Source organism: Macaca nemestrina, chromosome 11 (genome assembly GCF_043159975.1).
Source record: "Macaca nemestrina isolate mMacNem1 chromosome 11, mMacNem.hap1, whole genome shotgun sequence".
Classification (NCBI taxonomy): domain Eukaryota; kingdom Metazoa; phylum Chordata; class Mammalia; order Primates; family Cercopithecidae; genus Macaca; species Macaca nemestrina.
Window position 1 is genome coordinate 89,507,222 of NC_092135.1, and position 72,089 is coordinate 89,579,310.

The window sequence follows — 72,089 nt, forward strand, 5'->3', positions numbered from 1 at the left end:
TGGGAAAGGCTGAGTTAAATGGAATTTATGCCTAAAAATGAGCATGCCTCGTCAACTGGTAGGCCATTCACGTGGGGAGTTGAATCAATCTAAGAGTTTGAGCTGGGTTGGGTTTTATTGTTGCTGTGATTACCTTAGTGTACCACCAACTTTAAATTCCTTTAGTATTATCTTGTGTTTAGGGTAGAGACTGGGTGGCTGGAGATGAAATGGGAGAGTTCCCTGATCCCCTCGCAGGATGTGTGACAGGGATGTGGCTCGCTCATCTGTTTAGTCACCATGCACTCAAGCCCCTTATGGGATGGGGAGCATACAGACAGGCAGGTGCACAAGCTGGGGTGAGTGCTTTTGGAGCTCCGACCCCATGGTAGCATCTAGGGGTGGGTGCTTGTGCTTCCCAAAGCCCCACTGGGTGTGTTACAATGCTCTTTTAGCTCTGCCATCTGCAGACAGCCTAAGTGTTAACCAGCTCAGTGCTCTCTTGGTACCCAGGTTCTTGTCCAGCATCCAGGAAGAATCAGGTCACACAGGCAAATTGAAGGATGGTAAATGTGAGGGATTTTATTGCTGGATGGAGGTGGCTCACTGCAGGATGGATGGGGAGTTGGAAAGGAGATAGAATGGGAAGATGATCTTCCCCTGGAGTTCAGTTGTCTTGCAGCTGATCTCCTCTCCGACAATCCCCATCTGAACTCCTCTCAACATTCAGGTGCTCCTTTTCTTCTCTTCTTCTGTGCTGCGCTGCCCTTTTGCTTGTCTGCTCATGGAACCTGGGGTTTGGGGTTTATATGGGTACAAGATAGGGGGACGTGGTGGGCCAAAAGGCACATTTGGGCATGAAAGCAGAAATACCTATTCCCATTTAGGGCTGCAGGTTTCCAGGCTTGAGGGTGGGGCCTTTGCCAGGGAACCACCCTCTTCTACCCATTATTTCCCTGTCTCCTGTCTTTATTAGAGAGATTTTCTCAATGCTCTTTTTCTACCTTCAGCTTATATCTTCTTCATATATCTACACCTCAGCGTGGATCTCTCTTCATACCCTGTCTTTGCCACATCAGCAAATGGCTATGCTTACTACTCAGTGCTTGTTAGCCTGATGGTGGAGGGGAGCAGGGAGTGGTCCTATAGTGCCTTCATCCAACTGCAGTCTTAGGTAAAACCTGTTTCACTGAATCTTGGGAGTCAAAAAGGTTTTTCATGCTCCTGCCTCTTTACCACCAGCAGCCAAACTGCCTTGCATTTTTTAAGAGAATTATGAGGGGGAAAATTTCCTGCCACTTCCCCAGTGATAGAAGTCCTCTAATGGCCTAGGATCCGAATGCTATACTGAGGGTGTCTCTTACCTTCTGCTACCCCAGTGGGTTTCATCTGCATCTTGGGATTGACTGGGCTACTCCCACTCACCTAGCAACTTAAGGCTTTCTTTCCATAGGGGCGATGGCTCCAGACAGCGTTTGTGGATTTTCCCACTGTGGCCACCACTCCTCTCCTCTAGACATCCACCACAAAATGAGATTTGCTAGGTCTCCCACCCTGCCCCCAACGTTTCTCTGAGTGCCTAGTGTGAGGTGGAGGTTTGTGGAGAGGAGCCTGTGTGGGGCTACAATCTTACCGTGAGTCAGTGGAATTCCTATTCCTGGGAATTGTCAGAATTGGCATTTAGCAGGTTATTAAACACTTTAGCTTACCTGTGTGGATGGCAACCAGTTCCTTTTCCTTGCTGTGTCTTGAGCCAATGCTTACATCCCATCTTCTTGAAGGGCCTGTTTTTCCTTACATTTTAGGTTAATTGGTTTCCCTATGCTCTCAACGAGGTTCAAGAAAATTATTATTTTGTTGCTTTTGCACTTGTTTCTTGTTGATATGGAGTGATGCTCTTCCCAGCTTTCTATAAACTAGATAGAAGTGCCTTATTCTTTCTCTGTTTGTAACCTACACACATCTTTCACTTCTTACTTCAAGCTATTGACAGAAATGCAAGTCCTTCTGATTCCATTAGGCAGAAAATTTCAGCTCTCTTTCTGTTTCATTCTCACACATTCCAGGCCATCCATGGTTAGGTGTCCTCACTTTTCTTAACCAAAAAGCAAAACAGAATAAAACAAGAGAATAAACAAGGGCAAGACAGAATAAAACAAGAGCACATGAAGGAGTAAAGAACCATGTACAACTTACAACAGTTTGTGTTCAGCTGAAAGTGTAAGAAAATACACTAACTCTTTACTAAATCACTATGACACTGAGTATCTTGTTGTAAGAAATCTGGAGGAAATGAGTCCCAGGGTTAATTTGAAGACTTAATGAATGATGTCCTCAATGGCACTATCTTGGAGTCACATTTCTTAGCTGCAGACATTCAAATCCACTCTAGTTAATTTAAGAAGGAAAGGACCTATTAAAGCATAGTAAATAGTTCATAGAGTTTCTTGGAAAGCCAGGAAACAGTCTTTTTAACCAGGAACAATGCAATTAGGGCAACGGCCTCTAGAGGACAATGCGCAATGAAACCACAGGGCCATTATTGATGAAATGCGCCTATGATTACCACCTACCTTGCAGCAGCTATAATTCCAGAGCCCCACCTGAGCTGATTCCTGAGAACCAGATTCTTTCATCCCCGTGAATGCCAGGATATCAGCCATAGTGATCACATACACAATCCAAGTCTAACACCATTAAATCTACTTGATCAAACCAAGGTCACCTGCCTCTAGCCTGGCTGCAATAGAATTTTTGATATGTAACTTTTAGAGTTTTGAAAGTGGGGCCACATGTTTACCTCAGGACCAGTTACTGGCAAAGGTTGTGATTCGTTCTTAAGGGCTGATATTTTCTGTCCATCAAAACTGAAATTTCCTGTCCGGTTGCGGTGGATCATGCCTGTAATGCCAGCATTTTGGGAGGCAGAGGAGAGCAGATCACTTGAGGCCAGGAGTTTGAGACCAGCTGGCCAACATGGCAAAACCCCATGTCTACTAAAAATACAAATATATTAGCTAGGTATAGTGGCACATGCCTGTAGTCCCAGCTACTTGGTAGGCTGAGGCACGAGAATCGCTTGAACCCGGGAGGTGGATGTTGCAGTGAGCCGAGATCATGCCACTGCACTCCAGTCTGGGTGACAGAGTGAGACTTTAAAAAAAAAACAACAAAAAACCCTGAAATTTTCTTAGTAAGAAAGGGATGAAGAGGAAGGTTATTGGATATGCAAACACTGTTTGTTGAATTCAAATAACTGGGTGCTAACAATGCCAGACACTGTTCTAGTTGTTTGGAATACATCAGTAAACAAAATGAAAATTATTCTTGCCCTGAAGAAGCTTATATTACAGTTGTGTGTGTGTCGGGGTGGGCGACAGACATTATTGATGAAGTATATGATATTGATAACATGTCATGCTAGAATGTGATAAATGATTTGGAAAAGAGAAATATTAGAGCAGGGGACTGGAAGTATAGGGGTTGGAGATGGAGGAAGAATCAAGCTATGAAGCAGGTATTCAGGAAGGACTTCTTGAAACGTGAGATCTCAGCGAAGGCTTGAAGGAGGAAAGGAAGAGAGCCGCATGACTATGTGAGGAGCAGCTCTCTGGGCTCTCTTGAAGGCCCTACGGGAGGAGTGCTGTGGCATATGAAAGGGACAAGAAGGAGGTCATTGTAGCTAGAGAGGAGCAAATGAGGGGAGAGTGATAGGAGATGAGCTCAGGGAAGGAGTGAGGAGCAGGATTAAGTGGGGCCTGAGGCTCTTTGAAGGACCCTAGTTTTTAAACTGAATGCAATGGAGAGTCACTGCAGGCTTTTGAGCAGAAGAGGAACATAATCTGAATGTTAACAGGATCACTCTGACTGCTGTGTTGCCAATAGATGGTTGGAGGCAAGGGAAGAAACAGGGGCACCTATTAGGAAATGAACACAGAGACAAAGATGATAGGATCAGGGAGAGAAAGTGGAGGGTGGCGAGCTGTGGTTGAGTTTTGCATGTGTTGTTAAGGCAGAGCCAGCAGATCCGCTGAGGGGAGGAATGTGAGCTGGGAAGGAAAGAGCACAGGTTTCTGTTGTGAGCAACTGAAAGGGTGGGGCTGTCAACAACTGTCATTGGCTGGGATGGGAAAGCTGTGACTGGAACAGATTTGGGGGAGATGGTGACTGCGTTCAATTTTGGAGAGGCGAGCTAAGAGGTATCTTATAGGCTGTTGGGTATGCTTACTATTTGGGTGAAAAGTATGGGTTACAGATATAAATGATCTAGAAACAGTAGCAGTTGGTGCCAACTTTTCTTTTAAATGAGAGGAGCAGTTTTTGTTTTTGTTTTTTTTTCTGCCTGGTACAAGGCCTCCTATCAACTAAGAAAATCATTTGATACTTTCCAAAAGCAACTGTACTTTCAGACATTGAAATTCATTTGTATTTTGAGAGATCTAATCAAGATAAAGGAACTAAATTATAACAAAGAATTGTTAACAGCACTAAAGATCCTTCATATATTTGTTCTTTATTCTTTTGTCTTCCATCTGAGTTTCGAGGGGAGGCAGGATGTTGTAGTGTTAAGGGTGTGAGCTCTGGCATGAGACAGAGCAGGGTTAGAGTCCAGGTTCCACCGTGTAATAACTGTGTGGCCTGGGCAAATTATTTAACTTCTATGAACTTCAAGGTCGGGAGTATTTATAGCACCTACTGTCATTAATGCTTTTTAAATAATATTTTTACTTAGCACCTATCAGTATGCCTGGCAATTCATTCATTCAGTAGATAATGATGCCTACCTATCATGTGCCAGGCACTGTGCTAGGTAATGAACATACAACTATAAATAACACAGACTATCCTTGGCCTTCTGGACATTACTGTTCAGGAAGCAAGCAATTTTTCAAAGAAGAAACTGGAATGTCCAGTAAGCTTGTGAGAACCTGCTCACTCTCACTGATGTTTGTGGTAGGGTGGATGCAAATTAAACTCACAGTGAGATATCACTTCACATCCATTAGCATGGGAAAAAAAGTAATAATTCCAAAGTTTGTTGAGGGCAATGGTGGAAACAAGAGATCTTTTTCAGTGAAGGTAGGAATTCAAATAGTGCAACCACTTCAGAGATCAACTTGACAATATTAGTGAAGTGGAAAACACATGTCCTCTACCACCCAAAATTTCCACTGCAGGACTGTGCACCAGAGAAACTCTTACACATGCACTCAGGGTGACATTCACAGGGTATTCACTGCAGCACTTGTAGTGCTAGCAAAAAAGTGGAAGCAACCTAAATGTCCATCAGTGGGGGATTCGAACAACAGAATAATTTTCAGAGGTTAAAAATGAATGGACTACATAGGTCAATGTGGAACGATTTCCAAAAATACAACAAAAAGTAAGTGGAAGATATATTATTATTTGTCTGATTAAAACATCCCACAAAATAGTGTATTATTATACAGTAAAACATTAAAATATACAAGGAAAGGAGGAAAAAGATGAATGCAACTGGAACGAGGGGGGAAGGTTTAGCTGCACCCGTGATGATTTATTTCTTAAAAAAAAGAAACAAACATGACAAAATGTGCCTATTAAATCCAAGGACTTACACAAGTAGCTGATATTTTATGTATTTTTCTGTATGATTAAAATATTTCATAATCAAACATTAAAAACTTCTTTTTTCTGTGGCAAAATATACATAATATGAAAGTTACCATTTTAACCATTTTAAGTGTGCAGTTCGGTAGTATTAAAGCACATTCACATTGTTGTATGCTATCACTATAATCCATCTCCAGAACTTCTTTCATCTTCCTAAACTAAATCTCTGCATCCATTAAACACTATTTCCCTGATATGGTTTGGCTCTGTGTCCCCACCCAACTCTCACCTTGTAGCTCCCATAATTCTAAAGTGTTGTGGGAGGGACCCAGTGGGAGATAATTAAATCACAAGGGTGGCTCTTCCTTGTGATATTCTCATGATAGTGAGTGAGTCTCACAAGATCTGATGGTTTTTAAAAGCAGAAGCTTCCCTGTACAAGCTCTCTTTGCCTGCTGCCTCCATGTAAGATGTGATGTGCTCCTCCTTGCCTTCCACCATGATTGTGAGGCCTCCCTAGCCACGTGGAACTGTAAGTCCAATAAACCTCTTTCTTTTGTAGATTGTGCAGTCTCAGTTATGTCTTTATCAGCAGTGTGAAAACGGACTAATACGTTCCCCATTCCTCCCCCTTTCTAGACCCTGACAACAACCATTCTACTTTGTGTCTGTATGAATTCAACTACTCTGCATATCTCGAATAAGTGGAATCATACTATATTTGTCCTTTGGTGACCGTTTTATTCACTTAGCGTAATATCCTCAAGGTTCATCCACGTTGTATCATGTGTTAGAATTTCTTTCCTTCTTAAGGATGAATAATGTAGCATTGAATGTATATGCATAAACAGATTTTGTTTATCCATTTATCTGTTGACAGACACTTGCACTGCTTCTTCCTTTTGGGTGACATAATTTCACATTTTGGGTGGCAAAATTAAACAATTCAAATAAAAATAAAGTAAAATGACAGGAAAGTCCTAGAGGCAAAAATAAAATGTGTGTCGCATACGTGAGTGTGGTGTGTTGTGTGTTTTACAGTTGAGGAGGAGTCTCCTTGTCCCTCACATGGCACGGTGGCATGGACCATTCACGCCAGCTGGCTGTATCCCCTGTCAGAGGCAGGGCTGGCTGTGGGTGGCAGCTGCACTCTGCCACCTGGGCTTCTACATCCACTCCTTGGGCCGCTGCTCCCACAACATGTGATGTTCTGGCTTAAGCCAAACAGCTTCCTTCTTCCTTCTTGTTGAAACTGGCAGAAACCAAGAAAGAAAGCAGTCTCAGGCAGTTGGCAAGTAGTAAGTATTGGGACTGAGAAGTATTTGGAAGCTTTGTGCTGGCACGCCAATTGCATTGAGGCAGCCCCAGCCCCACCAATTCTTGCTCACAGTCCCCATGCTTTTTGGCCTCATGCCTCATCACTACTGCTCCCCTGAGTGTTTCCAGATGCCCTCCACCAGGGGCTTCTCAGACTGAGAGCTTTAGACTGCTGCCTCCCTACCAATGCTACTCAGAACCACAATGTATTACATAAAACAGAGAAAAGCAGAGCTGCCCTGTGGGGTTAAGGGGCGGGAGCAGGGTAGATATGAGGCTGTGGATCCAAACCCCAGTGCAGCTCCAGGGAAGCCCCATTTGAAAATAGCCGCATAAGGCTAGTGATTAGAAACGCCAGCTCTAAAGCACAGGGAAGAAGAGGAGGATTATAATCTGGAGAGGGTCAAGCTCTTCTAGGCAAGGCCAACCAGCTATTGTGATTAAAGTAAGTGTGTGTGTGTGTGTGTGTGTGTGTGTGTGTGAAGGGCGTGATATCGAACTGCTGGAGCTCCCCCTGCATTGCCAGAGCAGCTTTTTTTTTTTTTTTTTTTTTTTTTAAGATATGTCCTCCAGAATCTTAGGGCTCCTCAGGGCACAATTTGAAAATCACAGAATTGTCTAGTCTCTTTTAATCCTGATACTCTGCAGACTGTTATCATCCCCACACAACGAAAGGTGAATCTGAGGCCAAAGCCCCACAGGTAGGAAGTGGCTGAGTCAGGAATGCTCCTTCCAAAGACAACTTTATTATCCTTCAGTAGAGATGCATACGCTGCGGCAGCTTGAAGTAGGGAGGCTTCTGGAAACTGTGGGGATGAACCAAAAATGAATCCTTTCCCATGCTGGGGAAGCCCACTCTGGCACAGAAACAAAACAAATTATAGCTGTTGGGGAAACAGGCCAAACACGGCTGACTGAGCCAGAAGTGGGGTTATTGCTCATCTCCTGGGATCCCATTGCGTGTAGGTCTCTTGTCCTCCCCACACCGAGCTCCGGGTCTCCTCACCTGCCTGCCAGCTGGGAGGCCCACAGGCTGCCAGGCGTCTGGTAGAAACATACCAGAGCAGCCGCAGCTTCAGGTCTTCCCTCCCTGCCTTGCCGTCCAGCCCCCGGGTGAAGGAGAGGGGGCTGGCCACGGGAGAGACTAGAAAACGAAGGGAAGAAACGGAAGCTGGTTGCCACAGAAAGCGATGGTTGGTGGGACTGGTGCCATATGTCAAGTTGGAGGAGCAAAGGCCAGTGGGGAGATGGCTGTGGCCTTTGTTGAAAGGTCTGCCTGGGAGCCAGGTTTCAATTTCTGGCTCTCTTTAGACAGGACCCATTTCTCTAATAGCTCATTGAACGGTGAGAGAAAAAGGAAAGAGCACACAAATGACCCCTTTAAAAATATGACAAAACCTAAAATGTCTTTGGAAATTTCAAGAAGTCCTCGAACAGAATCATAATTTCATTTTTATTTTTTCTTTCCCTGAGGAAATTCAGCATGGACCTGTCTCCCTCTTGTGGAATTAATTTTGCCTCTTGGTTGTACAGAGTTTACTAAAATAAAAGGAAAACTTATGGGGACTTCTTGTTACCTTATCTCTCCATTGTCTGTCTTTGTGCAAGAAAAGACAGCAGTATTGTAATTATCAAAGAAAAAACTTTACTTTTCTGAAATGAACAAGTATTTAGAAATAAACTTTTAATCTAACACTTTATAGTACCAAAATTCTGCCTGTAAAATCTAGTGCTTAAAGATTTAGTTTTACTTAATTCTTCAACATTAGACAGAATATCCTCGCCATTTTATGGTTTAGTGTCGACAAAAAGAGTCAAATTCTGTAAAATATTTGAAGACATTTATTCTGAGTCAAATATGAGTGATCATGGCCCATGACAGCCCTCAGGAGGTCCTGAGAACATGTGCCCAAGGTTGTCGGGGTGCAGCTTGGGTTTCATACATTTTCTGGAAGGCAAGAGACCAATCAAACACATTTAAGAAATACATTGGTTTGATCCGAAAAGGCGGAATAACTCAAAGGTGGTGGGGGTTGGCGGGGGGCGGGGGGGGTCCAGTTAATAGGTAGATTTTAAAATTTTCTGGTTGACAATTGGTTGAGCTTATCTAGACCTGGGATCAATAGAAAGGAAATGTCTGGGTTGTAATAAGAGGTTGTGGAGATCAAAGTTTTATCATGCAGATGAAGCCTCCAGGCAGCCGGCTTCAGAGAGAATGAATTGTAAATGCTTTTAATTTTTTTGAGACAGAGTCTTCCTCTGTCGCCCAGGCTGGAGTGCAGTGGCCCCATCTGGGCTCACCACAACCTCTTCCTCCCCGGTTCAAGTGATTCTCCTGCCTCAGCCTCCCGAGTAGCTGGGACTACGGGAGAAAGCCACCATGCCCAGCTAATTTTTTTTTTTTTTTTTTTTTTGGATTTTTAGTAGAGGCAGGGTTTCACTATGTTGGCCAGGCTGGTCTTGAGCGCCTGACGTTGTGCTCTGCCTACCTCAGCCTCCCAAAGTGCTGGGATGACAGGTGTGAGCCACCGTGCCTGGCCTGTAAATGCTTCTTACCAGACTTAAGGTCTGAGTTGATGTTGATGCCGGTGAGCTATAATGAATGCTGTCCAGCCCCCACTTCCTGTCCTGGCCTGAACCAGTCTCTCAGGTTAAATTTTAAGACCACCCTGGCCGAGAAGGAAGTCCATTCAGATGGTTGGGGGGGCGGGGGGCTTATAATTTTATTTTTGGTTTACATAAGGAAGGTAAAAGAAGGGCCATGACAAAACTAAATTTATTTTTCTTCAGCCAAACGCCAAAGTTCTTTGCAGAATTGTTAGCAACAATGATACAAGACCACAACAGCTTGTTACAGAAGGTAGCTAGTCGGGCATCAGCAGGGCAGGATGGGGCATCTCTACTCATCAGGAATGTCAGGTGATCATTGGATGATGTTCAGGCAGTTGTAACACTACCTCTCTAATATAATAATTGGTTGCAGCCAGCGCTGCAGGGAGAGGCAGTTTCCCTGTACATAAAAACCCCTGAAACTGGTAATGGGCAGCTTTCGGCAATTGGGCACTGGTCTCGAGCATGCACGTTAAGAAGCAAAATGGTGGAGTACCACCTTCCCGGCTTTCCACTGGAAAAGGGAGGAAAGCCTCCGGTGAGCATGCATACAACTCCAGTAAACACGCCACGTGCTCACCTCCTAGGCGCCAGTAGGCTACCTCGCATGTGGGCAGCTCACCTTACGGGAAGAATCAAGGGAAAAGGGGCTCACAACGCCAGAAGTGAAATGCGTATGAAATCCTAGGTTCAAGGTTAAATGGGTCAGTTGACCTCCAACTTGCCGCTTTGGTCTCTTCCAAGTGTACTTTCCTTTCTTCTCTAAAGCTTTTTAGTAAACTTCCGCTCCTGCTCTGAAACTTGCTTCAGTCTCTTTTTCTGCCTTGTGCCCCTCAGTTGAATTCTTTCTTCTGAGGAGTCAAGAATTGAGGTTGCTACAGACCCATAGGGATTTGCCACCCGTAACGCGGATAACTTCCAGCAGTAACAAGCTGATATTTATTATCATTTGCTTTTCGCAAAGCATTAGGCCAAACATACACCTAAATTATTGATAAGGCTCTGGTGAGCGGAGGAACACCAGGGCTCTTGTCTCAGATCGAATTAGACAAGACGATACCGACACACGTGGAGCGGTTTTAAGGAGCGGAGAATTTAACAGGCAAGAAGGATTAAGAAGGAAGGGAGAAGGAAGAAGCGCCCCTGTACAGAGACAGAAGGAGGGGGACTCCAAAGCCAAGAGAGGGAACCGCACCTGCCACAGAAACCAGTCAGGTTTATGAAGAGGCTGGAGGAGGCGATGTTTGATTTGCGTAGGGCTCAGGGGGTTGGTTTGACAAGGCATGTCATTCACGTAGCCCGTGAAAAAAATGGCCCTCCTACCCTAGCCTTCTAATATGCAAACGCAGGGCACCACGATGTTCTACATACGTGGGGATATGTGGGGGCAGCCATGTTGGCAGGCACATGTGGGGCAAGGGCAAGAAGGCTGCAGGAGTCACCATGTTGGGTGGACCCAATTTCTAACGGCTGGCATTTGCTTATGGAAGGTTGCCAGCCTGGCCATGTTGGGTGGACCCCTTCTAAGGGCCAGCATTTGTATATCGAAGGTTGCTGGCCTGGCTGTAAGAGCTGGGGCTTTACAAGAGACTTTTCCGAAGATGCTTCAAAAAATGAAAACTTTCCAAGGACCCCTTTTCCTCTCTATTTGCCTAAAATAATTTCTTAATAACTCCTACAACATTATCTTACTTTTTGCAATAAAATTACTAGTCTAATTTTACTAGGAAACTGAGGCTTAAAGAGGTTAAGCAACTTGCTTGAGGTCACATAAGCAATTGCTGAGGTTTAAGTTGGATTAATATCAATGATCCTAAATGGAGACTTAGGAACAAAGAATAACAGAAGCACATATTAAATTGCTCTCTCAAATTCTGGCCTTCAGGAGATGAGCTGAGAGAGACGTAAATAATCCATAGGGTTTTTTTTGTTTTTCCTTCTGTGATTTTTTGAAAAATAATCAGCCTGTATGTTGGGGTGGCTTATATTTCATAATTATTTGCAAGGTTAAATTAAACATTTAAACAGAATACTTTGGATAACACAGAGAAATTACTCATGCTACAAGACGGGCGTTGGGACTCCCCTGTTAGGAGGTGTGGAAAGTGCCTCTTGTCAGGATTGTTCCATTACTGCTTCTAGCCACACCCATTCCATTGGGTACCGGTTGCTAGTAAGACAGACATTACAAACCAGCATGATCAGGACATGACAAAGCCACATTGCTGATCCTAAAACCCCTGGGGCTAGACAACAAGAAAGGATAGGGTAACAGAGGCACATATGAAACAAGTCCGTCTTTTAAATACTTACTATGGTGTCTTTGTCAATTTCCTATAAAATGTCTTTCTGTTATCTTTGAACCAAATTTAGGTCCACATACAAGACAGAATAAAAAGATGCTGTTAGTGACCTTCATCGGACTATGGAACCTTGACTGCTTTGGTGATTCTTTTTCCCATAAATTTGGCTGGGAGTCAAAGGGAGCCATTCCTGGGACATCACCAGCTCGTCTTCTCTATAGCACTCTTCTTCTTCTGGGGACTGTTTGGTACAATGGAGAGGAAAACACAGGGTCCAGTTGTTGATTTTTCTGAGCCAAAGTAGCTGTTATTAATTGCCAGGAAGGCAACGTAAACAGAGCAAGTCCAGAGGGGCTGGTGAAAGAGGCATCTTTAAGCATGTAGATGAAAATGACAGCCGGGGCCAGGCGCGGTGGCTCGCACCTGTAAGCCCAGCACTTTGGGAGGCTGGGGTGGGTGGATCACTTGAGGTCAGGAGTTTGAGACCAGCCTGGCCAACTTGATGAAATCTCATCTCTACTAAAAGTACAAAAAAATTAGCCGGGCGAGGTGGTGGCATGTGCCTATAATCCCAGCTTTCGGGAGGCTGAGGCAGGAGAATTGCTTGAACCTGGGGGACGGAGGTTGCACTGAACTGAGATGGCACCACTGCACTCCAGCCTGAGTGAGACTCCATCTCCAAAAAGAAAAAAAAAAGAAAAAAAAAAAAAAAGAGAGAAAGTGGCATCCCTGAGATGGAAGTTCACATCAATTCAGTATAAATATTGTGTTAAAGGGGTTTAGTTTTAGTCAATAGGCTTGAACACAATATATCAGGAGGATGCTTTTGGCACAAGAAACAAAAAATCCAAACTCACCTGGTTTAATAAGAAGGGCAATTTATTTTTCCTAAGAAAAAGTAAGTGCTCAGGCAGCTCGGTTGTTTAATTCAGAGGTGAAAGGATGTCATGAAGGATTCCATTTTTTTTTTTTCTGTGTGTTCACTCTGCCATCTCATCTTGGCAGTGTCATCTCCTTGCTTCCCATACTCATAGACACAAGACAGCTGGCACAGCACCAGGTGTTGTGTGCAGACATGAAAACGCTAGAAGAAGGGAGTCTCTCTTCTTTGAGCTTTTTTTTTCCTTTCAAGAGTAAAGAAACCACTTTTTAACCCCCACCCCCAACCCCGAGCAAATATTTGCTCATAGCCTATTGGTCAGAACTGGATCACATGCACATGCTTAAAATGTGCCAGCAAGGAAAATTGCACCACCACAATTGGCTTAGACCAATCAAGATTGATCCCTGAATCACATGGGAGGAGAGTAGTCTCAGGAATAAAATAAGACCTCTGACATTATTTTTAAAAAGGAGCAGAGTAGGAGATGGCCATTGTGTTGGCAATCAAAAGTACCTGTTTTATGGTTTGGGATATGTGAGTACGTGTACATATGTTTTCTTTTTTGAAAGGCCCTTTCTTTCGGGGATTCTATTTATAATCTAGACCCCTTCTCAACAATTTGGAATGTAACTTGGCAGAAATAACCACCCGCAACACCTATAGGAACTTTGAATGAAACACCTCTTAGTTAAAAAGAAAAGAAAAGAAAAGAAAAAAGAAACAAACCTCGTAAGAGTACAACTTTCTTGGCATTAGGAAATTATAAAGAATAAACAGTGTTTATTACTGACACTTTACATTCATTCTAACAATGGGCCTTCCCTAAGCAACTTTGCCAGCAGTCTCCAGACCAAAAAAGAGAAGAAAGCCCATTACATCTTTATTCCAAAATACGTGTTTTAAATAATGTTCTCTAACTATAAAAGCAATTTTATGTAATCCAAAAAATGAATATTTATCACACTACGTATGTGTGCATGTATGCATGTGTGTGTGTGTGGAGAGAGAGAGGGAGGGAGAAGGGGGCAGAGGAAGTGGGGGAGAGGACAAAGTGGGGGAAGAAGATGGTATATTGTTTAGGAAAAGTGCTTAATAAGTCTCTAATATACAGACAATGAGGCTCCAGGGAACATTTAGAAGGAAACAGCAGAGACAGTGAAATTGCCTTCCACGTGAAATGAATAAGAGTGTAGCTTTGGGAAGAGAAGAGAAGGGAGGAAAGAGAGACGATGAGAGGAGAGGCGAGCAGAGCAGCCAGCCAGAAAGCTATTGCCTGAATTCAATACGAGAGATTCCTATAGTAGGGCAGGTAGAGAACTTTTACAAACAATTTCATTTGAACTTGTGTTCCTGATATGTGATCTTCTTGGATACCCCAACACTGTGTTGTCTTGCCTCATGCCCTAAGGTTTCACGAGTTTTGGGAAAATAAAAATGGCTGAATTCCACGCCTGTGTCAAGGTGGAAGAAGGGGGTCGAGAAGTGCCATGGATGATGACGTTTTCATGAGGTCAAGTTTAATAGAAGAAACCTGGTACCACAAGTGACAGTGACAAAGTACATCCCAGGATGCACAGGAATTTTGGAGACGACCTCAAGCTCCCCATGAAATTTGGAAAGGTGTGAAAACAATTGTATTTAAATCTTAAAGGCAGGAGGCATCAGCTGACACCTGGGTTGCATTGATACAATTAAAAATAAATACCTTGTCACTGCGCAGCTTTATGTACTTCCCCCCACATATCATAAGCATTTTCATGTTTTTGAAAATATATTCTGTCTAAATCTGAATTCTTAAAAACTGTGCTATGATTTATATCCTATTCCCATTTAAAGACATAAAATGAAATTTTATAGGACTGCTACTTTGGATGATAATGGAAGATATTTGTGCAGTTGTTATAAATTCATTTGGGTAGGTTTGGACAAATATTTAATTTTTATTGTGTACCTATAAATAACTAAATGCTGAAATAGCCAATGAGTTGTCCTCTTAAATTTTAAGTAGTAAAATTGCATAAAATGTGCCAAAACCTCAAAATAAATGTAATGTGCTGAGTTTAAATGATGTAGACAATTAAAACAGATTCGTGTGGTTGTTTTCCTTCTTTAAAATTGATTTTCCTCTTACTCCTGCATTATTCTTCAACTCTTGGATGTAAGGGTGAAGACACAGACTGAGTCTTCCTTATGCCATGAGGCTAGTTTATTTCTTTGTTTATTTTAGTTTTTTATTTAAAACAGTTTTTATGGGTACACAGTGGGTGTATACATTTATGGATATGAGAGATTTTGATACAAGCATACAATGTGTAATAATCATGTAATAATCACATCAGGGTCAATGGGGTATCTAGCTTACTTCTTTGTTTTTTCAAAACTGAGTATGGATGGATTTTCCTGGCACATAAAAACTCTTCATTTGTTTTTAAGACAAAATACTGATCGTGAATATCAGCTGTTAATACAAGCAGATGCATGGACCTGTGATACCAGGTGTGAAAGCATCAAGCAGAGCACTTGGGTAGTGGAAGTAGAGATTTTTTTCTTTTCATTTATTTTCATGTTCTGACTGTTCTATAATTTCAGTTATAAGACAAAATTTAAATTTTAAGGGCCCTCTTATGAAAGACTTTGCTATAATCCTATAAATAAATCAGTGTTCCTGACCTTTGACCTTTTCAACCCACTAAAAAATGCTAAGGTTGTTTAATATTTTGTATGTGTGAGATGACACTGATGAGCTTTTGCTGGAAGCCCTCTCCCTCACCCCGTCTTCTGTGTCAGTCCTGTTAATGATGTGACTTGATGTGCTGTTATCGTAACCCTGGGGAGAAAGCGCAGCTGGGCACTTCTTTCTCAGGAACAAGAGCGGCCTTCCCTAACGGCTGTAAGAAGATGTAGAGTCATCTAAGAGAAGTGTGGAGATAAAGAAACATCCTCCCTTACTCTAAACAACAATGGGTGCCTGTACGGGTGTGGGCAGCATGTATGTGCAGTGTCTTTCACTAGGGAAAATTGTAATTAGAGCCACTGTTGCTCTGGGCGATAGTGAGCCATTATTGCCCTTTTCCCAAGCTTGCAGGTGGACAGAATTACGTTGCCTTAATAATGAGCCTCTTAAGTGCCAGCTGTCATATATCATGGCAGTCCTATATGCTAACAAAGCCTTCATTAAATGGTTTGCTCCCAATCATTTGCCTGCTCTTTTTGCCTTTCTAGCAACTGACAACTTGGCCCCTCCACCCCTGCCTCCAGACCTTCCGTGGACACGCTTAATCACTGCAAGAGCAGCCTGTGCCGTGCTTGGTGAGATGGTAATTTTTTTAATCCTACGTGTCTTCATATTATTTTTTGCCTTATTTCAAAAGTTTTTAAACGAGGTTGGTAGCTTACATTCTGAGCTATCATTCATTCCATGGCAAAATAATAATTGCTAATTTTCTTCTTCAGAGAACCAGAGCTTTATCAGGAATAACATTATGCAAATGACTATGCAAATGCCAACCAGAAGAGTACAGTATCTGGAAAAAAAGTTCAGATAAAACCTTCAGAACACATCCAAAGTTGGCTGCAAAAAAGAACTGAACATTTTAAACTATAAGGTCACCATGGTAGCAAAGGGAATTTATTACTAATAAGAATTTTGCAAGAAAGCTCTGCACTTAAAATAAAAGAGGTAGGGCATGCATTCATATTTATTCTAGCTTAATTTATTTATGACATTATGGTTGTCTTTGCCAACTGTTAAGTCCCCTTGGGGTGGGACTCTTCATCCTTTATGTGGTGTCTAATGGTTCAAAACGCTTCGTGTTCAACCTTTTGAGGCTTAAAAAAATAATCCTCTATTTTTTCTACTTTCTATATATTTTCTTATCATTAATATTTTTAACTTTCTCATGCTAAATCTTATTGGAAGAAAGTTCATGGAAATACTACAGAGAAAAATGCTCAATTTTTTCTTTTCTTTTTTTTTTTTTTTGAGACGGAGTCTCACGCTGTTTCCCAGGCTGGAGTGCAGTGGCGCGATCTCGGCTCACTGCAAGCTCCGCCTCCTGGGTTCACGCCATTCTCCTGCCTCAGCCTCCTGAGTAGCTAGGACTACAGGCGCCCGCCACCGCGCCTGGCTAATTTTTTGTATTTTTAGTAGAGACGGGGTTTCACTGTGGTCTCGATCTCCTGACCTTGTGATCTGCCCGCCTCGGCCTCCCAAAGTGCTGGGATTACAGGCTTGAGCCACCGCGCCCGGCCCTCAATTTTTTCAAAACATAACTTTTAAGGTATTGGTAAAGAAATTGTGTCTTTTGGGGAGACTGAGGCGGGCAGATCACGAGGTCAGGAGTTCGAGACCAGCCTGACCAACATGGTGAAACCCTGTCTCTACTAAAAATACAAAAATTAGCTGGGCGTGGTGGCAGGTGCCTGTAATCCCAGCTACTTGGAAGGCTAAGGCAGGAAAATTGTTTGAACCCCGGAGGCGGAGGTTGCAGTGAGCCGAGATCGCACCATCGCACCCTAGCCTGGGTGACAGGGCGAGACTCACACACACACACACAAAAAAAAAAAAAAAAAAAAAAAGAAAAAAGAAATTGTGTCTTTAAAAACTATACATTATTCCTCAGGACACACCCTTTGAAACACCTGGAAAGAAGCCTAGTTTCAGCATAAAAGGAATTCCAACACTGTTTATTTCACCTGTGTGATGTATGCATCTACTTAATGACCAAATAAAGGAAAAGTTATTATTTAGTAAGCTTTGTGGTAATAAACTGGAGGTTTTAATTTTATTCTATCTTTTTAAAAGACCAACTATTTAAATTTAAGAGAAGAGTGTTTGAAAGGCCTTCGATTTAAAATTTACCTAAGTAAAATGTATACCCAAATTTGACCAATATGATAGCCAGAGGAAAACAAAACCCAAAGGCTGGCCAGGTGTGGTGGCTTATGCCTATAATTCCAGCACTTTGGGAGGCTGAGGTGGGCAGATCACCTGAGGTCAGGAGTTTGAGACCAGCCTGGCCAACATGGTGAAACCCCATCTCCACTAAAAATACAAAAATAGCCTGGCGTGGTGGCGCACGTCTGTAGTCCCAGCTACTCGGGAGGCTGAGGCAGGAGAATCGCTTGAACCTGGGAGGTGGAGGTTGCAGTGAGCCGAGACTGCGCCACTGCACTACAGCCTGGATGAGCGAGACTTCATCTCAAAAAAAAAAAAAAAAAAAGAAAAAGAAAAAAAGAAAAAAATCCCCAAACAAACAAACAAACAAACACAAAACCCAAAGGCCCCACTTGCCCTGGCCTGAAATTCCCAACATAAAGTCCCTTTCTCTGATGCAAATCTTCTGTCAGAAGGTGTGGACACACTGGACTAGAGTCAATCAAGCTGGGCTGCCCACATCTGAATCATGGGGTGCTTACTGAAAAACGCAGATGCTTGGGCCCACCCAGCTCTGCTGAGTCAGGACCACTATGTCTGTGTGGCCTGAGATTTGCATTTTCAGCAGAATCAGCACTCTAAAGTGCTATATTATACCATGAAAAATTAGGAAGGGCTAATTTATGAGTTCCCTTATAGAGACCCCTTCAGGAAGGAGACAAAGAAGAGTTTTATAATGGGAGGGTGGGGGTAGTGGCAGTGGGAGATGGGCCTCGGGCAGAGTTCAGAGATGGAAAGGGGATCAAACATGGGAAGGATAGAAGGTGGAAGCTCTTGAAGAAAACTTCAGTGACTTAACTCCTTTGTCCAAGGCTAGACAGCCACAGAAGCTTTTGGGGTGATAGAGCTCTGTGCCTCGCATCCCCAGGCTTTGGTGTCTCATGACCCTGAACAGAACCCCAGCTGCTACCCACGTTAATTAACAACTCTGAACCTCAGCTTCCCATCTGAACTGGGTATAAAGCAGAGCTTTGATGAGGATTAAAAGTAACTGAACCAGGAAGGTAATTTAACATGATGGTTAAGGGTGTGGTTTTGGAGGTGGGCTTCCAGGCTTCATGTCCCAGCTCCAGCATTTACTACTTGCGTGACCTTGGCAGGTTATTTAAACTGTCTGCACCTCAGTTTCCTCATCTATTTACTGGTGCTAAAAAATTAATATATAGCCTTTAGGGTAGTTGGGGGGAGTAGGCATTAAATGAGAAAATACATGTTACAAATCTGTGACAGTACCTAGCATATAATGAGCAACTCAATAAATGTTACCACCTCTCATCATTATTTCATATATCAAGCAGCTGGCACCTGGTGGGAATTTAATAAATGATAGCTATTATTAGTAGAAATAATCACTCCTGGCTTCAAGACAGGCCAAAACCCTCTTTATTGCCAAAACCCTATGACACAATCCTGGCTGAGTCCCCATGCCTTGTTCATAGTCTGTCATGACAATGCCATTGAGGTTATTTGGGATAACATGTGGCCAGGAGAGTTATTGTGCAGTGGTATACGCACATATAATTGAGCAGAGAGGTTTCTGAATGTTTTATGAAGGTGTGTGGGTGGAGGGGTCAATTGCCCTGGGGAAGCTGCAGGAGCCTCTCTCCCTCCTTCTGCTTGGAGAACCTGGTAGCTGTGGCAACAGCAACAGCAGAGAGATGGATCTTTCGGAAAGTAATGGACACACTAGAAAAATATTTGGAAATCCATGACCTGTACTCATTTGATTCAAAGCCTATCACATTCCCTCAGGAATCTGTTGTTGTTATTTGCCTGTTCACCACAGCAAAGATTACTTCTTTTTCAAGACTTGAAACAATGATCATATATGTATATTTTTCCCGATGGGCACCGTGTTTTAATCCCTCTGTTCTTAAAATTTACCAATTTGTATTTGCTGCCCAGTTCTTTATCCTTTGTTGCCACATAAATCCTGCAATCTTGGTAGAAAAATAAAGAATGCAGGAGAGCAGTTTGACCTTTGCTCCTTGCTGGGCATTGGTGTCATTTATAGTTATTAGGGTGGGGACAGAACGGAACTCATTGATGGCTGAGCGGATGGGGAGAGAACGGGGAATGGGGAAGTGGGCAAAGGAAAGAGAGAGGGAGGAGAGCACAGATTACCACAAGAATCTCATGTTGTGCTTTCACTTTGGGCAAATATGACACTACTAGTCCTTTGTGGGAGCTTGAAAAGGCACATAGGGGAAAGAAGTCTCTGGAATAAACACTATGACCTTGGCTGCCATGGCTCTACTAATTTGGTTTTGCAGAACTGAAATAAATGGATGCTAGTGAATTTGCATCAATTCCATTTAAGGCTTTAAAAAGACATATGGATAACATTATTGGCTAGAAACCCTTAAGAAAACTAAGGTAAATTCTTCTCATGGCTCAAGCTAAGTCTTATAGCGGTTAAAAATTGAAAGCCTTAGGCTGAAAAGCTGAAGGTCTCTATGTTACCATTGCTAAACCATTGGTTTACTGGGTAGTAGGGCTGGGGATCAATCTAAAAACCTGTCAAGCATGGTTTTTTAAAAAAGTAAAACAGATAGGTCAGGTGCGGTGGCTCATGCCTACAATCCCAGCACTTTGGGAGGCTGAGGCAGTTGGATCAATCGAGGTTGGGAGTTCAAGACCAGCCTGGCCAACATGGTGAAACCCTGTCTCTCCTAAAAATACAAAAATTAACCAGGCATGGTGGTGTGCGCCTGTAATCCCAGCTACTAGGGAGGCTGAGGCAGGAGAATTGCTTGAATCCAGGCAGTGGAGTTTGCAGTAGCCGAGATCACACCACTGCACACCAGCCTGGGTGACAGAGTGAGACTCCATCTAAAAATAAAATAAAAATAAATAAATAAGTAAAACAGACAACTTGCTTGTTCTCATGGAATACATGACAACCGTAAGCAAACGAAATTCACAGCATAAACCACAAAAATTTTAATTAACAAAAAATGTAGTAAGAGAGGAAATAAGATTTGTTGTCAATGTAAATATTTTAAAAACAGTGATTCTTCAGATCAGGCTAAAATTAATGTCACTATTAAAGTTTCAGACAACTTTGTAATTTGGGCTAAGAAACATTTATTGAGCACCTACTCTGTGCTGGATACTGTGCTATACCATGGGTATATAGTGTTAAACAAGGAGACTGATGCTGGCTTCAATGTAAGGACCTTACACTCTACTGGGAAAGATTAAAAAACCAACAAACAACAAAGATGCAAATGCAGGACCCATAATGCAAGAGTACAGGCACTTAATAGGTGTCGCTTTGGGGGCCCTCTACTGATAGCTACAGATAGTGTAAGCTATTTTTGAAGAATTAATGATCAGAGAGATCTCCTAAACACATGTTATCCCAGATAACCTCAATGGCACTGTTATGTCTTGAAGACAGCGTTTGAGTTGGACCTTAAAGGAAGCTTAAAACTTCAACAAAGATGTGGAGGGCAAGTTCTTCTCAAATGAGGCACAGCAGTGGTGGATACCTCCACTCAGCTGGGCTGCAGAGTGTGTGTATGAGAGAAGTGAGATGTCAGCTGGTGTTACATTGAGCGGTTTGGACTTCATGGAGAAATACTGAGCCATCAATATTTTTGAACAGGAAGGTGACATGATCAAAGAGATCATTTAGGAATCAATCTGGTGCAGTTGGGCAGAAGGATTGTCAGGAAGCGGGTATGGAGGCTGGAGATCAAACAAAAGGGTGAAGTCAGAGGCTCAGTGGGAATGATCCAGTCCAAATAGGATATAATCCATTGAAACAGAAATGAAAGAAACTGTCAGTAGTCAAGTTTTATGGTTTAGAAACTAAGATGTTAATAAAAAAGTATTTGATTACCAGCTCGACAGTATCTAGGTAGCTTTGCTACATTCTGAGGCTACAAACTGCTTGCTCCAATCAACTCAGTAAAAATAACTGCATCTCTAATATTTTTATTGTTCAACTAGATCCTCTGTGACAGCATCTAAGGGCAGCATAAAGCAAAACCTAAAAATACATGCATACCATTTAGTCTGTTTTATGAACATTTTTGTATTTGTGTGTGTGTGTGTGTGTGTGTGTGTGTGTGTGTTCGGTAATTTCTGGGTGAGGAGCTTAGGTAGAATAAATCAGTTTGAAAATGGCAATGTTAGCCTCACCAAGGTTGGCTCTTTAAGAAGATTATGAACCATTATTTGGGAGGTTATTCTATTTTTTTTTCCTGAAGTACAACTTCTTATTCCCGAGGAAAAATATTAAACTTTCTGATAATGAACTATGTGACAGATGAGACTTACAGCAAGCTGTTCTGCAGTTCCTGCCACAGGAGAGCGCTGTTACCTGTAAACAGTCTGACAGGCTACAGGAAGAACTTGGCTTAAGTCTCCCAAAGAAAGAAAGAAAGAGAAATTGGAAAACGAAGTTTGAGATACTGGCTTTAACTTGTGATAATAATAGGTATTAATAGGTATTCCAAATAGAAAAGAAAACTTGGAATTTTGAGAGGTGTGGAACGGAGAGTTTAAGCATATGATACAGGCTACTTCAATATATATCATTCCTTATTCATTGATGCTGTTGTTCCCCTCTTTTCTCTACAAAGAGTTACAAACGAGAAAAATCAAAGAACTGACAACCAGGGCTGAGCCACTTGGTCATATTCCATTGTGCGAGCATATGCTCCATATAATATTTATGAAGGATATTTGTAATTGGTAGGAAAATGATCTAGGGTGTTGCTCTGAATTAGAAAGTGCATGTAATTAGGGATCTATTTCCCTGAGCAATTATCATTTTACAGGTAAAGGTCTGGTCTGTAATCTGAGGTCATTAACTCTTAAATACAATGCTGCTAAAGAAGTCTTCAGAGTTTTCACTCTCAAAGAGACTGTCTTGAATCCTTCAATTTAAATATGGCTTTCTTCCCATTGTGCTCTTTTTTTTTCTTTTTTGTGTGTCAGACGTACTCTCTTTTTTAGAAAAGAATTATCTATTACTCATACTATTTGCTTCTTCTCCAGTTAGTTGATAAGTTTCATGAGGCTCTATATCTAGCCATCTAGCTCTGACCTCCTCTCTGAGCTTCATTTTTCTTTTCTTTTCTTTTCTTTTTTTTTTTGAGACAGAGTTTTGTTCTTGTTGCCCAGGCTGGAATGCAATGGCGCAATCTTGGCTCACCGCAACCTCCCCCTCCCGGGTTCAACGATTCTCCTGCCTCAGCCTCCCAGTAGCTGGGATTACAGGGGCCTGCCACCACGCCCGGCTAATTTTGTATTTTTAGTAGAGACGGGGTTTCTCCATATTGGTCAGGCTGGTCTGGAACTCCCGACCTCAGGTGATCCACCTGCCTTGGCCTCCCAAAGTGCTGGAATTACAGACGTGAGCCACCATGTCCAGCCTGAGCTTCATATTTCTACATCCAGCTGCCAACTTAACTTTTCTACTTGGATATTTAATAATCACCTCAAATTTATCATGGCCCAAACAACTCCTCACCCCAAGCAAACGTGCCTCTCCCGCAGACTTCTCGGCTGAAAACCCAGGAGCCATCACTGACTCTGCTCTGTCCTTCACACACTATGGCCAGTCCATCAAGAAAGAAGTCCCTGTCATTTCAACCTTCAAATATGCGCGGAGTCTACCTGCTTCCCATCATTTCCACTGCTACAATCCTAGTCCAACCACCATGTTATCTCTGCCATTGCCTTTGCACCTGCCTCCTTGGCAGAGGTATACTTTGAAAGGGGAATCAGTTCAAACCATTTCCCTGCTTAAAAAACTCCAGTGGCTTCCTATCACAGTCAGAGTAAATTCTAAGCCCCTTACCCGGTCTGCCAAGACCCTGTGGTATCTGACAGCCATCTGTCACTTTCTCCTTTATTCACTTCAGTGGGTCAGTTGTAATAGCCTTCTTTTAGATTCTTAGAGAAGCACAGAGCCTTTGCAAGCCTCTTCGTAGAACTTTCTCCAGATCTAGTCTGTCTTATTTGCCATAGTATCTCGAGTACCAGAAAGAGCAGCTAGAATGTGGGGGACACCAGGCCGGGCGCGGTGGCTCACCCTGTAATCCCAGCACTTTGGAAGGGTGAGATGGGCGGATCACCTGAGGTCAGGAGTTCAAGATCAGCCTGACCAATGTGGAGAAACCCTATCTCTACTAAAATTACAAAATTAGCCCCGCATGGTGGCTTATGCCTGTAATCCCAGCTACTTGGGAGGCTGAGGCAGGAAAATTGCTTGAACCCGGGAGGCAGAGGCTGTGGTGAGCCGAGATCATGCCATGCACTTCAGCCTGGGCAACAAGAACAAAACTCTGTCTCACAAAAAAAAAAAAAAAAAAAAAAAAAAGTATGTGGGGGACATCAGTACTTGTTGGTTAGAGGAATGAATAAAGTTAGCATTGTGGAAGTCAAATATAGTCAAAGTATTATCAAGACCAGGGCAAATCCAGATCACCTAGAAAACTGAGAAAAATGGAAGGAGATGTAGAAAACAAGGTCAGATCTATATATATATGAGAAGGTTTATACGGAAGATATGTTTTAATATGATAGGAATCCATTGTATTCTAGAGATTATGTTATCATAAGAAACAATATGCTAACAATTTTCATAATTCTTTAATGATAATACTAAAACATTCCTTAAGATGAGAAGAGGTAATATTTAAAAGTACATTCTAAGTCCATTTGTACCTTGATTTTTGCATAGATGACTCATAATAACAAGTATTTTGCATACGAATTTGAATGTGGGAAAAGTACAGGGGCATTGCAAATAAGAAATGTAACTATTCAGCTAACATTTGAATGAGTGCTGCTATAAATGGTGACAGCATACGAGACCACTTTCCAAATCAAGCCCCAAGTCAAATGCCTTTTTAAATGAAATTGAACATATACAAAATACTAGTTTCAATGTTGGACAACGAAATTATATAATTAGTCTTCCACCTTAGGCTATCTCTTTGTCAATAGCATAATTTTCTACTCTTTCATAAAGGGCTGACAATTGACTTATTCCATGGTTAAAGAAGGCCTGTTACCAAATGAGCAAGCCTATTTATTGTAGAATTTAATTCAGCTTTCTTGTTTGTCCATTAAAAAACACATACAGAAAACTTTTGTAAGGAAAACTTTTAGCTTTTCTTCCCTAAGGATTGCTATTAAAAAGCACACCAAAGCAAGGAAGATTTGAGCTATTTTAAAATATGTAACCCATAGTAATGAATTAATTACCATATAATACTTAAAGCTTTGATTATTCGTACATGAGAGCTTCCATTATTAATGATTGCTTATGAAATTAATCTTTCTAATTTCCATTATGATTCAAATTAACTTGATTAGTTGGTCTCATGATTCACATTTCTATCAAACTCTACTTTTAATTTCTGAAGCATGAAATGACACAAAATGTCTTTGGGGGGAAAAGCACTTAAAATTAAGATTTTACTTTGATGTAGTAAGTAAATGAATTGAATTAGATGAATAGCAGTTGAACTTTGCTTTCATTCACACACTGTCCTCTGGTGTTTAAATGTCTACATTGCATGTTAAAATGAAAACCCAAGATCAAATGCAAAAAGTGAATAGCTTCTTGCACTTGGAAGGTCCGTTTAACTTTATGTTTGGTCTAATAATTATCCGCCCTATCAAGATTGTGAGTGGATAAAAAATTCAAATGACTTGATAAAACTCAGTGCTTTCTAATAACACAAACTGCAGGTTTATAGAACACATATTTATGCTGACAGGATAGAGACGACGTTTTTAAAAGTGCACTTGGAGATTTCTTTTAAAGTGAAATCATTCGGTACTGAAGAGTTCGCTTCATTTCCCCCCTACATGTTCTTACTGAAGACTCTTCACTAGAGGTTTTGACGAAGGAGAATTTAGTGATGGTCCAGTGTAGCCATCAGGAGCAATTAGGCCCTGAATCAGGGCTTTGGCTCATTTTGGAATTCTGTAATCCTAGCAAACATTCCCCAATTGCTTCAACTTGATTGTTTCTTCCAACACCTTCTCTCTCTTGATTTAAACTGAAACCAGAGTTAAAATTTTCTTAATGTTTTTTGTTTCAATTTAGTTTACAATTTATATATATGTGTGTGTATATATATATATGTGTATATATATATGTATATATGTGTATATATATATACACACACACATATATATACACATACATATACATATACACACACACATATACACATATACATATACACACACATACACATATACCTTACATGTCTCATTTTAAATCTTTTGGATTGGCTGGAGTCTAGACTTGTCGATTTCATTGTTTTTAAATTTTTTTAGCGGTTTTTTGCCCCATTGTCTTCTAAGTGATGACTGTAATCATGCTGCCTTTTCAAATGTCATGAATGTAATTTTATTTGTTTAGTACAGTTGACTGAGGAAGCCCGGTGAGGTCCATGACCAGGGTCTGGAAAATGATAAATGTTAGCCTCAGGGAATTTATCATTTTATGACAATATGTTCACTAAGGGAAAGTCATTCCAAGTAATTAGCATGATGCCATCAGGGAAAAGCTACTTTTTGAGAGCAATGATTTTTTTTTTTCAGGTAAATGTATTTATCTGAAGCTGGAAGAACACTTTCAGACATAATGGGAGCATTCCCTCATGGAGAGTGAGGGTGGCCTAAATGACCTTGTAAGTGATTTTTGACACGAGGAGTCTGTGACCCAGAATATGCTTTTATAAATTTCCCACCGCAGGGCACTGATGAATGACACCCAGCAAAACCTGAACATGTGATCTCCAAAACATGGGAAATTTACTCTTGGAGTGATTTATGCCCAGGAAAATTAGGACTAGCAATCATTTGACGCTGGTCCTTGGAGGATCTTAAAGGATTTAAACATTGAAAAAGGAATGCATCATACAGGTCACTGCCTTGATATATTACAGCCCTGCAAATTACATTGGGATGTTCTGTTTTTGAAGGCTCATGAGGGCAGAGGGCATCCCTGGCTTTGCCCACTATCGAATTCACTGCACCTAGCAAAATGTCTGGCATAAAATAAGCATTTAATAAATATTTGTTGGGGGACTGGATAGTGAAATTTGGCATGGTAAACCAAAACTATCCAAATTATAATATTTTATACTTTCCACTATTGATTATCTATCTTTTGTCTGTCTGTCCCTCCATCCATCCATCCATTCATCCATCCATCCATCCCTCCTTATATCTAGAAAAAAGACTACTCTGAAATTTGTGAGAACTAATATGAATGGCTTCATTTTTTATAAAGAAAGAACTTACACTGGCCGGACGCAGTGGCTCACGCCTGTAATTCCAGCACTTTGGGAGGCTGTGGCGGGCAGATAGCTTGAGCTCAGAAGTTTGAGACCAGCCTTGCCAACAGGGTGAAACCTTGACTCTACTAAAAATACAAAAATTAGCTGGGTGTAGTATCTTAAGCCTGTAATTTCAGCTACTTAGAAGGCTGAGGCAGGAGAATCGTTTGAACCCAGGAGGCAGCAGTTGCAGTGAGCTGAGATCGCTCCACTGCACTCCAGAGTGGGTGACAGAGCGAGACTCCGTCTCAAACAAACAAACAAACAAACAAACAACTTACTAAAGTCTTTAGCTGAAGACTCAACAAAGAAGTTTAAGAAGGATGCCTGCTGCCTGACTGGCATGGATGAAGTCACTGTGGTTTGAGGTCTGGCCCTCAGCTTGCAGGTTCAGATCCTGGATTTTGTGGCTCAACTGCTGATGTTACTACTACCTCAAAAATTTGCTCTTTTGCTATTACTACCAATAATAGGTTTTTGCTTGGTTGTTTTTTTTTTTTGTTTTTTTTTGTTTTTTTGTTTTTTTGTTTTTTTTTTTGAGACAGGGTCTCGCTCTGTCACCCAGACTAGAGGGCAGCGGTGTGATTGTAGCTCACTGTAACCTTGAATTCCTGGGCTCAAGTGATCCTCCTACCTCAGCCTCCTGAATAGCTAGGACTACAGGTGCACGCTACCATGCCTGACTAATTTGTAAAAAACTATTTGTAGAGATGGGGTCTCACTATGGTTACCCAGACTAGTCATCAACTCCTGGCCTCAAGTGATTCTCCTGCCTCGGCCTCCCAAAATGCTGGGACTACAGATGTGAGCCACAATGCCCACCTAATAGGTACCATTTATTAGCGGTTTAATAATCTGCTAGGCTCAGTGTCTTAAATCTATTACCTTATTTTGTCCTCACAACAACTAACTTCCTGTGATCAATTTTATCATTGCTCTTTTTTTTTTTTTTTTTTTTTTTGAGATGGAGTTTCACTCTTGTTGCCCAGGCTGGAGTGCAATGGCATGATCTTGGCTCACTGCAACCTCCGCCTCCCAGGTTCAAGCAATTCTCCCGCCTCAGCCTCCCAAGTAGCTGGGATTACAGGTATGTTCTACCACACCTGACTAATTTTGTATTTTTAGTAGAGATGGGGTTTCACCATGTTGGTCAGGCTGGTCTCAAACTCCCGACCTCAAGTGATCCGCCCACCTTGGCCTCCCAAAGTGCTGGGATTACAGGCGTGAGCCACCGCTCCCAACCATCATTGCTCTCATTTTTATAGAAGAAGAAACTGAAGTTCAGAATGGTTAAATAATTTGCTCTAAATTACACAGCTATACTGAAATAAAAACAAGAATGCCAATCTTATAATAAAAAGAATATAATTTAGGTATTACAATAAAGACATTTTAAGAAATACTTTCAATAAAGTAAGAGAAAAAGAAATACCAATTCAAGGTTACAAAAATGAAGCTTAAATATCCAGTCTTCTCAGTGTGTCTCTATGACTACAAACCCAAAAATCTACTTCATGAATGTGAAGCCCCAGTTCAGCGACTCTCTCTGCCTCTCGATAAGTCGTGGGATATAACTGTTTGGGAAAAGGCAGCCCTGAATCTTCCTTCACTACTGGAAGGCCAGTGACTGCTTCCCTGTCACTGTTGGAACTTCTCAGTCCTTTATTCTGGCCAGACTGGGTGTGGACCCCAATCTTTGATTAGCTTTAGCAACGCTGTGGAGAGTAACATGAGTTGCATAATGTGGCTTGCCAGATACTGTTTGCATGCTTGAACTTGGATCCATCAGCAGGAATGTGGTGCAGATTCAGTCTGGGCTTGTCTCTTTGTTCAACTTTCTTTAACCCTTACCACTCAGGAGTACGCTAAGCACTCTAACCCCAGGCTTATTGTATTAGGAACTCCCTGGGTTTGGGCTCAAGTATCTTTATTTAAAAGCTTCCCTAAGAGATTATTATTCTGGTTTTTTTTTTTTTTTTTTTTTTTTTTTTTTGAGACAGAATCTCACTCTGTCACCCGGGTTGGAGTGCAGTGGCACAATCTCAGTTCACTGCAACCTCCACCTCCCAGGTTCAAGCCTCAGCCTCCCGAGTAGCTGGGATTGCAGGTGCGTGCCACCATGCCTGGCTAATTTTTATATTTTTTAGTAGAGATGGGGTTTTGCCATGTTGGCCAGGCTGGTCTCAAATTCCTGACCTCAGGTGATCTACCTGCCTCAGCCTCCCAAAGTGCTAGGATTACAGGCGTGAGCCTCCATGCCTGGCCAAGAGACTATTATTCTAAGTGAAGTAACTCAGGAATGGAAAACCAAACATCGTATCTTCTCGCTGATATGTGGGAGCAAAGCTATGAGGATGCAAAAGCATAAGAATGATACAATGGACTTTGGGGACTTGGGGGCAAGGGTGGAAGGGGGGCTATAAAAGACTACAAATAGGGTACAGTGTATACTGCCTGGGTGATGGGTATACCAAAATCTCACAAATCACCACTGAAGAACTTACTTATGTCACCAAATACCATCTGTACCCCAATAACCTATGGAAAAAAAATTAAAGCTCCCCCAAGGATTCAGAGCAACTAGATTGTGGAAATACAAGTTAAAGACCTTGAAATCCAGGCCTGAAAGAGTGAGGTCAAGGGACAGAGCGGGGAGAGAGCAACGGTGTCCCCTGCAACACCACCACCCCTGCCTAAGACATACACAGTCTCCTAACAGACACTTTCCTCTTTCTGTGATGACTGACACCAGAAGGCTCCCTCCCTCCAGGCAGACCAGCCTAACCAAGACCTAAAGTCATCTTTATGTACAACACCGTTCATACAAACACTTCTTCGGGAGAAAATCATGCAATGACCATCATCATAATAGTCACTGAACACTTGCTATGTGCCTGGCATAGTCTAAGTGCTTACAGATATTATCTCAATTAATAGACTATATATGTATCTATATTGATATATATGACTGTATATATATTAGATTATTACACAGAGATACAAGGATTATGTAGATATAATAACTTGTGTGAGGTCAGGGTAGGGTTTTGGGTAAGGAGAGATGTTGTTTTGAGACAATAAATAATGAAAAATAATACTATTTCCTTGTTTGTTTCCTTTTTATGTGCTTCCCACTACACTTTGAGAATAGTGAGCTCAGGGATCATGTCTGTCTTACTCACTGCTCTATCCCATGTGCATATTGCAGTGCACAGCACACTGGAGGCCCAAAGATATGTATCAAATGCATGAATAAAAGGGAACTAAAATGCTGAAAAAAGTGTACTTTTACACTGATAAAAAGTGTATTTTCTGTGCGAAAACCTATGTGGGAAACCAGATTACATTCAGATTCAGAGCAAAGAAGGTTATTTGAAAGATACTGTTGGCTGGTAGCACCACACAATGATGCCATCTGTCTCCTTGACCATTTCTGCTAAGAGGGATTGTGATCAGCACACCCTCTTTCCTGAACATAAATGTGTTTGTGTTTTGTTTTTAAATAACAGCTTTATTTACATACTACACAATCTACCCCTTTAAATTGTACAATTCAGTGGTTTTTGTATATTCACAAAGTAACACACCCATCACCACTCTCTCATTCCAGAACGTTTTCATCACCCCAAAAAGTACCCCTTAGCAGTTGCTTCTTATTTGCCCTTCCCCTCAGTCCTTGGCAACTACTAATCTACTTATTGTCTCTATGGATTTGCCTATTTTGAACATTCCATATAAACAAAATTATATAAGTATATGTTCTTTTTTGTCTGGCTTCTTTTTGAACTTAGCATAATGTGTTCCAGATTCATTCATGTTGCAGCATGAATCAGTACTCATTTCTTTTTATTTCTAGGTAGTATTCCATCATATTGACATACTGCATTTTGTTTATCCACTCTTGAGTTGGTGGACATTCGAGTTGTTTCCGCTTCTCAACTACCATGAATAGTGCTGCTATGAACATTCATTCACATATGAGTTTTTGTGTGGCCATGTATTTTCATTTCATTTCTAGATACGGAATTGCTGGGTCATATTTAACTATGTTTTACTTTTTGAGGAACTGTCAGACTCTTTTGTAGAGTGACTACATCTTCTTACAATCCCATCAGCAATGTACGAATGTCCAATTTCTCCACATACTTTTTTTTTTTTTTTTGGGACAGAGTCTCGCTCTTGCCACCCAGGCTGGAGTGCAATGGCATGATCTCCACTCACTGCAACCTCTACCTCCCAGGTTCAAGCAATACTCCTGTCTCAGCCTCCCAAGTAGCTGGGATTACAGGCATGTGCCACCATGCCCAGCTAATTTTTGTATTTTTAGTAGAGATGGGGTTTCACCATATTGGCCAGGCTGGTCTCAAACTCCTGACCTCAAGTGATCCGCCCACCTCGGACTCCCAAAGTGCTTGGATTACAGGCATGACCCACCTCACCCAGCCACCATATACTCTTCACTACTTGTTATTATCTTTTTAATTTCAGCCATCCTAGTGGGCATGTATCGTGGTTTTAATTTACATTTCTCTAATAATTAATGGCATTGCACATCTTTTCATGTGATTATTGGCCACTTACATCTTCTTTGAAAAAATAACTATTAAATCCTTCATCCTTGGCCAGGTGTGGTGACTCACGCCTGTAATCCCAGTACTTTGGGAGGCCAAGGCAGGTGGATCATGAGGTCAGGAGTTCGAGGCCAGCCCGGCCAACATAGTGAAACCCCGTATCTACTAAAAATACAAAAAATTAGCTGGGTATGGTGGTGGGCACGTGTAATCCCAGCTACTTGGGAGGCTGAGGCAAGAGAATCACTTGAACCCGAGAAGCGGAGCTTGCAGTGAGCCGAGATCGTGCCATTGCACTCCAGCCTGAGTGACAGTGCAAGACTCTGTCTCAAAAACAAAAACAAACAAAAAAAAAACCTTCATCCATTTTGTGGTTGGATTATTTGTCTTTTTATTGTTGAGTTGTAAGTGTTCTTTACATATTCTGAATGTGTTATTGAATATATGATTGCAAATACTTTCCCCCATCTTATGCATTGTCTTTTCACTTTCTTGGTGGTATCCTTTGAAGCACGAAAGTTTTAAATTTTGATGGTGTCAAATTAATTAAGTTTTTCTGCTTTTGCTTGTACTTTTAGTATTGTTCTAAGAAACCATTGCCTAATCTAAGGTCACAAAAATTTATGCTTATGTTTTCTTTGGAAAGTTGTATCATTTTAGCTTGTACATTTAGGTCTATGATTGATTTTGAGTAGATTTTTATACATGGTGTAAACAAAAGTGGTTAAACTCCCGGAATTCTTTCTTGCTGAAACTTCCAGGCTTGAAGTGGACCTTTTTTTTTTTTTTTTCTTTTCAGTTTACCCGATCTTTCTTCAGATCTGCAAATCTCCTTTATAAAGCCTCCGTTACTCAATTTCTTGGTTCTGCTCTTCTGGTATGCTGACCACAGAAGTAGGCTGATTACTTCTGTAGATTGATAACCATGTTCATCATGTGTTGATTCTTCAAGAGCAAATGTAGTTCCAGGTTCTTTGGGGTCGGGTTAAGGGTAGGATGATCTAACAATAATGGTTTCCTATATGCTGACCATATAGAAAAGATGGTTTCAAACTTTTAGGCATGGTGAGAGTTTGTAAGTTTGTAATGGTAGAATATATAGCTTTGCCTGAACTAAATTGAAAGTTATAACCAAGAAAATAAATACCTTGGTAGCCCTTCACTTTTTGGGATCTTAGAATAAAATTTTGCCTTAATGTTAACTCAAAGTTGTGGCTGAAGTTTAACAGGACAGCATTTAACATTTGCAGAAATATGTCTGCTTTCTAACTAGGTTACAAATTTACTCTTGAGGATAACTCAAGGTGAAGATTTGCAGGTCTGGGCTTCCACAGGCCCTTTGGTGGCAAAGATAAGCCGTGAGCTCTTGTTAATTGGTTCCTGGGTTGTAATCTTCAGATGTGGAAGCCAACAGTTCATTGTAGACAATTCTCATTTGGCAACTGAGTTTTCCCAAGTCAACAAAGCTAAGGTCACTAGTTCTCAGAAGATGGCACATCTATTTAATGAAGTCTTATTTGTTGGAAGTGGCTAGAGATCAGGGCCCAAACAAGCTGTTTTTCTTTTTCTTTCTTTTTTTTTTGAGATGGAGTCCTGCTCTGTCGCTCAGGCTGGAGAGCAGTGGTGCGATCTTGGCTCTCTGCAACCTCCACCTCCAGGTTCAAGCAATTCTCTGCCTCAGTCTCTCGAACAGCTGGGATTACAGGCGCCCGCCACCACGCCTGGCTAATATTTTGTATTTTTGGTAGAGACGGGGTTTCACCATCTTGGCCAGGCTGGTTTTGAACTCCTGACCTCGTGATCCACCTGCCTCGGCCTCCCAAAGTGCTGGGATTACAGGTGTGAGCCAACGCACCTGGCCAAATGAACTCATTTTCTAATCACTATACTTGACTAACACACAATGGCATGGTGGTTTTCCTTAGGTCTAACCATCAATGAGAAGAAATAATTTTTTTTTCAACTAGCATTAAAATAAGTTTTCTAAATTGAAGACAAAACTTCTGCCATCATTATCTTATGTTGCAGTATCCCTATTTGTGTTCTCAATAAGAAATTCTTGTTGTCCTCTCTTATATAAGCAGATATGAATACATTCAAAGCAGGAGTATGCAACATGATACATGGTTCAGAACATAAGAACTGAAAACACAGTTTTGGTGGATTGTTGCTATATCTGGTTATAGACAGCTGATTCACAATTAATTGGGCCATGGAGCAAAGTGAGATTATATCTAGAAAATTCTCAACCCTTATTTTAATTCATCACTTAATTTTTAAGATTTCAGCTCGTGTGTGGATTTGCCATAAAACCAATGACGCAAAAGCTTCATTTGCCAGAGCCCTTTCCAGGCCCTGTATCAAATTTTGCTTTTGTAATTTCATATTATTTTCCTTAAAAGGAGTCTTCAAAAATGTATAGGTTTTCGGTTTCACCCTTGCCTGAGTTAGTTAGCTACATCTCACTTCTTTATATAAGCTATTTTTAAAATGCATACACAAGTGGTTAAATGCAGATGATTTGTAAAATGAGTTATTTCTTCAAGTTCTATAAAGAGATAGCAAGAAAGAAAACCCTGGATTTCTGTATCATCTATCTTTAAAAAAAAAACCAAAAACCTCTAGTTATCTGTTTTTTTCTTACCCTTTTTTGCTTCAAACCACAGTGTTTCACTGAGCAGTTGAGGTCGCATGTGTTTAGTGGCTGGAAAATATGGTTCATGTTCTTGAGTTGGTAGGGCTCATGGAGAAGTGTATTAGTCTGTTCTTGCATTGCTGTAAAGAAATACCTGAGACTGGGTAATTTATAAAGAAAAGAGGTTTAATTGGCTCATGGTTCTGCAGGCTTTATAGAAAGCATGGTGCTGGCATCTGCTTAACTGCTAGGGAGGCCCCAGGAAGCTTACAATATGGCAGAAGGTGAAGGAGGAGCAGGCTTGTCACATGGCCAGAGCAGGAGCAAGAGAGTGAGAGTTGGGGGAGGAGGTGCCCCACACTTTTAAATGACCAGATCTCATGAGAACTCATTCACTATCATGAAGACAGCACCAAGCCATGAAGGATCCACTCCCATGATCCAAACACCTCCCACCAGGCCCCACCTCCAGCACTGGGGATTACAACTCAACATGAGATTTGGGCTTCAGATATCTAAACTGTATCAAGAAGCCAGTTCTATTTTACTTGGTGGTTCTCCAGACCATGCTATATATGAAGCTCTGTTAGGAAGAAAGATGGATTTGGCTTACCCAAATGCCACATTCTGCTTGGGCTGTAGCTTCCTCATGTGTAAAAAAGGCATAAATTGCTCTCCTACTTGAGAGATGTCAGGTGAAATGCAGCAGAATAGGCGCTCTTAGGGAGAACAAGATGATTTAGAAATTAAGGACTTCTTCTGTGTAAGCTCTGTGAGTGCTGGACTATGTCTGTCCAGGCCCCAACCTTAGTACGGGGCCCTGGATATAGTCGGTGCTCCATAAATATTTGTGGCATGAACGATTGATTGCTGTAGTAGGCTTTGATTTCTTTCATTGCCCTCATGTATTAGTTAAGGTACTGCTAGCTGTTTCAATAGTAACCCCAGCAATCTCGATGACATAATACAAATGAAATCTGTTTCTTGCTTATAGACAGTCCACCTGTGGGAGGAAGACAGATGGAAGGGGAAATCAATGAGGGTCCTAGGCTGACAGAGGCTCTGCCATCTTCAGCGGATGGCTTCCAATATGACCATGGGTGGGCATCAGCGTCAGGTGTCTGAAGTAGAAAGTGAGAGCATGGAGGATTCCACAGATGATACATTGCACAGAAGATTGCATAGAGGCCTGGAGAGAGGGTGCACTCTTCCTCTCACTTTCCACTGGGAAGAATTCAGTCACTTTGCTTCAACCTACTGCAAGGGAGGCTGGGAAATGAGGGCTCTGGCTGGTTAGCTGCTGCCCAGGGACATCTTTACAACATGGAAGGGCGGCATATGGGTGGCAGCTGGCCTTCCTGCTGCTCTAGAATACAGAACCTAATGAGAGAAAGAGAGAGAGAGAAAGAAGAGAGGGAGAGAGATAGAGAGAGAGAAAGAAGAGAGGGAGAGAGAGAGGGAAGAGGAGGGGGTGGATGATCCAAGGCAGAAATTATGTGGCATGTGACAAGAGAGGAACAAGGACAAAAAGAGTGTCCAGGACATCAGTTAGAGAGATGAATGGAAGCACAATAAGGATGCAAGTAAAAATAGAAGCAATTAATGTGAGAAATGTCCTTTGATCCTTTTGTACAAAAACAAAGCAGCATGCTTCAAACCTCCCTCTGTGTATGTCTTGCCTACATTTTTCTCCTCGGACTCAACCTTCCATTCATTTTCTATGCTTCACTCTGCCAAAGAGACTATGAAAGCCTTTCAAAAGTAGTTTTCAGTCCTGACTTTGAGTAAGAATGCTACACAATACTAAATCTTCAACATTCTACTTATTCCAGTTTTCCCCTTAGTGATGTCACCCTGAGGAACTTTATGGCTAGGAAAAAAAAAATTACAAGTATCACTTTTTTTTTTTTTTTTTTGAGACAGGGTTTCGTTCTGTTGCCCAGGCTGGAGTGAAATGGCGCCATCTTGGCTCACTGCAACCTCTACCTCCCAAGTCAAGCAATTTCCCTGCCTCAGCCTCCCCAGTAGCTGGGATTACAGGCATTGTTCACAATGCCCGGCTAATTTTTGTACTTTTAGTAGAGACAGGGTTTCACCATGTTGGTCAGGCTGGTCTCGAACTCCTGACCTCCAGTGATCTGCCCATCTTGGCCTACTAAAGTGCTGGGATTACAGGCATGAGCCACTGCACCTAGCCCAAGTATCACATACTTTTTTTTAAAACAAAAACAAAAACACAAACAAAAACAGCTTGTTATCCATTAGCTATATATATATATTAAAATGCTGATTAAATTGCTGATTTTTTTTTTTTTTTTGGTTAAGTGTTATTCTGTCAGTGACCCAAGAGTCTCAGAAATAAAGTGAATTTCTAAAGAGAGAGTCCTCACACCCAGAATGAAGATAGAAGGCTACTTCTGGAAATAAAATTGTGCAGATGTAGTTGCAAGTGAGTCAGCCTCAGTGAGAAACAAATTGTTTGAACAATAGACTTAATTAACTTGTGTTTATGTCTTCCATCACGGCAGGTGTAAAGTCCCAGGGCACCTGGGGATACACCTGAGCTAGAGCCTAGAGTTGCTTCTAGAAGAGAGTGAAAAATGACTGAAGCGTTAAATAAGACCATGACGGTATGGTAGCTCTCCCCGGCTGCCTCCGGGTAAGGCTCCAAAGGGAAGAGAAATATAGGACTGAGTTCCCGGAGCTTTGTCTACTGTGTTTCTTTTAACTTGAAAAGAGCATTTAGCACTAACAGAATACAGTTTGGGTTGGCTTATAACAAGGACTCTCTCTCTTAGGGGATGCATGCTGCTTCTAAGTAAGAAAGAGGAGTGTCAGGAAGGTGAGTCTAACTGGTAGGAACAGGGATCCAAATCAAATCAATCCCTTTCTCACATCTAACCTGATGGGGAGAAATCCCTTGCTCGTACAATGATGCATATTTGGGGGAATGCTTGAGGTACTTTATCTCAGGTTTAGTTCTCTGTAAAAAGAATTAAATGTTTCTCTTTTTGGAAATTTTTCCTAACTTGGGCCTGCCTTCATTAAATGCTCTTTTTCTTAGACTTTTTTTTAGTGTTTATTGTAATGTGTATTAAATATGGCAATAAAGTGCCTAGAGATAAACAGTACAGAGCATAAACATAACTTCTTGTCTAGTTGTGTGTTCAAGGTTGGCTTCATCCACTAATGATTGGGTTATGAAACTCACTTGGGTTTTTTACATATTTAAAAAACTCAATCTACTTATTATTCATCTTACTGATGAGGCCAACTACATTCAGTGTCAATGATGCAATACTCACTTGATAGAAAAATAGCTTCCTTCCTGAATTCTTATTTTCAGCCTGAAAGTTTGCTGCCAATTTATAACATAGTTTTAGAGAGGAAAATGTAATTGATAGGTAGAACTCTTTGAAGATTCAGGTGAATCCAAGGTGAAGAGAATAATTGAACATATTGTAGCTGTATTACTTTTATTTAAGACTGATTAAAATGCTGATATAGAATGTGTGTGTATTTTTGTACATGATTTATTCATTTCTCAAATATCTCATCAACAATTGTGGAGCACTTTCTCTATGACCAGCAGTGTGCTGGGGGCTGGCAGTACAAGGAGAATAAGATGGCCACAAGGAAGTGGGAGTAGAAGGAGATCTGATCTGGTAAGACGATCCGTTCAATCATTTTTGGAATATGTTCATTAAATGTGACCTTGGGAAGAGATTTCATGAAGTGCTCTTACATTGTTGCCGGTAACTGTCGGCCTTTATACATTGAGCCTTTTAGCTATTACAGTATATATGACCCGTATACAAACTCATTCAATTGAATTCCCCAAACTGCTGTTGAACCACCTTTGTGCTAGAAGCAGTGATACGATGGGAAAGAACACATGGTCTTCTTCAGGAGTTGCTTGAGGTAGAGAGTCATGCAAAAAATAAGTTATATGAAATAGCTTAAGCACCAAGCATGAAGGGAGCACAGATGAAGTCAGGTGATATGTGCTGCCTAGAGAGAGCTCTTGAGATGAGGGGCCGTCTGAAGTCAGCTTCAAACGTTGAGTGTGAGCAACGAAGAGAGAAATGGGCAAGCCAAGCAGAGGGAACAGCAAAAAGGGAAGAACTTGAGGCAAGAAAAGGCATGGACTGTTTAGAAAACAGTGGGAGACTCTGTGTGGCCAGATCAATGAATTCATGGCGGTTAATGCTTGGGCATGAGGCCAGAGAAGTCAATTGGGAACAGTGGGGGCGTGCCACTTTGAAGAATATTCCAGAGGATTTTAAGCAGGGAAATGAAGTTCTTATGTGTGGAAGGAAAAGTATGGTGGTAAGGGAGCTGTACATTGTGGAGGGGAGAGAGACTGAGGATAGCAAGGTTTTCTAGCCCTCTATAAAAGAGGTGCTGGGAGCCTAGACTGCAGAATTGGAATGAAAAACCAAGTTGCTACAGATAAGGAAGTGGGCTGGGCTTAATGCAAGTAAATCTTTATATCAGTTTAGTTAAAAGGGTAAGGTTCTGGGGGTTTACAAAGGCATCAATAACAAGGAATCAAGGTACTAGAGGAGGCTCATGTTCGTTAGGAACCAGTTAGTTTGAGGTGTGGGGAGTTGATTTAATGAAAGTGTCTTGGCTAAAGTATTGGAGTGTAAGGACAAGCCACAGATGTAACACAGTGATTATTGAGAACTTTGCTCAAAATAAATTATCCCACTGATGTTGTTTTCACTATCAAATACAGAGGTGAATATCTGTCAAAAATGGCCTGGCAACCCTGCTTTGGTGGGGCAGCATATTTAATATTATGAATATTGACTATTCATTACTTTCCAATTTCAATCCCCTTATGCATTGCATAACCCAGTTGGGCTAAGGGGTCCAAGGTCTACATTCTCTGCCAATTCTACCACAAACAGTATCTCGAGAAAGCGAACTTTCAACTTTCCTTCAATAAAATGATTGCTATTGTATATCAGTATAGCTTGCATGTCTGTTCTTTCTCATTGCTCAAAATGAGCACATAGTCTACTACATCCTTTGTCTTAAGGATGGGCTTAGTTAGAAGTTATAAGGACTGCTAAATTTTGGAGCATTTGCTAAGAGAAAATGCTCAGAACTATCTTGTTTTTCTCTTCATTATAATGACTATTGGATTCTCTCAATTCTACTCACTTTTGAGATTTGTCTTTAGGAGAAACTAAAGCCATACACTTGTCTTGGCATATTGTTAGGGCCCTTTTGACAATACTTGACAGTAATCCAACTCTGAATAGTTTGAATCTTTTTTTCAAAAGGGAATTTGTTTCTCAAAAAATTTGGAAGTCAAGAAGGACGTTGCAGGTTGGTTTCTTCCAGAAGCAGATACACAGATGGCATTAGGAGTGCAAAAGTTTTCTTGGGTAGTAACACTAGTGAAAGGAAAAGGGAGGAAGCACAGTGGGCAGAAGAGGCCATCAGTCTGCAAAACAGATCCCACAGTCTCTGCTAGCACCACATGGGGCTCTGGAGGAGCCCTGCATTGCGGGGGGAATGGCTAGGACTGTGATTCCTGAACTGCACCGCCCGACTCTCCAGGGTGCCAGGGAAAACACTCAGGGGCACTGCAGGGTGTTTTTAATTTTCCAGGGAAACACAGTAATGTATGTCAGGCACTGCACAAACTACTACTGTTTACTTGTTTGGACCTAACTATTTAAAAAAGGGAACTAGAGGCATTTCTTTTGATTTCTGGGGTGCCATGAAAAAATTACTGAGCACTAAGAGTGCCATGAACTGAGAAAGTTTGAGGATCTCTGGACTAGGCCTTGTTTCTTGGGACCTGGGAAAAGAATCTGACCTTGGTTATCAGAGCCTTGCTCAGTCATGGGCTGGGGCAGCCTCAGAAGAGTGTGACCTCAGTCTAAAGGCTGGTGGCCCATGAAGCTAATAGCTGGAGGCTGTCTTTAGTAACTACAACCAAGCACATTCCTCATAGATGGAAAGCACATCCTTTCTTGAAGAGGGATCTGACTCCATGTCTGTTACAGGGTGGTCTGACTTCAGGTGTGCTGTATCGAGGGACTCACTCCTCTTGGTTTCATTCTGTCTGAGTGCAGGATGGCCTTTCTGCAACCTTTGAAGAAGATGCATTTTGGCAGTCTTTCCCCAGCTGAAAGATAAGGCTCTTCTCTTTGACTTCAAATTTTGATTGGCCTGGCTTGGGTGGCATGCCCAGTTCTGGGCTAATTGCTGTGTAGGAAACGATTGTTGGGGCTGGTTGCAGTCACATGCTCCTTTCCAGGTATTTCCATGCCAGGATTGTTGCCATCGTTCGGGTCTCTGCTCCACTATCACAGCTTCAGTATCCCACAGGTGGTTTACAGCTGCCATCTTGCTTTATTTTCTTCCTGTTACTCATCGTTAAAAATTATAGTATTTACTTTTCACTCTGTGGTTATTGTCCACCTCTTCCAGCAGAATCTAAGCTCTGCGTAGGCAGAGAGGCTGCCGTTCTTGCTCACTGCTGAAGCCCCGGTGCCAAGACAATGCGCTCAATAGATATCTGTGGAAAACTGAGTGAGAATCCATTCCTATGGCCAGGGGAGCATGGCACCATAGTACTCAGAAGGAGCCAATCAGAATCATTTCCTACATGGTCAGGGTGTGTGGGGAGCAATTCCCCCAAGGAAGTGGAGATTTGAGGCAGAAAAAAACAGTGAACAGCTAGTTGTTCTAGGTTGGAGGCAATCTCGTTTTTCATCCAGCTGAGGCTGGACCTCACCATGGGATGTGGCCCAGACATTCAGATTAGAATCAGTTCCTTTGATAGAAGTAGACACAGTCATCAGTGGAATTATTAGAGAAGTGCAATTGGTAATTCCAAACGATTTTATGGAGGCTGAGGAGCTGTTATGCAGTTCTAATATCCGTGATCCCCCAGAGCCCTCCCACTCTTTGACAACTTATTTCCAACTCACAAATGTGTTCTATGGGTCTTAAGATGACTATTAAGTCACTAGGCCCAGGCTTACCAATAAGCTTTTATGTGTCAAGCCTTGCATTTTACTTGTGAACTGCTTCTTATCTGGATGATAAAAAGCAATTTCAGTAGCACTTAACAAAATTGGTTTGTGACCAGACAAGGACCCCGGGCTCCACTTGCAGAGTTGGGCAGTATGACTCTTCTCGCCTCAGCAATTCCAGAAAGTTCTCATCTTTTAAGTTCAGTTGGGACCTTCAGTCACCCATTGCTTCTGAGCCTGGAGGTGGGCAGGTTCCCTGCACCTTAAACAAGGCTTGTGGAACCTCCTCATGTAAGTCACTGAAAGAATTATTAGACAACCAAAAGGTGCAGCTCTGCTTGAAAAATGTGCCAGATGTCTGATCTGGCCTGCTTATTCACATATTTTCATCCACCCTACTTATAGAGCCCCATTTATTCATGCTCGCATTTGCATACTATTCTCAAGTTCCATTTGCATATTTAAAAAGCATTATTATTTTAAATAGGCATGTTTACTCGACTGTCAACCTCATCAGAGCAGATCTCATCCTTTCTTACTTTTGTGAACTGGGACATAACAGAAAGAGCCCTGCACAGACATCCCATCAACTCTGCCACCAACTCATTGCACGATGTTGGAAGTCTCCTGCCCTCCTTTAGCTCCATTTTCTTACCTGTAAAATGAAGGAGAGGGAAAGGCCCTTCGAGCTGCTGTGAGTCTAAAAACCCTGTATCTCATCCACAGTAGGTCCCATCCTGTTCATAGGGAACCTCTTCTCGACACTCTCTGGAGGAGGGATCCCCTTCCCCAGGCTGTTTTCTTCATCCAGCCTCTGAGTCTCCATTTCCAACACTAGTCTCAGATAAAAACTGCTCAGAAAGCTGACAGGGCAATGACAGTCTCCTTGCTAGGGGAGGAGGACACTTGCCTCACTCTTCTTATTGTCCTCAAGGGAAGCAACCATGATAAATGCAAAACAGGCACAAGGGCCCTCTGCTCAGCTGGTGACACCAGACCGTGCTTTCTGTTGACCCTAGCCAGTGATACTCATGCTGCTTGGGGGACTGGCTGGGGGTGGAGATCTATTTTTATCTGAGTTGATAGACAGTAAATCCCATTCCTGGTTTACAGTAGCTCAGGGCCAAGGGAACCCTGCCGCTTAGCAGGAAACACGGGCCTAGGGTATGCTGACCAGCCTCCTGAGAGGAAATAACCTACATGAAGGAAGGGCAGGGAAGTTTGTGATTTTAGTTTTCACTTGAATGGGAGGCTAATTAACATAAAAATTAATTTTATTGTGGCTATCAAACAGCCTAGAGTTCATATGCTTTAAAAAAATTATAGTAATTAGTGCATCCAGCCAGCACAACAATACAAATATTCAGTGGCATTTGTGATTTCCAGCAGAGCATTTGCTACCTGGGCAATTCTCCTTCTGAGTATCTGTTTCTCAAGAACATGGTTTTTAATAGCTTTGACTTGACATTTATATCTTGAGCAAAACTGAAATGGGCAGCTAAAGACTAATTATGCTAAATATTCTAACAAGCATAATTACCGTTGTTCCGGCAGGGGGCACCGAAGGCAAAGTCTCAGTGTGTCTTTTTCTTTTTTCTTTTCTTCTTCTTCTTCTTCTTTTTTTTTTTATCCCCAAGCTGCTTCTTTTAGGCTTATTTAATGGAAGCTGATTGCCCTATCCTAATGATTCTTTTTTTGCATAATCTACACTGCAATAACCTACAAGCATTTTTATTTTAGCATAATTTCAAATTTTGGTTTTTGCTCTGTTAAACTCTTTCTGTTCAGAGAACAAAGAGATTACCAAAAAAAAAAAAAAAAAAAAAAAAAAAAAAGCAAAATCTTGGCCCAAGCTCAAGTCCTGGAGGATTTTGAGCAGAAGCTTCTGACTTATTCTAAGGACCACATGTGACACTGTGCTTTGCTGGTGTTGGAGTTCATTGCGGAGGTCAGGAGGATGTGCTCACATATCTCTGATAAATGTGGTTTCTATCCAATCAACAGCAAAATTGAGAAATGAGTTTTTCACTAGCAAATGGTAATTATAATGAAAAACTCCCAACCTTACACAGTACACAGGAGAAAAACACACCGCACTGTTATTTCCTGATTTCCTGCAAATCACAGTTGGCAGCATTTGACGGCACAAGTCAAGGATCTTATAGGCAAGATTATCTAGAAAATCCCTTGCTTCAGAAGCCAAAATCCTTTAAGTCTTCAGTATTTAAATGCAGCTGTATTGCTGATTAGATGTCAGAACTAGAGCACACTGAAGTGCCCTATTTAGTGATTAACTCAATGGACCAATTTTGCTTTCAGATATTATACTTCCATGGAGGAAAAATTTGCATACAGATTTAGAAACAGGACTATCTTCTTTCTGGGTTATACAGGGACTGGGGGATGCAAAATGTGTGAGTGCCACCATAACCCGCATTCCACAATTGTCTCATCTCTAACTTAATCTCTTAGTGAATCATCTTTATCACCAAGAATATGACATAGCCACAGGGATGTTGCTAGGAACAAATCATTTCTTGTTTTTCAGTGCTTTATCGATTAATGTATCTTTACTTTCTCTGCTATGTAGGAGCCAGCACTCAGAGAGACAGCTTACAACTCTGTACCACGTATTAAAATCTTTGGCTATATGTTAGGTTCCCTAGTGTAAATTTTATTTATTTATTTGAGACAGGGTCTCACCCCATTGCCCAGGCTGGAGTTCAGTGGTCTGATCTTGGCTCGCTGCAGCCTCGACCTGCAGGGCTCAGGTCATTCTCTCACTTCAGCTTCCTGAGTGGTGGGGACTACAGGCATGCACCACTATGCCCAGCTAATTTTTTATATTTTTTTTTTGTAGAGATGGGATTTCACCATGTGGCCCAGGCAGGTCTCCAGAGCTCAAATGATCCACCTGCTTTGGCCTCCCAAAGTGCTAGGACTACAGGAGTGAGCCATTGTACCCTGCCTTAGTGCAAATTCATATGTGACTTTTTTTTCTGCTTGTGCTTATAATTAATCTATCTAGTGCCTCATGTGTTTTGGATATAATCTGAGGACTCCCCAACATATAGAGACATTCCTGCAACTCTAAGCTTAAATTCTTCCTCCTTCCCTGATCCCCAGGTATGGGTAGTCAGGGCCTCCGCTGCCATCCCACATCACTGTGGGTAGCGGAGGGTCAGGGAATAAGTGTGAAGTGGTTTAACTATAAAGCACAGCCTGCCTCAGCCTACAAGGGGCAGCTGATAGTGCTACACAGAACATGTCTCTGTGACTTTGGAGACTTATCTGCAATTTGGAAATTGCACTTCTCACTAAGAAGACTGGGCAGATTATAGAAAGCATCCCCGCACCAAAAACAAACAAAAAACAAAAAAACAAAAAAATAAAAACAAAAACAAAAAAACGAAGTACTAAACTCTAAAACCCTGGACATATAAAAATCCACAGTAAGTGATAAGCACCAGGCATTTATGAGGGGCATTAGAGGAAAGCAAATACAGTTGATGAAGACTATAGATAAAATCTGAACTGTGAGCACCTGCGGACACAGAGAATATGCTACAGTGACTAAAGAGGGGTCTGATACAAGGAAACAATTTCCAAGTGCCCATTGGTGAGGGGCCAGAGCAGTAGGCTTGCTCCTAACATGTGCAGGGTCCAGGGCAAGAAAAAAACGGGCGGCCCACATACCATACGCCTACATGTTACAAAATCAGTATCAGGTTTACAAGTTGGTAGATAAAATATTCTCTAACTCCCTATGTTGACACACGTAATGTTATTTTATTTTATTTTGAGATGGAGTCTTGCTCTGTTGCCCAGGCTGGAGTGCAGTGGTGCGATCTCAGCTTACTGCAACCTCTGCCTCCCGGGTTCAAGTGATTCTTCTGCCTCAGCCTCCTGAGTAGCTGGGACTACAGGCGCCCGCCACCACGTCCAGCTATTTTTAGTGGAGACAGGGTTTCGCCATGTTGGCCAGGCTGGTCTTGAACTCCTAACCTCAGGTGATCCGCCTACCTCTGTCTCCCAAAGTGCTGGGATTACAGGCGTGAGCCACTGCGCCTGGCCAGACACATGTAATTTTAGAATTGCGACCTCTCATATTCCTCAGGCCTAAAACCTACTCCTTTTCTTACCCCTCCAGGCTCCGTCCTGTACAGACAATGCTAACCAGTAAACAAAGTGTAGATCTGTTGCTCAGTGGGCTCCCCAATATTTTCTTACTTGAATTACTCTTTCTCACCCCCGTCTAGCAGGCTGGAGGCCACAAAATGTCCAAGTAGGAGGCAGTAGAAGGAAGGCTGCTTCCAAAGGCTGAGAAGTGCAGTGCTGAGCACGACTGGGTCTTTTTCCCAAGTTCATTGGTGAGCTCCATTACTCCTTTGCAGCAGTAAGTGCAGAGGGGCAGGACCTGACTGTTCTGGGGGTGGAAAATTTTTTCCCTCTCCGGAAATTCCAGCAGTGATCTTTAAGTCATATCTTCCATCCTGGCTAGCATGGTGAAACCCCCGTCTCTACTAAAAATACAAAATAAATAAATAAATAAATAAATAAATAAATAAATAAATAAAATAAAAATTAGCCAGGCATGTGGTGGGCACCTGTAATCCCAGCTACTCGGGAGGCTGAGGCAGGAGAATGGCGTGAACCCGGAGGCGGAGTTTGCAGTGAGCCAAGATTGCACCACTGCCCTCCAGCGTGGGCGACAGAGCGAGATTCCGTCTCAAACAACAACAAAAAGTCATATATTACTAAAAGACTTGGAAGAAACTTTGAAAGCAATAGTTACCTGGTTTTGGGCACAGTGGCTCACACCTGTAATCCCAACACTTTGGGAGGCTGAGGCCAGTGGATCACCTGAAGTCAAGAGTTCGAGACCAGCCTGGGCAACATGGTGAAACCCCGTCTCTCCTAAAAATACAGAAGTTAGCCAGGTGGGTGGTGTGCACCTGTAAACCCAGCTACTCATTAAGCTAACAGCAGGAGAATTGCTTGAACCCAGGAGGCGACGGTTGCAGTGAGCTGAGATGTTGCCACTGCCCTCCAGCCTGGGCAACAGAGCGAGACTCTATCCCAGAAATAAAATAAAATGAAAGCAATAGTTACCTAATGTCTTTAAGAACCATATGTAGCCCAGTCTGCATAGTTTTGTCCTGCAACTATAAGCAAAATATTTTAAAAGTAACAATCTCTTTCTAATGGTTTGTGCTCTGTAATAATACAATTTTAGGTCCTTTTTCCAGCCATGACACTCTCCTGCCTGCTTTCATCAAGGGCTTTATACTATTTTTACAGCAACTTGCGGTCTACCACTTGCTTCAACTCCTCCATGGCATGTCATCAACTGATAGACTAATGAGAAATTACTGTAATTAGACTCGTTACATAGGTCTCTTTTTTTTTTGAGACAGGGTCTTACTCTGTTGCCCCATCTGGGGTGCAGTGGTGCGATCATGGCTCACTGCAGCCTTGACCACCTGGGCTCAGGTTATCCTCCCACCTTAGTCTCCTGAGTAGCTAAGACTACAGGCACCTGCCACCACACTCGGCTAATTTTTTGTATTTTTTGCAGAGATAGGGTTTCACCATGTGGCCCAGGCTGGTCTCAAACTCCTGGGCTCAAGCAGTCCACCCACCTCAGCCTCCCAAAGAGCTAGGTAGGATTACAGGTGTGAGCCACCACACCTGGCCTACGTAGATTTTAATCTTTAAACTACATACAGCAAAGGGTACTAAAATAAGACATAAAATAGAAAAGTTGCTTTTATTCATTTTGAGTTGATTACCTATTGCTTTGCATGAAACTCCAGTGGCCAGCAGTTTCTTCCTCCGTCTCTTGAGATCAAATGATCTCCCTGATTAGGAAACTCAGCGTGATAGATAAAACATCTTTCCATGACATTTATTTTTTTAGAAAGTACCATGTAAATTAAAGGCCCCTCTTCCTAGGTGCTCACCCTTTGTGCTTTGCTAGCTTGATTGACATTTACCCCTTTATAGCTATTCAGTATTTTCTCGTTATTTTGCCCAGGACCTACAGTGTCCTGAGAAGAAACCAATCATTTAGAAGGTAAGCATTCAAGATAAAGTATTGTTGCCAAATTGTAAAAAGTTGGGATGCATTTCTACTTTTTCTTTTTTAAACATCACAAAAGGGCCTGAAAGAAGTAAATTTCCCTTCCAAAGTTGACACATAAATCTTGTTTTGCTTTTGCTCAAAATGATGAAATAATCTAGAGAAGGCAAAAATAAATAAGTTCTCACAGTGGCAACACTGGAGGTCATTGTAGAGATCTGAAGTCATTGTTGCTTTAACCTTGGCTTGGGGCATTAGTGTGACTGTTAGTTAAACCATAAGATTCCCAGACCTTTTATTCCTCAGATATTTAGCAATTTTACACCTCATGCAAATGTGTACCCTGGAGGAAAGTTGCTCTCTAGTAAATGTTCCTTTACAGTATTGGATTTGGCTTTGGCTCCTGTGGAGCAGTTTTTACCAGCTTTACAAACAGATCAAAGCTCTTTAAGCTCATGCTGCAGGCTTTTATTTGTATTTGTGATGCCTGCCTGCTTTGCCCAACCAAAACACACCACTCAGCCCCTCAGTCGCATCCACCCACACGCCACGCTCTTGCCTTCACAGGGTCATCAGCAGTTGAAGAGTTTGGGGTTCAGCTGTTGGCATTGTGCAGTGAAAACTGACTGGAACTGAAGACTCAGCCTTGTTGGTTAGGCTTTAAGAGAAATATGAAAGTCAGGAATTCTGCTTTATTTACTTTACATTATGAGGAATTTCTACTTAGAAGATCAAGGTGAAAATAGGTCAGTTGGTGGATGTGAGATTTTCTCATAAGCTGGTTTCAGAAGAAACTAGGTTTTCATGAATGCTGAAGCTTGTCTTTTGCAGTAGGCGCCTATTGTTCTTTTCCTCTCTTCATTTCTTCTTTGTTCTTTTTGTTTATGTCTCTACCCCTCTTGTTTCCTGGATGGAACTTCCTCTCCCCAGGAGGAAAAATGAAGAGGCACTTGTTACCTGAATTCTTACTTGCTGTGTGACCTTGGGCAAGATACTCAACCTGTCCAAGTGTCAGATTTCTTATGTGTAGAATAAATGTAATGATGTAGTTTATGAGGAGATGATGAGCATTAAGTGTGATGCTTGTAAAGCACTTGGCGTAGGGCCTAGCACTTAGTTAACATCTAATAAATAGTAGCTCTTAGTATAATGAAAATGGTAGTATAAGCCAGTGAGATATTGATTTACTGACTTGCTATTTAGCTGGTAGTTACCTGGTACAGGTGTCATGGAAATTCTTAGGAAATAGGCCATTCTGCCTGAGGGGGTTGGTCTCATTGGCCGAGGGAGGTAGTCATAGCTCAGGCCTGTGAGTGTTATCTCCTAAAGGTATTTGTAGGTTTCTACTGGAGAATTGCCTTCAGCAGATTCCTTAGCTGAAGCCCAGTCCTTTGGGGCCTGCTGAGAAAGAAGACTTCAGCTGACTACCCCTCATGGTGCTATCTTCCCTCACTTTTCAATTCTACCTCTGAAGTAAGGGCTCTTACTCTTTACAGCAAGGGAACATTTTCCATTGTTGCTTCGTTGTTCTCCTTTGTTGAAGATTCAGCCAAGTGCTTTCTCTATCTTGTACAGTTTGCTAGATGACCGTCCTTTCATTTTCTTTCCCCGATGTCAGTTCCCAAAGTGTGGTCCCGAACAGCAGCATCTTTATCACTTGGGAATTTGTTAAATATGCACACACTTGGGTCACATCCCACGTCTAGTGAATCAGAAACTCTTAGGTGGGGCCCAGCTGGGTTTTAAAAGCCCTCCCAGTGATTCCAATGCTCACAAATGTGTAAGAACTATTGCTCTATGTTTTTAGATTCAGACTTTTTCCTAACATACTTCTCTAAGACTTGTCCTGTGAAGCCCATTGAAGTGACATATATAAAGTCAAGGACTATTATCTGTCAAAAGCATGCATTGTCCAGTCAGTCTTGTCTAGTGACTCACTAGGCTGAGGAGGAGGATCCCATCTGGCAGGGGTTCCCATTGGGCTACTGTCCACCCAGGCCTGGACTCTACTTACTTCTGTCCTAACTGGCTTCTTGTCTTTCCTTAGCATCCTAGCCACCCACGTTCTTTGGGTCACTCAAATCCCCTCTCTTAGGAACTCAGTCATTTCAGAATGAATCCAGTGATGCTTCAAATGTGCCACATTGACCTTTTGGCCTTTCCTGATCAAATCTGTCCAGATCCTCCTTACACAGGAATTACTCCAATTTTCAAGGTGTGTCCCAATCACTCCAATTATGGATGTCATTTGCAGCTTCAGGAGGGTCTCATTAGTGTTTTCCAGGGTCCTGAGTCCTTTGCCCCATGGGGGGTTACTCCAGTCAGCTCCAGAAATGTGGCTTCCTTTTCAGCTCTCTTCGGGCCCCAAGAAACCCTCTTTTCTAGTCTCATCTCTAAGAATGGTGGGACCTGTGAAAATATTCCTCTGACCTTCTTATCTGTCTAGCCCAGCCTCCAAGATCTCTCCCTCCCTCCCTCCCTCCCTCCCTCCCTCCCTCCCTCCCTCCCTCCCTTCCTTCCTTCCTTCCTTCCTTCCTTCCTTCCTTCCTTCCTTCCTTCCTTCCTTCCTTCCTTCCTTCCTTCCTTCCCTCCTTCCCTCCCTCCCTCCGTCCCTCCGTCCCTTCCCTCCCTCCCTCCCTGCCTCCTTCTCTCTCTCTCTCTTTCTCTTTCTCTCTTTCTTTCTGATATGGAGTCTCATTCTGTTGCCCAGGCTGGAGTGCAGTGGCGCCATCTCAACTCACTGCTGGAACTATAGGCGCCCACCACCATGCCCGGCTAATGTTTTGTGTTTTTAGTAGAGACAGGGTTTCACCGTGTTAGCCAGGATGGTCTCCATCTCCTGACCTCTTGATCCACCCGCCTCGGCCTCCCAAAGTGCTGGGATTACAGGTGTGAGCCACTGCACTGGCCCTCATTTTTCTTTGAGTATGTGTCCAAGATCTCAACGTCTCCCAAAGAAAACAACGCTCTTACTCCCAGTTTTCTTCTATTCCTGCCCTGATAGGAAGACTCACACGTGATTTGTCTTCCTCCCAACATTTAATTTTAGAAAATTTCAAACCCACAGAAAAGTGGATAGACTAGCACAATGAAAGATTTTACACCCTTCTTCTGTGTTCACCAGTTGCCAACATTTTGCCACATGTGCTTTATCTTTTCCACTACACACACACACACACACACACACACACACACATACTTTTTTACTCTGAACCATTTGAAAGTAAGTTGCAGACACCATGACACTACTGCTAAACATTTCAGCTTGTATTTCCTAAGAATAAGGACATTATCTTATATAACCACAATACCACTATTATATGTAATATATAGTTATATATCATAGATGTTATTTACCATATAGTTCCTAGCCAAATCACTCCGAATACCCCAATAGTTGTATGTTATCATGTCTTTTTAGTCACTTTTAATCTGGAATAGCCTCCCCACTCCTGGTCTTTTGAAAATTTTAAAAAATTTTTGTCTTTCATATGGTGGCATTTTTGAAGAGTTCAGGCCAGTTGGTTATAGACTCTCCCAATTGGAATTTACCTGATTATTTCCTCATGATTAGATCCAGGTTAAACACTTTTGGCCAGAATACTCCAAAAATGACATTGTGTTCTTTTCATAGCCACCTGTTGTTGCGATCTGGTGAAATTCAGGTTACAGAAGCAAAGGAGGGTATGTTCGAATCCCAGAATCATAGAGCAGGAAAGAGCCTCATAGTCTGACCAAACCATACCATGTTACCAATGAGCACACTGAGGCATGAGGAAATCAAAGAGCGGTCCCACAGCATAGCCAGTGGCAGTCAGCTGTTGCTGGTGCACCATCTACTAAACTCTCCTAAAATGTCAGCATTCACTTTCTTCAGCTTTTCAGGACCCTAGAGAGTATGAGATAAGCATGGGATCCATGGGGCAGTTGACATATTTATACAGATGCCAGAGTGTGTTGTTACAAAGCTTTTCCTTTCCCCTGCTTTGAAGTCTGGCAGATTCCCCTAGTGACCTCTCCGAGAGATACTCAAGAAGCAGCTAATGCCTCTTTTCAAAAGAAAAGACAAGTTTTCTGTAGAAAGTGGCCTTCCAGCCAGCTCCAGAAACACTTCTAGGTTAAGAGAAGCCGCAGCCCAGCACTTCTGAGCTATTTGTGTGATCTAAAAGGCACGTGTCTTTCCATTGACCTGTTTTCAGTGCTATAATCCCATTATCTTGACATTATCCTCTGGAGTTTTGCTTTGTTTGGGAATTTTAAATACTTTTATTTGTAACAGATCAAAAGCTATCTGGCACACACCCTGCATTTGGATGCAGGCTCTTTGATGGATCTTTCAGCCTTCCCTAATGCACAGATTCGCGTATTTCCCAGATAACCACTCACGTCTGCCCACTGCCGCCAATTTAAAATAGCAAACCTATTTACAGACTTTTCAGATTCTGTCTGTAAGAGATGAATTGGGGCCAGGTGCAGTGACTCATGCCTGTAATCCCAGCACTTTGGGAGGGTGAGTCGGGTGGATCACCTGAGGTCAGGAGTTCGAGACTAGCCTGACTAAATGGTGAAACCCCATTTCTACTAAAAAAATACAAAAATTAGCCGGGCGCCATGGCGGGCACCTGTAGTCCCAGCTACTCGGGAGGCTGAGGCAGGAGAATTGCTTGAACCCAGGAAGCAGAGGGTGCGGTGAGCCGAGATAGTGCCACTGCACTCAAGCCTGGGTGACAGAGTGAGACTGTCTCAAAAAAAAAAAAAAAAAAAAAAGAGAGAGAGGAAGATTAATTGGTAACTTTGTCAATGAATGGAAAGACGGTTTTCTATTCATAAAAGGGAAGGATAGTTTGGGCCCAGGAGTTCAAGACCAGCCTGGGCAATATAGTGAGACCCTGTTTCTTTTCTTTTTTTTTTTTTTGATATGGAGCTTCGCTCTTGTTGCTCAGGCTAAAGTGCAATGGCGCGATCTTGGCTCACCACAACCTCTGCCTCCTGGGTTCAAGCAGTTCTCCCACCTCAGCCTCCCGAGTAGCTGGGATTACAGGCATGTACCACCACACCCAGCTAATTTTATATTTTTAGTAGAGACGGGGTTTTCATAAAAAAATACATTTGAAATGTATTTTTGTGAGACCAGGTTGCTTTATGCCATGGAGTGGGGTATCTCTAACAGTCACTTCCACTCAGATTCCTGCAAAACCATCCTAGAGCACCGGCAAGCTGCGTCGTCTAGGTGGGGGGGCTGCATCCATAACCTCATCTTTACAACTGTTTTTACAGATCAGACAGTGGAACAGCCGAGACCAAGAACTGTGATGGGTGATTTGAAGGGCTTGCAGCAAGGGTTGGTAAACTATGGTCCTCGGACCAAATCTGCCACCTCTTGACTTACTTTTTATTTTTATTTATTGAAATGGGGTCTTGCTCTGTTGTCCAGACTGGAGCACAGTGGCACAATCACAGCTCACTGCAGCCTCTGCCTCCCAGGCTCAAGCAATCCTTTCACCTCAGCCTCCTACCTCAGCCTCCCGATTAGCTGGGACCACAGGCATGTGCCATTGCACCTGGCTAATTTTTTATTTTTATTTTTTGGTAGAAACATGGTCTCACATCATGCACGGAGCTCACGCGTGTAATCCCAGCACTTTGGGAGGCAGAGGCAGGTAGATCACCTGAGGTTGGGAGTTCGAGAGCAGCCTGACCAACATGGAGAAACCCCGTCTCTACTAAAAATACAAAATTAACTGGGTGTGGTGGCGCATGCCTGTAATCCCAGCTACTCGGGAGGCTGAGGTAGGAGAACTGCTTGAACCCAGGAGGCAGAGGTTGTTGTGAGCCAAGATCGCACACCATTGCACTTCAGCCTGGGCAACAAGAGCGAAACTCTGTATCAAAAAAAAAAAAAAAGAAAAGAAACAGCGTCTCACTATATTGCCCAGGCTGGTCTTGAACTCCTGGGCCCAAACTATCCGTCCCTACTTCGCCCTCCCAAAGTGCTGGGACTACAAGCGTGAGCCATCACACCTGGTCACACCTCTTGTTTTTTGTTTGTTTGTTTGTTTGTTTTTGAGACGGAGTCTCACTCTGTCACCCAGGCTGGAGTGCAATGGCACGATCTCGGCTCACTGCACCCTCTGCCTCCTGGGTTCAAGCAATTCTCCTGCCTCAGCTTCCCAAGTAGCTGGGATTACAGGCACCCGCGATCATGCCCGGCTAATTTTTTGTATTTTTAGCAGAGACGGAGTTTCACCATGTTAGCCAGGATGGTCTTGACACACATCTTGTTTTTGTACAGTCTACTATTAGAATGGTTTCTACGTTTTCAAATAGCTGAAAAAAATGAAAAAAGAATTTTCATAATGTGAAAATTATATGAAATTCAGATTTTATTGTACATAAATATTACTGGTACACACCCCTGCTTATTCATTTACATATTGTCTATGATTAATTTTGCATGACAAAGGCACAGTTGAGTAGTTGCTACAGATATAACATGGCCCACAGAGCTGAAAATAGAGACCTTTCCTTCAGTCATTCATCAAATACCCATGTGGCACTTTTTGTGCACCAGGCACTCTGCAGAGCATAGCAGGTCAAAAGATACAGAAGAAAGCCTCTTCTCTTGGGGAGATCTATCTATCAGGTGAAACACGGTAAATGTAAAAAGTGCATCAAAACCCAGCGCGGTGGTTCATATCTGCAATCCCAGCACTTTGGGAGGCTGAGGCAGGTGGATCACCTGAGGTTGGGAGTTTGAGACCAGCCTGATCAACATGGAAACATCCCTTCTCTACTAAAAGTACAAAATTAGACGGGCTTGGTGGCACATGCCTATAATCCCAGCTACTCAGGAGGCTGAGGCAGGAGAATTGCTTGAACCTGGGAGGCAGAGGTTGTGGTGAGCCAAGATCATGCCTCACGCCATCGTACTCCAGCCTGGGCAACAAGAGTAAAACTATCTCAAAAAAAAAAAAAAAAAAAAAAGTGCATCAGAAGTGCTGTAGTAGAGCTGCATGAAAAGTGCCACCAGAACCAGAAAGTAGGCAACCTTTCCTGTGGGGTGGGGAAACCAGACAATCTTGACAGACAAGCCGCTGGCATTTCAGCTGCAGGAGGAGTGTGTGCTCAATACCCCTACCACCTCACACAACCACTATTGTAACCTTTATGGTGTCACCAGTCTCCTTTCTTATGCACGTTTTATATGGTTGTGCTCATCTGTCACCTGTTATGAGTGGGAGGTAGTGAAGGGTTGGCGTTAGTGTCAGTGTTGGGACTAAATTGCCCGGAAAGTCACTTTACCTCTCTAAGCCTCAGTTTCCTCATCTGTAAAATAATAATACAATGAAAACCTGCCTCAGAGGGTTGCTGAGAGGCTTCAGTGAAACGAAGTGCTTAGTGCACTTGACACGGAACCTGATGGGTAGTCAGTGCTCAGTCAAGGTCAGCTAGCATGGCCCTCCTTCTCAGTAGCGACCCACTGCCTGGCTCTTCTCCTCCATGCAGGAATTCACCAGGTATGTGGAAGTGGCTAGAAGGGAGAGAACCAGGAAGGAAGGTTAACTGCTGGCAAAGGTACTTTAAGAAATGAGAATAGCCTGTGCAAGGGCACCTTGGCCTTGGATCACATGGTGTTCAACACATTCAGTAGATTTTTTTATATTTATTTTTAATTTTTTTAGTTTTTGAGATGGAGTCTCACTCTGTCACCCAGGCTGGAGTGCAGTGGCACGATCTTGGCTCACTGCAACCTCTGCTTCCCGGGTTCAAGCGATTCTCCTGCCTCAGCCTTCCAAGTAGCTGGGACTACAGGTGCATGCCATCATGCCTGGCTAATTTTTATATTTTTAGTAGAGATGGAGTTTCACTGTGTTGGCCAGGCAGGTCTCGAACTCCTGACCTCAAGTGATCCACCTGCCACAGCCTCCCAAGGTGCTGGGATTACAGACGCAAGGCACCGCGCCCAGCCTCAGCAGATCTGACAGATTTGGTTATCCACATTTTACTTTATTACCAAGAGATTCCAGTCAGGCGAAATACATCAAAATAATTATAATCATGCAAAAAGGATGAAGAAAAAGAAAGAGAAAACCACAGCATAGTAGCAGGAGTACGAACAGTTGACGAAGATGTTGCATTCCCATTGCATTCCTGGCAGGAGCTCAGAGTTCGAGGTATAACAGATGCTCAGTAAATGTTTTTTGAATAACATTGAACAGTGTTTCCGGTAATGGAGAGTTTGGCACAGCAAGAACATGGGAAGGTGTGAGAAATGGTGGTAAAATATTAAGCTTGAGCCCCGCTATTGTGCCTTGTTGGGAAAGTCCTCCAATATTTATCCATCGGAACTGAGGAGGTTAGAAAAGCCAGGTCTCCAGGGGAACTTAGGAATCCACAGGACCCAGAGCAGGTGGTGAGTTGAATGAGATAAGGTTGGAGACGAAAACACATCTTCAATTCATTGGGAATCTTTAGGGAGAGTTCTTTCACCAGAGTCTTAAGGGCAGGATTGAGTTTGTGGTGCTTTAGTGACTGAATAGGTAAGAAGGAAGGGAATGCCCCGCCCAACTTCTTTGATTATAACACTGAGACTTGCTTGTCAACTATGAACTTACATTTGATCAGCAAAATTCAAGAATCGGAAAAAGATTTCATCAGAGTACCCTCTCCTGCATCACAGACGGTTCTCTAACCCAGTGCCCCAGTTTATAGTAAATTCTTGAGAGAGAAAGACGATCAATAAAACCGCAAAGGAAAACCTAGGCCAAGCTACTTTAGATGTGAGCTGTTTGCTAGTATAATGTGTCCCCAACCAGCATAGGTTATACTACCAAAATAAAATGAAGAGGAAACAAATATTGTGACTGCCGTCTGTGTAATACGGAGTTAAATGTCTTTCTGGCTCTACAGAAGGCACCACAAGCTAGATGTGTTCATGCTCGAATACCCCAGAGGCATTTTTTTTTATTATTATTGGTTGGAACAGCAAGAAATAAAGACTAAGATGAATTTAATATTTAACTCTAAATCTTTAGTCTCCCTCATTAGGCTGACTTGCCTGCAACCATCTTGCTGTAAATTAAACAGCCTAAGCTGGTATGTTGCCAAAGCGTACAGCGGTGAAATGTTAACAATTCTTGTTCTTATGCCCGATCAAGTTAAAAACAAGAAAGTAATCCGTTTGCCATCCAGAGAGGTCATTAGAAAGGACGGTTGAAAAAAACAAAAACAAAAACAAAAAGCTGTCAACTTATTTTGGAAGTTGGAAACTGAAAACCGGCGCTACAGCTCTAAGCTGGTCTTTGTAGAAAGCAGCTAATGGAGCTAAATATGGAAACTACTTCTTTTGATGGGGACGAGCTCATTACAGAAGAGTTTCAGGAAAGCTGGTTTATAGTTCCCCTGTCACAATGTTGCCACATTATCAATGCCCAGAGGAGTGAAGACAATGCCTTCTGACCAGTGGAAGCCGATAAAGTAATACTTTCATTTGGAATGCCACAGAAAAGAAAGCAGAAGTTAGAGTTCTCAGCCAGATAACTCACTGTGCCAGGCGTGGTGGCTCACACCTGTAATCCCAGCACTTTGGGAGGCTGAGGCGGGCGGATCACCTGAGGTCAGGGGTTCAAGACCAGCCTGGCTAACATAGTGAAACCCCATGTCTACTTAAAAAAAAAAAAAAAAATTAGCCAGGAGTGGTGGCACATGCCTGTAGTCCCAGCTACTTGGGAGGCTGAGGTAGCAGAATCGCCTCCTCCGGGAGGCGGAGGTTGTGAGCTGAGGTCGTGCACTGCACTCTAGCCTGGACAACAAAGTGAGACTCTTGTCTAAAACAAAACAAAAAACCAAAAAGAGAACGCACAGGACAGAACACAGGAACTCTCCTTCATGTCAGCAACTGGCCAAAATCTGTTTTTTTTTTTTGGTGGAAATGGGGAGGGGGGGCTTGGTCCTCTCTTCAGATTTAACTCATTTGATCAATCTTATTGATCAAGGATGGATAGTTAGCTGTCATTCTCTTGCTTCCATACTAACGACAGAAAATAAGTTCTGATTCAACAAATTATTTGAATAGCACAAACTGTTTATTAACAAAGAACAGAGGAGGACCACACGTTATCTTTCTCCTGCTTTCCTGTGTCTGTAATAGAGTGGCGCGAAGACAAATACATTCCTGGATCTGTCAGCTTCACCTGACTTGACTCTGGAATTCTTAGTAAGCCTATCTACTTAAACCACAGTCTCTCAGCCTCGGTTGCTCGTTTGAATCACGGGGAGCTCTGGAAGCTCCTTGTACTCCAGCCACACTCCACACCAGTTACATCATTATCTTTGTTGGGGGCAGGTGTGACCCAGGTATCTTTATTTTTTAATAATGCCTAAATGATTCCAGTAAGCAGCCAAGTTTAAGAATTGCTGCATTCTCTATCTTGGTGACATATTAGATTGACCTGGGGGCCCAGACCAAGTTAATCAGAATCAGATTTTTTTTAGGCCCCCAGGTGACTCTCATATGCAACCGGGGCTGATAACTTCTGCCGTTATATAGTGATTCTAAAAGTATGATCACAGAGCTTGCATTAGGGTTACTCACTTTCCTTATTAAATATTTGGTTTTCAGCTCCACCCCAGACCTATTGAATCAGAAATAGGACTTTACTTCGTTTTGCGAGTTCTGCAGGTGATCCACATCCTCTTTAAAGCTTGAAATCCACCACCTGAAACTTCCTCTATCTCTGCTTGAAGACTCCTCAACTTCCACAAAGTAAGATTTATTCTTTTTATCTGAGGAAGATGGAGTTTATATTTCTGTGAAAGTGCTGAGAGGCTGAGACAAGAGGATCGCTTGAGCCTAGAAATTCGAGACCAGCCTGGGCAACATAGTGAGACCCCCGTCTCTACTAAAAATACAAAAATTAGCCAGGCGTGGTGGCGCGTGCCTGTAATCCTAACTACTGGGGTGGTTGAGCCACGAGAATCGCTTGAATCTGGGAGGCGGAGGTTGCGTTGAGGCAACATTGCGCCCCTGCACTGCAGCCTGGGTGACAGAGCGAGACCCTGTCAGAGCGAGACCATGAGAAAAGAAAGACAGAAAACAAGTGGGGGCGTCCTCCCTTTCCCGGGCTCCCACTAATTGTGTGTGGGGGTTGGGGGTTTAGCCCTCGCTTCTGTGAAATGCTGCCTCAAATTATCTTGTAGCCACCAGGTGGCAGCAGCAATCCACTTTTTGGTCTAGCCTGGGAGAGGCAGAACTAGGATGGTTCTTCTCCTTTAATTAGTGTACTATACTGGCCATAGAATCGTGGACGTTTAGACATGAAAGAACCTTTCTCAAAAATTCTGACAACTACAGATGTTTAAACGGAGAAAAAAGAACAAAACATATTAAGAACACTTCGTAGTTCACGCAACACATTTAATCCATTGAGGTGAAGAAAGGAAGTTGTAACATCTGCAATGTGCTGAGCACTTTGCGTGTTACCTCATTTGATTATCAATACAACCTTGTGGGATGGATCCCAATGCCTCTAATTTACCATGGGGGAAGCTCAAGTTGTTCAGACTTGACTGAAACTCAAGATTCAGACTTGTCTGATGTCTCAGAGAAGTAGGTAACAGAGGCATTTAAAAGTATCAGACACCAGTCAAAAGTCTTGGAATTGAACCACAGCATGCTTTGGTGTGTGGGGGTTGGGACTGATCAGTCGAATGGCAGGATTTTGATACTGAGGGAATATGGTTATTCTTTGAGGACCTTCTGTTTTATGTCCCAGTACTTGCGCTAGTCACAAAAAAGTAAGAGGATCAAGGGTGCCTTCTAAATTTGAACCATCTTGAATAATCAGGAAGAGCTTCTTGAAATTAGAGGAGTCTTAATCAGAGAGAGAATCATGCTCTGAAGAGGGGACAGAATGCTTATTTCTCTTTTTTCTTTTGAGACAGGGTCTCACTCTGTGGTCCAGGCCAGAGTGCAGTGGCATGATCATGGCTCACTGCAGCCTTGAGCTTCCGGGCTCAAGTGATCCTCCCACCTCAGCCTCCCAAGTAGCTGGGACTACAGGTGTGTACCACCACAGCCAGCTTATTTTTTTGTATTCCTTGTAGAGTCAGGGTCTCTCTCTATGTTGCCCTGGCTGGTCTTGAACTCCTAGGCTCAAGCGATCCTCCTGCTTCAGCCTCTCAAAGCAGTGGGATTACAGGTGTGAGCCACTGTGCCGAACCAGAACACTTACTTTTCTAAGATAATATGAACCTGAAGTAAATGACAAATTTTAAGTCATGTAAAGTGTCGGGGGAAATTTTTATTAGTGGGACGTTGCTCTATACTTGTTGCCTTCATAATTAAATAATACACTGAAGTCTCTACTTTTTAATAGCATCTCTTCCCTCTCATTAGGTGAGATGAAGAAATTATCTTCCCATACTTTCCCACACCTCTTTTCTCCATAATTTTCCAATTTGGGCTGGGTAAACCCTATTTTTATGTTGTCAAGGTTAGCAATTTACATTCAGTCCTGTAAATAAGAGCTGTGATGGTATAATTGAACAAAGTATTTAGTGAAGAACTGAGCGGTGTGATTGATCAGCAGGAAAGACATGTCATCCTCTGTGACTAACTTCACGTCCTCATAAGGACAGTCATCAAGGTCAAATGCATCCTGTTCTCTAACATGCTCAAGATCAGGCGATGCTTGGTTTATTTGTATTTGTACACGGCTTTCTTGCAAACATTTTCGTTTTCTTTAAAGGTCGTATTGGCCTTACCTTATATCAATTGTTAGAGGAAAATAGGCCTCATTTGTCATATCACTAGGATATGCCCTCTTGACCATACTATCTGTTGAATGGTGCAGTGTGGACTGCTTGTGTGTTTGCTCTCCATCTGTTACCGTGGGCTTTGTTTGCACTGCACTGCTTGGCCGGTTTCCCTCTTTGTTATATCTTTGTAAGTTTCCTCCTTAATTGGATTTGTCTATGTGTTTTGTTGAACATCCTTAATAATTTCAGAAATAGTGGTCAGGGAGTATATTTTCAAAAGGTTTGCATGACTGAGATGTCTTCTTGTTATTCTCTTTGAAATTTCATGACGAAAATGTTCCTTTAATTTCTCTCTTAATAGCTCATAGTAATTCCTTATTTTTATCTACTACAAATCACTAGAATGAATGTTAGTTGTGGCTGGCATAATTTCTATTAAAATTGTTTTAGTACTATTTCAATATTATTTTTAAATAAAACAGATTATATGAGTAAAGTATGGTCTGAAGTGAATCTTTCTGGCAGTTTCCAGTAAAAAGTAACCCTCTCTCATTTCCTTTACACCTTTGTAATAACAACTAGACATTTTCTTCTCATATATTCGATTGTATTTCCATGAAACCTTCTGGAAAGGTTTTTAAAGCAGTATTTCTGTCATCATTTTGTGAGTCCCATTTTCACAATTCACTTAGAAGCAAAATGTTTTATGAGAAACTGTGTGGGGCCTAGAATGAGTACTAGTCTTTGAGCATGATTCAGAAAATTAAGTCTTCCAGTAGTCTTAAAGCTGTCGTAAGGCCCATCTGTGTGCCTAAGGAAAGACTGCTTAACGCACAGAGAAAATGCCTGTGAGCGTAAGAAAATTCCTTTCTCCTCTATGAAATAAAGAAAATGGTTACGGTTTTACGTGTATGACCGATCCTTTGCTGTTTACAGCATAGAAATCTGTGATTCTTCTGCTCATAGAACGAAAGTTACTTTTAAATGGTTAGAACTGAAAAATGCTCAGACCAAAATATTTGCTGAATTTGCCTCTCAATAATACCTGGCTGCATATGTAATTATTCCTTGGCCTGCTGGGTGAAGTAGCCCACAGAGTTTTGTCGGTCTTTGCACATGTGGAGAGGACTGTTCCATGGTCAGAATGTGGCTCTGAGGGCCTGACTGCGTGGGTTCACATCCTGCCTCCGCTACTAACTAGCTGAGTCACACTGGGTCACTCTGCTTAAACTCCCTCCAACTCTGGTGTCCCCTGAGCCTCAGATGTCCCCTCTGTGAAATGAAGATAACACTAGCACTTAGACTGTGAGAGAACTGTAAAGGTTAGGTGAGTTAGCCTCTGCAGGGAGCTAAGCACATTGCCAGGCCCCTGAGAAGCCTCTGGGATGTCTGCTAGCGTCATTATCATTCAATCATGAATTAGGTGTACATAGCTCACCCTCAAGGAATCCTTGAGGCATATTCATGTCTAAAAAAATGAGGTCATTTTGCGTTGTTGGAGAAGGAGCCTCGGGAAGAGATAGGGTTCCTTTTCAAAGCTTTGTGGGGTGAGAGTGGAGAGGATGCATCTCCAGTGACAACAAATGCTGTTGATGGGCTCTAAGAGATGTATGGGAACAGGGCATGGGTGAAAATGGGAACCTGCTCAAGTGTGTGTGTGACCAGTAAAGAGAGGGGAACATTAGAGATGAGAAAGGGAAATCTTTACAGAACCTTCAAAAGATACAAAAAGCAGTAACAATATACTAATGCTCTAGAAAAGAAAATCTGACTTCACATAGGCATATTAAATATCCCACCAATACTTGAAATGCACTGAACTAGTAGATAATTGAAATAAGGTATTTAAAACTGCATGATAGGCTGGGTGTGGTGGCTCACACCTGTAATCCCAGCACTCGGGGAGGCTGAGATGGGAGGATCACTTGAGGTCAGGAGTTCAAGACCAGCCCGGCTAACATGATGAAACCCTGTCTCTACCAAAAATACAAAAATTAGTTGAGTGCGGTGGCAGGCACCTGTAGCCTCACCTACTTGGAAGGCTGAGGCAGGAGAATTGCTTGAACCTGGGAGGCGGAAGTTGCAGTGAGCCGAGATGGTGCCACTGCACTCCAGCCTGGGCAACAGAGCAAGACTCTGTCTCAAAATACATACATACATACATAGATAAAAATAAAATGGCACAACCCAACTTTGCCTTCCATTTAGGGCACAAGATTTCTGAGCTGTGGAATCCTGAGTTGGGACGGATGAAAATGCAGGTTTGAATGGGGAGGTTGCTGAAAGTCAGAAAGGGTCAATGAAGAACTCAAGGGAGGAGGCATTCCCTTTCCTAGTTTGTTTCGTCTTTTATACTGGACCTCAGTCTCCTAGACTGTAAAACCTGAGAGCTGTGTTGAGCGGAGTCTGTGTGCTTTTCCAATGTGTAGGTCTGAGGCTCAGCGGAGTCTGTGTGCTTTTCCAGTGTGTAGGTCTGAGGCTCAGCGGAGTCTGTGTGCTTTTCCAGTGTGTAGGTCTGAGGCTCAGCGGAGTCTGTGTGCTTTTCCAGTGTGTAGGTCTGAGGCTCGGAGGAACAGTGGGGCCATCTTGTCAGCCAGTTAACATGGTGAGATAGACATTTGAGAGAAAACCTGAGAAGATCAGCCCATGAAAGATTTGTTCCTCTGATTCAGGTTTTAAAGGATAGATAGAGAAGGACAAAAAGATGTACGTAGGGATCCAATCTAGCATTAAAAAAAAGAAAAAAAAACAAGGCCGGGTGTGGTGGCTCATGCCTGTAATCCCAACACTTTGGGAGGCCAAGGTGGGAGGATTACTTGAAGCCAGGAATTTGATACCAACCTGAGCAACAAAGTGAGACCCCGTCTCCACGAAAAATGAAATAAAATAAACTGGCTGGGCATGGTGGTGCACGCATGTCGTCCCAGCTACTCAGGAGGCTGAAGTGGGAGGATCGCTTGAGTCCAGGAATTCCAGGCTGCCATGAGCTCTGATTGCACCACTGCACTCCAGCCTGAGGAAGAGAGTGAGACTCTGTCTCTTAAAAAAACTTTAAAAGAGAGGAAAAAAACATGAACATGATGAGATATTGAAGCAGATTTTGAAGTGGGGTCCATGGAATCTCTGGGTGTCTGGGATGTCTGTGTAACAACATTACGAGGGAGACCAGATTTCAAGGAGGAAAGCTCCCAGTGCTCCATTTCCATCTGAACTGACAGGTTGAAGTTCTCAGCACATGGCTCCATAAGCTCTCCTAAGAACCTAGACTGAAAACCTGACATTACTTTGTGTTAAACAATTACTTTGGGGATTCTCTTAAATTTGCTTGACCATGAGTTGTTGTTCTTTCTTTTTTGTGGAAGAGGGTCTCACTGTGTTGCCCAGGTTGTAATGCAGTGGCACAATCCCGGCATACTGCAGCCTCTACCACCTGGACTCAAGTGATCCCTGTGCCTCAGCCTCCCAAGTAGCTGGGACTACAGATGTGCACCACCATGCCTGGCTAATTTTTTTTTTTGGGGGGGAGCAGAGTTTCACCATGTTGCCCAGGCTGGTCTCTAACTCCTAGGCTCAAGCCATCTGCATATCTTAGCCTCTCAAAGAGCTGGGATTACAGGCATGAGCCACTGAGCCTGGCTGACCATGAGTTTTTGATATCATTAAAATGGTTAACTAATTACTCATAAACTGGAAATGGTAGGCAGGTTTTGAGTAATTCCTTTGAAAACAAATATGTAAATGGTTTCTTATGCACATCAAGTTCTCTTTTTTGGGCTGAAATGAGCAAGGCTCAGCTATGCTTCAGAGAAGAACCATGGAAGGGAAAGATAATGGCTTATCTTGCCTGAGGTTTCAGCTACAATTGCCAGGTCCCCACTGCTCAGACATGCACTCAAGTTCTCCGTCAGAGACTCCAATGGTTGGCCCTGCTTAACATTGTAGCATCCTGAATGTGACAAGGGAAGGAAAATTAGGAGAAGAAAATCTACTTTTCTTGGAAGGAAATATGGCTTTCCAAAGGTTGGAAAATTTGAAGTAATCTTAAGATGTCCACCTGACAAAATTTGGCCCGAGAAAGGGCTGCGCTGTTCCTACACAGGGCCTTCAGCCTGAATGATGCATTATTTATTTATTGAAGTAAAGCATTCTAAACTCTTGTTTATCCACATTTAACCAACCAGAAGAACAAGATAATTCCTTCTCCCCGAACTCTATCTTTAAGAGAAAGAGATAATTAAGGTTGTTCATTAGGAGGGATACATCAGAACAGAATGGGATCACCTTGACTTAAAAGCCCATTCTGAAGATAATGTCAATTTTGTGACATCCTTGGCAGTGTCCCAAAGCACTGCAGAAACTTGGAGTACTTGTGCATGCTCAGAGATTAAATTGCATACAGTGTCATTTTCCTGCTTGTATCACATGCTTTCCTGACTCTAACCATCTCCGATCATCCTATGTGAAGTACACATAATGAGCTCTAGGTATTTAAAATAATCTTTAAGTGTATAGAAGTTTTCCCTGATAAAACATGGCTTTTGACTCCTCCTTTCTTCCCTACAGAACTTACCTTTAAAAAAAAGATAGGCCGGGCATGGTGATTCATACCTGTAATCTCAGCACTATGGGACGCTGAGGCGGGTGGATCACACTTGAGGGCAGGAGTTCAAGACTAGCCTGGCCAACATAGTGAAACCCCATCTCTACTATTAATAAAAATAGAATACAAAAATTAGCCAGGTGTGGTGGCACGTGCCTGTAGTACCAGCTATACGAGAGGCTGAGGCAGCACAGTCTCTTGAACTATTGGGGTGGAGGTTGCAGTGCGCTGAGATTGAGCCACTGCACTCCAACCTGGGCAACAGAGCAAGACTCCATCTCAAAAAAAAAAAAAAAAAAAAAAAGGTAGGTAGATAATGATAGTTGGATAGATAGATAATGACAGAGATATTTAGTTGGGCATTGATAAGACATAATACAAAGAGAAGTTAATTGAAGAAACTACTGTGATCCTTATTTCCTAAAGTCATTCTTTGTGTTTCTAATTTCTTATAAAAATAGCTCAATATCTAGAAATAGCTTGTCTTCATAGAGGTAAGCCCAGATACATACAGAAACTGCTGAACTTGTGGTATGATATGGAGGGTGTAGGGATTAAATGAGAGTTTTAAGTGCCTTGTCTATCACTGATACACAGTAGGCATTCAACTAATACAAATTTCCTTACAATCCAGCATTAGGGTCAGTCTTTGGATTCTTCATTTAGTCCTCCTTAAATATATTTAGTTCATTCTTTCATTCCCCCCCCTCCCTTTTTTTTTTGAGACAGAGTCTTGCTGTGTCACCCAGGCTGGAGTGTAGTGGTGCAATCTCGGCTCACTGCAACCTCTGCTTCCTGGGTTCAAGCGATTCTCCTGCCTCAGCCTCCCAAGTAGCTGGGATGACAGGCATGTGCCACCAGGCCTGGCTAATATTTTTTCTGTAGAGACAGGGTTTCACCATGTTGGCCATGCTCGTCTTGAACTCCCAAGCTCAAGTGATCCATCCGCCTTGGCCTCCCAAAGTGCTGGCATTATGGGTGTGAGCCACCGTGCCTGGCATCTCCAAATATTCATTGATGGCTTACCATGTGCCACACCCAGCACCAGCCCTAGGGGTACAGGGTGAATAATAAATCCCTGAACCCAAAGAACAAGTCTGGTGACTGACAGTGTTAGTGACATAACAGAGAAATGTCTCCTGATTGGAGGGATCAAATCAGGAACATGTAGGAAAGAGTGGGAGACAAAGAGTCAGAAAAGGGTTCAAAGTAAATCACCTGGGTTTGCATGCTCCTAAATTTGCTTCTCACTGTGGTCCGGAGTGGGCCACGGTACCATCCCTGTGGCTAGAGACTAAGTGGGGAATGGCGTCCCCTCCCTAGCTGTGGCTCTAATTCAAGTGTAGTGATGCCTTAGGAATTGCTGCCTGAAAACAAAGAAAAAGAAGAAAACAACAACCATAATGAAATAAAAGCCTTAAAGCGAAAGAAAAACAAAATGTCATGATTTGTGCATTTTTCTGCAAAACCGATTTGTTCTGTGGGGGAAGATAGAGTCTGCATTTGATTTCTACAAGATATGCAGTAATGGGTTATGTACTCCAGGGAAAAACTATTCTTAAGGGAGCGAGAACGTGATGGATTCACTTCCTTGGTGAGGTTTACAATATGTGGCAGTTTTAGTGCGAGCAGGTATTTGGTCTATAAACTTGGAGAGCCAGGCATTAGTGGGAGCTCGTTTCTAAATGAAGAAGAATGCAGCTCTCCCTCTCACTCTGGTTATTAGTCCTTCTGGGGATAAACAGGAAGATTCAGTGTTTTCTTGATGCTGTGTTTGCCTGTCACAGTAATGTGCACACACCCCATTGCCAGCACCTTTACGCGGCGCCGCAGACTTGCTATTTTTGTTGGAAGGAGTTGTTCATTGAGAGGCCCGGGTCTCATTCCGTGCTGAATGGTGGCAGGGTTATTTCCACTCTTTGTTCAAATGCTCCCTCTCAATTAGATGCTCTATGATTAGCTGCTTTGCAATTAGAAACTGGATCTGTGAACATCCAGTTTCTTGGTCCCGGGAGGACATTTCATGTCCTCACTCCTCAAAGCCTGCTGTTCTGCTTGTTGCAGTTTAAAATGGTGCTAAAGACAGGCCAACCTGCCAGTCACCTGGCTTCCCGGAGGACCTTGGAGGCCGCCTGCGCTGGGGCTGCTGGGGACCTGCGCGGCTGGGCACGGGTGGGAACTTGAATTGTCATCTCTGTGAGAAGTGACTTCATTCTAGGGGGCTTATTTGTATTAACTAATCTCTTAAAACACTGGCTGGCTGATAAATTAAAATGCCAATTTATTTATTTACTATTAGAAATATACTTGCTAAGCAATATATCTGTGTCAGCCATTCAGTTTGTTCTCTTCACACAAATAAAACCTATCTGGGGCCGGGCAAGGTGGCTCACGCCTGTAATCCCAGCACTCTTTGGGAGGCTGAGGTGGGTGGATCAGGAGTTTGAGACCAGCTTGGCCAACACGGCGAAACCCAGTGTCTACTAAAAATATTAAAAAAAACAAAAAACAAAAAAAAGCTAGCTGGGCGTGGTGCTGGGTGCCTGTAGTCCCAGCTACTCGGGAGGCTGAGGTGGGAGGATGGATTGAGCCCAGGAGGTGGAGGTTGTAGTGAGCTGAGATTGTGCCACTGCATTCCAGCCTGTGCAACAGAGCGAGACTCCATCTCAAAAAAAAAAAAAAAATCTATTTGGGAAACCAAATTATAAATCATATATTTCATAGTGAGGGAAGAAGAGACTCCTGTACACTGCTCATTGGAATATAAATTGAGACAAGTTTTCTGGGCGGCAATGTTTTATTATTATGTGGAGCCTTTCCACTGGACAAGCGTGATGGGTTCTTCATTTGTGTCTCCTATCATTACTTAAAAATTGCTTTGGTGGTGGAAGCTTCCCCTACTCGCTGGCTGAGAACTTGGATGCCCCTCTGTTCTGCTTGCTCTTGGGGAATAGATTGGCCTCTGGTCTAAGCCACAAATGCTGGCTTGATTCAGAAATAAGAGTATACAATCCAAGCTATTAATCAAACTTCGGTCTTTTATTTCACAGGTAAGACGTTTCCTTTACTTCTCCCACTTGAGGTCTGTGTTTGCTGGGGCACCTACTCTTTGCACGGTGGTTTTGGTTGCCTTCTCTCACTCCTCTCTTTCCCTCTTGCTACTTGTTAATTGAATCTTCTGGCCTCTCAGAGGATGGGACACAGCAATGGAAGAGGTCACTAAGCTGGTAGTGGGAGATACCAGGCTCCCCTCTCCCCGGTGATGGGCAGGCTCTCAAGGCACAGCTTAGCTGAAGACCTCACCTCCCAAATCCACTTCTTCCACACTCAGCACTTGTTTAGTCTTTGCCTGAGTGATCTAAAGTAGAAAGCCTAGCTTTTTTGTCTATCTTTTGAACATTGTGTTCAGGCGCCTACCTTTGGTGTGGAACATCTATCGCATGTATTTTACTTTGTGTGTGTCTGTCAAGTATTTCCTCAGCCTAAATTCCTAGAACTGGAATTGTTATGCTCATAAGTGTTAGTAAGCATAGCAGTTAAGAGTGTGGGTTCTGGAGTCTATTGTTTCCAAGTGGCAGGGTCAAACTTTAGTTTTAACATCCTAAAATGTTGTATATGCATTGAAAACTTTAAAGGTTTTCATAACAACAGCAAATATTTATTCGGCACTTTTTTTTTTTTAATTCGGCACTTTTACTAAGTTTAATTTTTCAACAATCCTGTGAATTATGCGTTATCATAATCTCCATTTTGCAGATAAACCGAGGCATAGAGAGACTCAACAACTTGTCTAGAGTCACACTAATAGACAGGAATAAATCTAGTATTCCATCCAGTCTGCCTCTAGTTCTAGGAAATCAGTCTGAGGAAATAGTAAGATTCACTAGATAATATAGCTGGATTTTAATAGCAATATTTCTGATAACTTGAAAAAACTGGGTACAACTTACATATTTGATAGTAAGAGATTGATGAAATAGTGGTATCTTAATATGCTAGAATCCAAAGACTTTAAACACGTATTTTAGAGGAATAGTCATATATGAACAATGCATAATTAGTGTAGTTGCTCTGTCACCCAGGCTGGAGTGCAGTGGCACGATCTCAGCTCACTACAACCTCTGCCTCTCAGGTTCAAGCGATTCTCCTGCCTCAACCTCTCAAGTAGCTGGGATTACAGGCATGTACCACCATCCCTGGCTAATTTCTGTACTTTTAGTAGAGACGGGGTTTCGCCATGTTGGCCAGGCTGGCCTTGAACTCCTGACTTCAAGTGATCCGCCCACCTCGGGCTCCCAAAGTGCTGGGATTATAGGCGTGAGCCACAGTGCTCCGCCAACATATATTAATTTTATTAGAAAACTGTTAGAAATAAAATATAAAGAAATCAAAATGGGAAACTGGTTTATAAGAGAAAATTGAGCTAGAATTGAATTTGAAGTGAAAAAAAAATCTTTTTAAGAAGGTGATTGGTGAAATGGCATCAGAACGAAAAGTTGAATGACCTTAAGGATGGTCCATTTGAGCAGTTAAATGCCTGAAAACACTCTTCCATTAGAGGGTGACGTTAGCCTGCTATCTTCTTGACACAATATATGACCTAGAAAGATTTGGGAAAGAGATACAATTTTGAAATTTCTTTTTGTTACATAAAGGCTACATTTTCCACCTAAAATGCTCTAGTTTCTTCTAGAGAATGCTGATATATAAAGGGGGGAAGATAAAAAAATTGAAATAGATGTTTAGCAAGAAAAGAAGGTAAGTTTGGGAAGACTTGTAGATAGAGCAGGAATAGAGTGCAGTTTGATGTGGTGTGGTTGGTCGCAAAGGAATCCCGACGCAGTTTGCAGTGCGGTTCAGTATACCCTGTAGTCATAAAGTCATATCCATTGAGAACATCAGGACTAAAGTAAGTGTTTCATGTTAAGACCTGGACTTGGCTCTTCCAGCCAAAGGCAGATGGTCTTTGTACCATTCATCACTTGCCATTTGCAAAACTTTGTCAGGTACATTTGGGGATAGTGGGAGTGGGGCGCAGAAGGTGGTGTATGCAACATTTATCAAACCTTCATAGTGTTAAGAGGAAAGGTGGTTTCAGAAAAATAAATCCTTTGCATTTCTTCCCCATTTTGATAAAATCCAAACTAAAGCTTCAGTTATGTAGAACCTCTCAGATCTGATATCTTCTCAGGCTATAAATAGTACATGGAACAAAGGAAGTAGGGTAATTATTATAAAATTAGAGAAATAAATTTAGTCAGTCAAAATCCTGAGCTGCTTTGCCATTTAAAACTGTGTGTAAAGTTTAGAACTCTCGTTGATTGGACTGTATCATAAAACTGAAAGTGTGAGGACCAAAGACCTCAGAATTCTCGCTCTGCTTTAGAGGATCATATTCAGGGAGAGGACTCCAATGTGAAATGAGGAATAGCTACCAATTGATATTTTACTGTCTGTAATGTCAAGTGTACAGTTTTGAACTCCATTGTGGGGAATGTCAATGGTACCTCACTTGTCCAGGGTAACTAAGAGATGAAGAGTTGAGGGGAGGGGCTGCGGTGCAGCCTATTGTGGCTATTAAGTGGTGGTATTTCCTGGAAGGCTAGTTAATGGCGAAATGGAAGGCCTTTCCTTTTATGTCCCTTTTGGTCTAATATTTTCCATTGTTGACTGCAGCTGAAATAGCTCAAAATAAAAACCAGAAAATAAAAGCTGCAAGTAAAAACTCTGTTTTGCCTATACCAAATACAATAGAAAAACTGGACTTCTGGCTTTTCAACATCAATTGCAGTGGGTACTATGGAAGATTCTTCTAATCAGGTACTTCTGGAGAAATTCAGGATGTGTAATCAAGAAATAACCACAGCCTAGAAGCTGATTTTTTTAAGGAGAGCTTCCTTATTTGTGTTTTCTTCTCCCCTCCTGTTTTGGAGGATTAGATGTAAATGCTCCTTCGTAAAGTTACCCCATCACCTATTCTCTTTAGCCCATCCTCATGTATCCCACTGACTTTTATCACTGGCTTCTCTTTGTCCATGGGAGTTTTTTCTCTGCCCATAAACATACTCAAATCTAATTTTTCTTTAAAAGCAACCATCCATCCAGCCCAGAAATCCTTCTGTCAATCTACAACTCTTTTACCTCCTCTCCTTATCTTGAAGTCTAAATTCACCAGAAGTCTAGTCTGATCTTTTTTCCTATGGCTTCACCTTTCACTCTTTCCCAAATCATTTCCAAACCAGCTTGCATATTCACCTCTCTACTAAAGGTAAAAAATGACCTCAGATATCCCATTTACATTCTTCTGAGTTCTGAGGCATAGACATGTGAATCTCTTCCTCTTCCTTGGAATTCTCATTCCTGGGTTTTGCTTTTTCTCAGTCCTTCTTGCTGGCTCAATCTTCTTTGGACTGTCCTTGGAATCTGGTGTTTTCCAGGTTCTGCCGTCTGTCTCTTTTCTGGCTTTCAGATAATAGCATGGCATATTCATTTCTGGTACTATGCTAAAACCAGAGACACAAGGATGGCGAAACATCACCACCTATTAGGAATCTTTGGACACATTAACATTCCAGAGCCATATTATGACCCATATAAAGATGGGTCATAAATACTTGAGGTCCAGACCTACATTTGCAGTTCCCCATGGTGCAGCCCTGGCTATGAGCCCAACGTGACCAAAAGCAAATGCCCAATATCCCCCTTGCACTATCTTTTCCTCTCTCAATAATTCCTCCCATGGTTAATGGCAGTAACATTCCTGTAGTCTAGATACAAACTAGAAACCTGGGAATCATCCTTTGTTTCCCTTTCGTTCAACCTCTACATCCAATAAATCTCCAAGCCTACCACTTGTCTATCAGAAATATTGCTTTAGAACCTGCCACTTCATGACCCCACCCAGACCTCCTCATTTCTCCCCTGGCCAATACTACAGTGGCCTTTGTCCTCCTTTCCTTCCTCTAGGTTCTACACCAACTCCAAAATTCATTCACCACAATGCTGCCAGAGTGACTGTTTAAAAGTACTACTTTGATCACATCTTATCTGCTCTAAGACTTCAGTGGCTCCTGCTGTCTAGAGGATAAAGTTCAAGCATTTGTAAAACACTTCCTGTTTTGTCCACAACCTCCTTGTGTGGTCTCACGCTGGGTCCTCCTTCCTTTACCCAGTCACCTCTCATTTTAGCCAGAAGGGTTACTGGACTTCGCCGAGAGGAGTGAGGTCCCTGTGCCATGGTTTATGTTGTTCCTTCTGTTCCCAGCACTTTCCTCCTATTCCACCACACGGGGACATCCTCCTGGATTTCAAAACATGTTCCAAAGTTCTCTTCTTCCCCAAGACCTTCTTTGAGCCTTCTCTGGAGGAATAAATCCTTCTCTATTCTTTCTGTGTCACAGAACTTTGCTGCCCTGTTCTCTTTGCCACCTTATCAGCTCGCATTCAGAGATGTGAGGGTTATCTTATCTGCTTATTGAGCAAGGACTGCACCTCAGGCTTT

The 72,089-nt window shown here is 42.3% G+C and overlaps 1 long non-coding RNA gene across 3 annotated transcripts; it reads left to right on the plus strand.

Moving 5' to 3' along the window:
* The first annotated feature begins 7,200 nt into the window (after positions 1–7,200).
* Positions 7,201–27,417, plus strand: LOC105468197 (uncharacterized). Of its 3 annotated transcripts, none has more exons than XR_979369.2 (4): positions 7,201–7,333; positions 14,093–14,304; positions 15,907–15,993; positions 26,201–27,417. It is a non-coding gene; the product is annotated as an uncharacterized lncRNA (long non-coding RNA). The 3 variants fall into 3 exon arrangements; XR_979368.3 differs by lacking the exon at positions 26,201–27,417 and adding an exon at positions 16,138–16,603; XR_979367.3 differs by lacking the exon at positions 26,201–27,417 and adding an exon at positions 16,138–16,602 and having other exon boundaries at positions 15,907–16,001.
* The last annotated feature ends 44,672 nt before the right edge of the window (positions 27,418–72,089 follow it).